We start from the raw sequence: 71,669 nt of genomic DNA, 5'->3' as shown, positions 1-71,669 counted from the left end.
GGTCATTGCGAGCTTGTGGCGGCACGTGGATGCGCGTGGATGATCTTTTGGACTTGAAATTTTCAGGTTTTGTAGATCGAAGGCCGATGGATCTAGTGGTGTCATCAGTTTTGTAAAAGTTTTGTCAGATTTGTGCAGATTTGAATGAGAAATTCGCGGGTCGTTGGGAATTTGTGGCCGCGCGTTATGGCTCCACCGTGGACGTCTTTTTTTTTAGTCATGTTGTTCAAAGTCCTTGGAAGATTTCTGTGGGTTGATTTTTGTGACATCTTGTCAGAAGTTTTAGAAATCCAGCAGGCATTGTTGGACTTGTTGCCATCTTAGTCTTTCCATGGTTCTGACATAGTTTGACATCTCAGCTTTCAAGGTCGGTAGCACAGACAGTTTGAATAATGAATAATGCTAGAGATACAAATAATTTTACAAACTGTTAATGTGATGAGTAATTGTTGGTAAATGACAAAGTGATATTAATGGTAGGCCTAGATACAAACCAACAAGAGGTTGACCACATAAACATTTTGTAAAAAATGTTGTAAAATAATTTGTGGCGGTTGCATTACTCTTGAACAATATGCGGTCTAGAACTTCATTCCAGGTCTAGTGCAATAGTTTCTTGACATGTTACTCTTTGCAGACCTATAAGAATTTTCTGAGGTTTAGCGCAAAATTCTTTTCTGACAACATGATTCATTTATGGATACTTAGTGCAGTGTTTTTTTGACTTTGAGTGCATTTGAGTTGCAAAGTCTGACTTCAAACAATATCTGTTTGGTGGCAGCATTTAATGGCTTGCTGACTTTCTTCATTTTTCTTGTCTATTATCTTAGAAGTTTTCTATATAAAGGCATGCTATTGCCTTCATCACTGAGGCACATGCTCAACCTTTAGCTTTCTTCTCTTGCTTTCAAATTTTTTTTTATTTATTTATGTGCTATGAGATCTTTTTCCCTGACAAATTTTTTTTGTTGCTTGTTTTTGTTTTGCAGCATAGTTTCCTTGATCTTTGGGTTTTGACATCAAACTTTACGTTAACGTTCTCATAGAAGTGTTTGCCTTCATTTGGTGGCTTTGTATTTCATTGATAGCATAGTTCTTGCACTGACGTATGCTTTCATGTTGCTACATTCTCTTCTTACATCAACAATCTTTTAGTGATATTCGTCTTTGCAATGACGTTTCCATAAGGATATTCAGCTGGGCAATAATGCTATCGCCAGTACTCATCTTTGAAGTTGTACTAGCTCTGGTGTTGGCAATTGAGCCGCACCAACACTTGTCTTTGCAGCGCAGCCATATCAAGAATCTTTGCAAAGTAGTCACATCAAGAGTCTTTGCCATTGAAGCCGCACCAGCATTTGTCCTTATATTGAAGCTACACTAGCACTCTTCTTTTGCCATAATGCTGCCTCGACACTTTATTTGCATTGAAGCCATGGCGATATTTATCATTGCCATGAAGCCACGTCAATACTTCATTCGCATCGAAGCCATGCCAACATCCATTTTTGCCATGAAGCTATGTCAACACTTCATTCGTATTGAAGCCGTGCCAACATTTATCTTTACCATGAAGCCACGTCAATACTTCATTTGCACCAAAGCCATGCCGACATCCATCTTTGCCATGAAGCTATGTCAACACTTCATTTGCTCTGAAGCCGTGCCGATATTCATTTTTGCCATGAAGCCACGTCAACATTTCATTTGCTCTGAAGTCGTGCCGACATTCATCTTTGCCATGAAGCCACGTTAACATTTCATTTGCTTTAAAGTCGTGCCCATACTCATCTTTGCCATGAAGCCACGTCAACATTCCACATTGGCACTTGCATTTGCATTGAAGTTGCACTAATATTAGTTTTTATAATAAAGCTACATTAGCATGAATTTTCAAAGGCAACATAGTTTAGACATCGAGGGTATATAGTACTGTCACCAGACATCAAGATTTTAGAGATGCCAACAAGACGTTGAAGATGCAAGGAGAATGCCAACAAAACCTTGAAGTTTCAAGAAGCTCCCATCAAGACTTTGAGGATGCAAAGAGATGCCAACAAAACCTTGAAGATGTGAGAAGAATGCCGCCATGTTTTTGACATTGCACGAACATGCCCTTAGAGGAGAGATGATGCAACATCAACTTCAGATGTTGGAGGAAGGTGACGTTATCTAGATTTTAGAGACATGATGTGAAACAACACCACTCAGAAGGGAGATGATGTGGTTCAAATTTCAGAACTATGAAGTGGCACAATCTAGAAGAGAGATGATGTAGTTTAGACTTGCAAGGTACAAGAAGATGCCCCCAGGAGATAAGTGATGCAAAGCATACTTCATAAACGTTGGAGAATGTCCATAGAAGATGGGGAATGCCATGCAGACTTCATTTCTTGCAAAAGAAGTTGAAGATTTTATTTTACTCCACAACTAAGAAATAACTTATATTTATCATCATTTCAAGGAAAGCTAAGCAACGTCAGTTCCTTACAGTCTTCATTTTCTACTACAACGATCTTTGAAAAACTCCTCAAGCTAGACTGACAATCTTTCTTCTTTTCATGTGACTGAACTTAGTGAAGAGTACTAAGCTGTCTACGTACCCCAGAGAGGAATCAAGTCATTATGTAGTTCAAGTTTTTTTTTTTTTGATGATTTTTTTTTTTTATGGTTTTGATGATTTTTTGTTTTTATGGTTTTGATGATTTTTTTTTTGTTTCGTTTTTTTTTTCTTTGTTTTTGTTTTGTTTTTTTTTTGTTTTTGTAAAAAGGAGGGCTCACATGTGTAATCCTTGCCCCACGCCCCACACCCCATGACATTTCATGGGTACCATTTGCGCAATAGTGGGTATCACCACTAATCGAACCCGAGACCTTGGCCTCAAGGGCGACATGGGCATCCAGCCACTATGCCAAACTCGCAAATGGTGGCATAGAGTGGGATTAATTTCTCTTTAATTGTACGCTTTTAAAGGTAATGGGAAGACATCATGTACCCTTGTAGCGCTACAGTGGGCAATTTAAACTCTTACCAAGGAGCAGTTCTTGATTTTCAAGCATAGAAGTGTTTGAGGAACTTCCCATTGATAGGGCTGATCCTTACGCCATCATTGTCAATCAATTTGTAAGCCTTATTGGTGTTTGCCCCCTGCCTGAGAGTTGGAAGTACATGACAAGCAACGGTCACATGGTTCGACTTGACAACTTCATCAAAGTCTAGATCAGTCTTGTTTTATTTGGCAAGCTTCATGATTTGTTCTTTGAAGACGAAGCATTTTTGAATTGGGTGGCCAATGATGCGATGATATTTGCAGTAGTTAGGGTCATCAACTTTCCTTATGTCTTCTGGTCACTTGCATTCTAGCAATTCAATCAGCTTTAATTGCAATAGTTGTTCTAAGATGTTTGGCACATCTTCATCGGGGAACGGATATGCTTTTTGCTCATGTTCCTTAAAGGTCAGACGACGCACTTCGTTCTTTTGCCATCCTTCAAGCTGTTTTTCATTTGCCTTTGCTTCTCTCCTTAGAACCTTAACTATGGTAGTGTTAACAGTTATTGGGTCTTTGAGATTGCTTTTTGTATTCCTGTCATTCCTCCTTACTTTCTTTATGCTTTCCTCAGGTATGGGAGGTTTTGTATTTCCGTGGCTAGAGATACTCAATTCCATGTCGTGCGCACGAGTTGCCAATTCTTCGAATGTTCGGGGCTTTATCCCTTGCAGGATGTACAGAAGTCCCCAGTGCATGCCTTAGATGCACATTTCTACAGCAGATATTTCGAAAAGTCTATCCTTACAGTCTAGACTCAAAGAACGCCACCAATTGATATAGTCAACAACGGGCTCGTCTTTCCACTGCTTAGTATTGGTAAGCTCCATCATGCTTACCTTGCGGCGTGTGCTGTAGAATCTGTTGAGGAACTCCCTCTCAAGTTGTTCCCAACTATCGATTGACTCAAGTTCTAAGTCTGTATACCAATCAAAGGCATTCCCTTTTAGTGAACGAACTGCTTTACAAAGAGGCCTTTTTGAGTCCCTGCGTTCTCGCACGTTTCTACAAAGTGAGCAACGTGTTGCTTAGGATTTCCCTTGCCATCAAATCACAAGAACTTGGGGGGTTGATACCCATTTGGCATTCTCATATTGTCAATGCGCTTTGTATAGGGTTTTGAATATATGAGAGAATTTGTAGAAGAACCTCCATATTGTGCTCGTATGGTATTCGTTATCATGTCCTACAGTTGTTAGACAGTTATCGAGGCCATTGAGGTGGAATGTTCTTGTTGGGGAGTGTTTTCAATTTCTCTCCCTTCGTCATCCTTTGCAGATGTGATTTTATGACCATGGCTTGATTCACCAAGATCTTGTACCTCGAGTTTGTTCATTAAAGTTGCAATTTGGAGGTCCTTATCTTCAAGTGCTTTTGTGAGAAGGACGACCATTTGTTCCATTTCAGCCATCTTTTCTTCCATGGTAGAGGTGTTAGTCATCATGACTGACACAACTTCCACAGATGATGGAGAAGGAAGTGAATTGAAGTGAGCACGTGAAATCTCATCTTTTGGGTTCCCTTAGATGGGAGAGAAATCATGCGACCAACTTCTTGTGAAGGAAGAAGGGGATTTGCCCCCATACATGAGGTGTTCCAAGGTGGAGATGTCCTTGTTGATGACCCTGTTTCTTGTAAGAGGGTCTAAGGAGATGATTGTCTAAACCTTAGCTTCCTTGGTTGATTGAGCTCGAAGTTGATTGTGAGCTTTAGGCTGGCTACGATTCATTGCACCAAAGCAATTGTTGGTGGTAGCCATACCAAGTTTAATTGAAGTAGCTATTATTGAAGCTTGAATGTTCTTGCTAGAGGCCATTGAAGTTGGTAGCAAGATGATGAAAATTTCTTCCTTTGAAGGAGAATGAGATGAGAGGCAGAGAAGTCCCATTGGCCGTGCCAGAATTTGTGGACGACTAAATTTCTTAGTTCGAAATAAATCAAACAAGTAAAATAGTTTCACAAATGCGAATTTGTATTGTTGAATGTGTGGTACAATTCTCTGTGGTTACAAAAGAGTAATCCTCTGATTCGATCTCCTTGCAAGATTTGTTGATTGGAATTGTGGTAATGTGATTTTGATTCGAATACAAAATATTCTTGAATTTAGCTGAGGAATGGATCAAGGATCTTTGAAATGGAATTACAATAAATCTCTCACTATGAGCTTGTTAGAAATTATTTGTTCTTTACGTTCTTCTTGTGTTCTTCGTCTTTGAAAGTTTGTGGTGGAAGTTCTTCTGGGCTTTAGAGGCTTGAATCCGTAGAGCTTCGCTAATTTGTGGATTGTTAAGGTTTCTGGAGGCTTTCGAGTTTGATTCCAATGACCATTGAGATCTAGGTAAGTAGTTTGAATGATTTTGCTTCGAATGTTGTTTGTATCTGAGGTTGAAGTTCTTGAAATTCCTGGAGGCTTCAAGACTTGATTCTAGTAGAGCTTTTGTACTTCTGAATCTTCTTTGATGTTGCTTGTGCTCTAGATGGCTTGGTCTCTGAGTTTCTGGAGGCTTTTGAACTTGATTCTAGTGACCTTGGAGATCTAGGAAGATGATTTAGATGATTTCTCTTCGAATGTTCTTTGTATTCGAAGTTAAAGTTCTTGAAGTTCTTGGAGGCTTCAGGGCTTGATTCCAGCAGAGCTTCTAGATTTCTGAACTCAAGATCTCTTACCGGTTCTTCCCCAGATGTCTTGGTGTCTCCTGGTGGAGTTTCTGGAGGCTTTTGAGCTTGATTCCAATGACCTTTGAGATCTAGATAAGTAGTTTGGATGATTTTGCTTCGAATGTTGTTTGTATTCGAGGTTGAAGTTCTTGAAGTTCCTTGAGGCTTTAGGGCTTGATTTCGGCAGAGCTTCTGTATTCCAGTGACCTTTGAGATCAAGATGTCTTGGTCTTTTTGATGCTGCTTGTGCTCTAGATGGCTTGGTCCCTCCTTAAATGTTTTAGGATGGCTTCTATTTATAGGAGTTTAGGGATGGGTGAGCGACACGTGGCGGAATCTGATTGGTGACACATGTCACAACCTGATTAATCCGCTTATGTCATCGCTTACACGTGCTGGATTGCTTGTGTCATCGCTTACACGTGTAGGGCTGCTTATGTTATCGCTTACACATGCTGATGCGTTTTATGCCCCTATTTGAATAACACTTGGCAAATTTCTGTTGGTTTTTGAATTGTGATAGCAAAACCTAGCAGCAGTACGTGGCGCTTTGTAATTGGTTGTATTTTGTGGACTTGGTAGTATGATGTGTCAGCTTGTGATAGGTCAGGAATTTTCCCTCTCTACAATAGTATATGATATGATGTATTTCAATTACAAAAGATTTCATATGAGAATACTAATGGTAGTGTTAGTTGTACCTTTTTTTTTTATAAAGGAAAGCATAAGTACCAATAATAACATGCCACCTTAGCTTTTACCAAAAAAAACATGAAAAATAACTTATTGAAAAAGAATCGTTACTCTTGTGCAAGTTGAACCATTATGGCATTATGACAATCTATCGTGCATGCAAACCATTAGCAGTATTATATACACAACATTTAAGTAGTCAGGTTTTAATTGATATTTTGGTGTTTTCAACAAAGATGTTTAGGTTCAAATTTTCCATTCTTTAACTATAGAATTATAAAATAAAAAATTGTTAAGAGTCTTATTTGAGCCCATCACATTACTAGCACTAATTTATTGCCTATCATTTACAATTAACTATCTTTGTAAAAAATGAGGATTCCAATCTATATATATAATAATAGGTGAAGTTGAGAGAAACTCAAATTAGAATTTCAAATTAGAGTTCTAATTTTACGCCATGTGTGCTAAATTATTTATTCTTAAAGAGTTTTATTTCTTAATTTTAAAATAAAATGTGGGACCACATTATAAATATTCATCCAAGTGAGTTATTAAGTACAAAAACCAAAGTATCTAGAATAAATGAATCATAAAAAAAAAGTGCTTCACAATAATTAAAAAAAAGGACAATTTACATTTTATACCTAATAATACCCTTACAAAATTTTTTAAAGAGTTAACAAAATTTAAAAATGACTATCAATAATATTTAAATTATATATATAAGAATTATATTATGTATTTTATTGTATGTCTTTAAGGGAATGTTTGGTAGGCTGTAATAGGCATTGTAATGTAATAGTTATTTCTATGGTTTAACTATTTAATAGTTTGGTTACGTTTTTATTATAGGGAATAACCATTCCTTATGAATAACTATTTTTTAAAATGAGGAATAACTATTCATCTCTAGAAGGGATGTAATAGCTATTCCTTAGTAAGTGTATTAATTTCTATAATTAATATATTTCTAAATAAACAAACTTTCCATATATATATAACAATTATTAAAATAAAAAAAATAATTAATCTCTCTTTCAAATTAAAAAAATATTATTTTTTAAGAAATATAATTATATAAGTAAGATATTTCCTAAAATATATCTTAAGTTTGATTTAAAATGCTTTCATTCCATTGTCTTTAGGGTTATATTGTTGTGTTGTCACCAAACAAATAAATAGTAATAAACATTACATTACAATATTTTGTATTCCTTGTAATATCTATATCTATTCTTATGTAATTACCGTTACAGTCTACCAAACGTGCCCTAAGTGTATCCATGCATATGCATGGGGTTACAAGCTAGTTAGCTTAAATGGTAAAATCTCTAATGATAGAATAATAGATATAGATATATATATATATATATATATATATATATATATATATATATATATAAAACAGAAACCTCTGAAATTCTCACAATTTTCCACGTCAGCATAATATTTAAATAAAATTATCATTTTATTTAAATAAAATTATTTTTATTTAGTCCAAATTTAACAAAAGTGAAATTCTATATCTCTAGCAAGTCTAACTTAAATTCAAATTTATCATTATCATTCTGAAACTCTCACAATTTTCCACGTCAGCATAATATTTAAATAAAATTATTTTTGTTTAGTTCAAATTTAACAAAAGTGAAACTCTATCTCTTTAGAAAGTCCAACTTAAACTCAAATTCATCATTATCATTTTTTTAAAACAAAATTATTTTTGTTTAATCCAAATTTAATAAGGAGTGAAATTCTATCTTTCTAATAAGTTCAACTTAAACTCAAATTCAAACGTTGATAATATATATAAAACCGAAGCAAAAGACAGAGACTAACTTAAAAAAAAAAATGCAAGCAATCTAATTCAACTTTCTTCTTTGATTAATAAATTTTATGTAGAATTTTTTTATATTGTTATTATTATTAAAATTTCAATTCAAAATATGTGGATATTTGTTCATATCTAAGATTTTTTTTTTCTATTTTATTATTTTGTTATGTTTAGAATTGATTTTCTTTTGATTATTTTGATTAATCTCCATATTTATATTGACATTGTTTTCGTGAGTTTGGTTTTTGAGTTAAAATTTCTACTAATTTTTTTTTTTATTGTACATGGCAGATAAATCATCTCTAGTTTTTGGAGAAAAATCAAAGCTGCAACCTATGTTTTTCAGCCTAGGGAATGATAACTTTTTATTTGGTATGTTATATGTAAATTTGTTGAATTTAGTTTGGTTTTAAATACTTTTTATTTAGGTTCATATGACTTTTTGTTTTCCTATTAAAAGCTATGATTTTTGGTTGATTAATTATTTGTTTGAATTCAACATAAAAGATAATAGAATTAGGTATTATAATTTTAACATTGTTCCATGTTTTGAATTGACTATATTGTTATTATTATAAGAAAGTCATATTGCTACTCAAATTTGAAATTTGGTGTGTCTTTCTCATATCATGGTCTTTGTTTATATATTTGCAGTTTATATTAGTTTTGAGTGTATGTGTGTGTATATAACTATTGAGAGTTTTTGCTTTATTAATTTAAGAATTGTAAATTACTATGTAGGTTTCGGTAACTATGCACTTGCAACTCAATATTGTTCAATGTTAGATAACACTTTTAAATTATGAAAAAGTATAGAAGTTAAATACTTCTTCATTTAACAAAAAATACTATCTAGCAAAACGTCTATTTACTCATTGTTGGAATTTTTTTTTTCAAAATCAATAATTTTTCCGTGCATCTCACGGGTTAGCGACTAATTATTAGTATTATGCAAACTTTATTTATCATTTCCTTGAGTTCATAAAAAAATAAAATAAAATAAAAGTCTGCTTAATTGTGTTGTTTAAACAACAACTTTCGTTGTTTAAACAAAATATTTTTTCACTAAACTGTTGTTTAAACAAAATATTTTTTCACTCAGAACGTATTTCACAGCACTTAAACACCGTTCATTGAACAACGTCGCCGACGGTCCTAAAATTGTATCATTCCTCTGATCCATTACTATTACAGGATAGGACCAATAATGCAGTGTAAAAACATCAAAAGTCAAGTATATATAAAAGAGAAAAAAATGAAAAAAACCAAACTACTACTACTACTAGTAATACATAAAGAACAAGATAAGAAAGCAGGGATCAACGGCCTGAACAAACTTGGTCCTCGTATGGCTTACTGCGCGCCAACTCAGTCTCTCTTCAACCTCAAGCTCCCACACTCACACCGATCAAAGCCATCACAGGCTCTAATTTCTTACACTAATCTAAGAACACTTACACACCCATCTTCTTCAACAAATATCACTCGTTTCAAGGCCAGTTTTTCCATATTTCCAAAACTTCCTGTGCTCTCTGGTCGTAGACGCAAATTCAATGTGAGAACCCAAAATCCAATAACCCCATTTACTATCTTTTGCTTCTATGTTTTCTTGGGTGATAGTTTCTGTGTTTTTGTGTGTAGGTTGGAGTTCAGAAAGAGTATGCTTCTGGGGAAGAGAACGAGTCGCTTGTACCTGACGCAACGTCTGAGGAGAATTTTTCTTGGTACTCTGTGATATTGCCGTGAGTTTCAAACACTTCTTCTTCACTTCTATATTGCTTTTTGTGTTTTTTGCTAAAGGGTATTCCTTTTTTTTTTAATTTAAATTTGGTGGGTATTGAAAATGTAAATTATTGGTTTAAATCTTGCATTGCATGTGATAGGGGTAGCATTTGTTTGTCATACTGTGTAGTGCAAGCTGGTTTTCAGGATGTAATTATGTGAACTTTGGACTATGCCTTGATCAAAATAGATAGCATTTTTTGGAAGTGCTTTCTCTCATTTTTGCTAGGGAAGCAAGCTGACTAGTTCTAAAATGCTAGCTAATTATGCAAAATTCATGATGATGAGATTTTTCTCTTTGTTGTTCCGAAATTGAAGGGAGTAGGATAAAATTGAGGAGAAATTATTGCTAAATTTTTTGTGTTTCTCTAAATAGAATAACAAATTGTTGCCTCAAACTTAACTTTATTCATGCAATTTTAGGTTTCTGTTCCCAGCCTTGGGAGGCTTGTTATTCGGGTTTGACATTGGTGCCACTTCTAGTGCTACCCTTTCATTGCAGGTGCAACTTTTTTTTGTTGACTTAATTCTTATTGATTTGGTTTTGTTGTTTTGACTTTTGATAATGACCGATTCATTATGGCATCATGAACTTCCGTATAGGCTTATAGTAAGTAATACATTTACTTTTATTATGTTGATGATTTCACAGTCACCTGAGCTTAGTGGAACAACTTGGTTCAACCTTTCAGCCATTCAGCTTGGACTTGTGGTATGGTTTGAGCGTTATTGTTACAATACTTCTACCATTGTTCTGGAAACTTGCAGTCCTATTTCTGCCAACAATCTTATGTAATGTACCACTCCATTCTTTTTATATTGACTTGAATACAGGTTAGTGGTTCCCTTTATGGAGCTCTTCTTGGTTCCATTCTCGTCTACCCAATTACAGATTTCCTTGGTATCTCCTTTACTTATTTACTTTATCCTAAGGTTTGGAGCTTCTTTATGAATCTTTCTTATCCAATACTTTGGACTTGCTCACAAAGGGAGGCGGCGAGAACTAATCATAGCAGCCATGCTATATGTGCTTGGTGGACTGACCACTGCAAATGCTCCAGGCCTCGGAGTCCTTTTAGTTGGACGGCTGCTCTATGGCCTGGGTATTGGTTTGGTGGGCTTCTTTGAAATTTCCCTTCTGCTTTATGTACATTAGTTGATATAATATCATATAATTACTCATATGCTAGCCATCTCACAAGTGAATGGGTTTGATAGGCCATGCATGGAGCTCCTCTTTACATTGCAGAAACTTGCCCATCTCAGATTCGTGGAACTCTAGTATCTTTAAAGGAGCTCTTCATAGTTCTGGGGATTCTGGTATTGTATATTCGTTTATGATTCTCTATGTTCATTTCATTCCCTTTCCTTTCTGAAATGAGATGAGCCAGAAAATGAACTTCTCTGCAGTTGGGTTATTTTGTTGGAAGCTTTCAAATTGATGTAGTTGGAGGGTGGCGTTATATGTTTGGAGTCAGTGCACCAGTAGCTTTACTTATGGGACTAGGCATGTGGAGTCTTCCACCATCTCCACGCTGGTTACTTCTTAGGGCCGTACAAGGTAAAGGGTCTTTACAAGACTACAAAGAGAAAGCCGTTCTTGCGCTGAGCAGATTAAGAGGCCGGCATCCTAGTGATAAATTGTCTGAGAGGCAAATAGAAGACACTATTGTCTCTTTGAAAACTGCCTACGCAGATCAGGAATCAGGGGGGAGTATTTTGGAGGTATTTCAAGGCCCAAGTTTGAAAGCATTCATAATAGGTGGAGGTTTGGTCCTTTTCCAACAGGTATTATTTCTCCCTCTGTGCTGTATTTGCTATTAAAAATTAATTCTTATACTTTTTTTTTATGATAAAAAACATATAATGGAGAATGTGGAGTTATTCTTGTTTGTAAGGCAATTTACCACTTGACTGTTACAGATAACTGGGCAACCAAGTGTTCTGTATTATGCTGGTCCAATCCTTCAGGTATTTGATGATTAAGGCCAATTAATTTCTTTTGTGAAATGCTATTCATTAAAGTCAGTTTCTGTAACCATTTGATATTCCTTACAATTCTGATATTCAAGACTGCTGGATTCTCTGCGGCCTCTGATGCTACCCGAGTTTCAGTTGTAATTGGTGTGTTCAAGGTATGTTTGATAATCTTCTTATGAAATCTTTGAATTTAGGACGAAGCTTCTCCCTTCCTTTTGCTCCACTTTGTAAATCTAATAATGAATAATTTCTGATTGTTCCTCCTTCAGTTACTGATGACATGGATAGCTATCTTAAAAGTAGATGATCTTGGGAGAAGACCCCTGCTAATTGGAGGTGTCAGCGGAATTGTAAACATCATATGACTATCCATCTAGTTCATATTATTCATCTGTAATGTTCATTAATAAAAAAATATGCTGGGAGATTAACTATGCTTTTCTCTGAGTTTCTACAGGCTATTTCTTTAATTCTCCTTTCTGCTTATTACAAATTTCTGGGAGGGTTCCCTCTTGTTGCTGTTGCTGCCCTACTTCTGTATGTTGGTTGCTACCAGGTAATGCTTTGGTCTTTTGGAGATTTGGAATTTTCTACACAATTTCTTTCAATTATAAATATGAGGAACACTAAGAAAAAGAAAAATAAAATGAAGGAGAAAGAATTTAAATCTAAATGACATGTTTTCTTCTTACAAGATCAAAGTGAATGCTAATTCATTAACAGATTTCTGCTCTTTGAATGGTCTTTCAGATATCATTTGGGCCAATCAGCTGGCTTATGGTGTCAGAGATATTCCCACTTCGCACAAGAGGGAGAGGGATTAGTCTTGCAGTTCTTACTAACTTTGGTTCTAATGCTATTGTAACCTTTGCATTCTCACCATTGAAGGTACTGATATGACATTTATCAATCCAATACTTTGGAAGCTGGTTTTCTTATTGCTCACCATTTTCATCTTCCTGTGATTGATTATGGGGCAATCTGCTTATATTGCAGGAATGGCTAGGAGCGGAAAACCTTTTCCTTCTTTTTGGGGCTATTGCTTTGTTGTCACTATTGTTTGTCATACTTGTTGTCCCAGAAACAAAAGGTTTGAGCTTGGAAGAGATTGAATCCAAAGTTTTGAAGTGAAACCTCGTACCTGATCGAATAACTAGCTGAGCTTCAAATACACCAAGAATTTTGGTTATTCTGTGAAATTGTACCTAGCATGGCTTGGAAGGTCATATGTTTGAACTAAATTGAGTAATCTGTCTTACCATTACATAACAACAACCTTCATTATTGTACATTAATGCAGCTAAAGATATTGTGACTATAAGTAAAGACTAAGGGCTTTTCAGCTAAAACACTAATTAGCTGGTCTTATAGGGGTCCTCAATCAGAAGAAGTGTAAAACAAAGTGCATATTACTAACCAATATGTGGTTCCAGACCACCTTGCACAGATTAATTGGGCTTTTTGTACCGCTTACTGATGGCATTGAATCATTGACGTTTCCATTTATTTATTATACTCCCTGCAATCTGAAACTGGACTAGAATCTTGGTGGGAGCAAATGAGAGCTTAAATTGTGATACCCCTGAATATATGAATTGAATGGGCAGATTGGATAAGTGTGTTCTGTGAGCATGTGCTGAGTCTCACGTCGGTGTTTACTAGGTCAAATTGGATAATATAAGTGATCAGGCGGCACTCCTATTGTAGTTAACTAAAAATATCAGATACTCACTTGAATAGTCAAATATATGTTGCCCAATGCATATGCTGAAGATAGCAAAAACTGACAATGATGGCTTACGTGATCTGCTCCAATCCTGTGGTCAATGCTATCTGCTTTGGGAGATGAATTATCCAGACTTTGTTGTGCCGTCTGTGGACCATTCACTTCATCAAACCATTTTAAATGATTAAATTTACCTCAACCTTTCATTTAAAATTTAACTTTACCTTCCATTTTCTAAAAGCTAAATTTTTTAGAAAATAAGTAATTTAACACTTAACACCATATCAATTTTAAACGATTAAATTTACCATTAACTTCTATTTTCCAATAACTTAAATTTGTTGGAGAATCAATAATTTAACGCTTACACCATATCAATCATGTAAAGTTCTAGTGATGACTGATGATCATGTGAAGACTAAAGATTCAACAGGTAAATTGATGAGAAAGTTTAGATAGTGTTTTTTTGTATTAATTGTTCAGTCACCTCACACTTATCATTCTTCTCTGAACTGACTTCAATTATTTTTGATAAATGACTTCTTCTATTATTTTAAAAATACAGTATTTTAAGTGAAAGAGAAAATCTCAAACCCAATCCTCAACAGTCACTATAGTATTATCTCCAAAAAAAAAAAAAAAACAGTCACTATAGTAGTTTGAGAAATTGGAATATCCTGCTTTGTCCCCAAGCAACCATCTGTTGCCTTACAGGGCGCCACGTGTCCCTCAGCCAATCTCCAATTTGTGGCCGTTAAGAATTCATTATCTAAAACTAAAATACAGCTTGTCCAATATCTTTTAAACACGCAAAAGCACTTCAAATTCAATCACCAACTACCTAATACTGTGCTCCAAGGCAGTTTAACTTCCTTCATCACAACCACCACCAATCCATGGCTGCCACGGTTTCAACAGTTCCAACTGTTAACAGAACTCCGGTACTATGTTTTCCCGCCATTCTTACACTTCGTTTTCTTTTTGGATATTACTATGAGCTTTTGCTTTCTTTGCCTTTATCAAACCAAGTTTATTGTAGGAGGTTCCAAATGGGTCCTCGGGTTTATTGGCTTAGATTTGTGAAAAGAAATTGGTCTCATATTTATTGTGGATGGGTTTTTCAATTATATTGGGTCATATGCACCTTTTTGTTACTTGATATCTCACACCTTGGTCTGTTTGAGTGTGAATTAGAATAAAAAGCATGAAACCAAATTATTATACAAGTCCTTATATTATTTGTGATCCGTTATCTCATTTGTGATACTGAAGCCTTATTATTCTACTATACTTCATAGAAATTAACAAAGAAAGGACAAAAGAAAAACTGGTGGACTATATGAAAATTTGATTCCTTGTGGATGAATTTGAATCCCTGACTATGTTGAAAATCAAGTGTTTTTGGGGGTCCTAAAAGAGATTATATTTGATGCAGTTGAGCTTGAAAAGCTCTAGTTCTGGAGGTTTGTTACCAAGCTCAGCCTTCCTAGGCAGCAGTTTGAAGAAGGTGAGCTCAAGATGCACCTGCCCGAAGTTTGTATCTGGAAACTTTAAGGTTGTTGCTGAAACCAGTGAAGAGAAGCAGACCGACAAGGACAAGTGGAAAGGCCTTGCCTTCGACACTTCTGATGACCAGCAAGACATCACCAGAGGAAAAGGAATGGTTGATACCCTTTTCCAAGCTCCCACGGGGAGTGGAACTCACCATGCTATTATGACCTCATACGATTACATTAGTACTGGACTTAGGCAGTAAGCAATAAATATAAAGACTCTCTTATTCTTTATGGGTGGCATCATGCTTTATTATTTTGATATACGTGACTTTCATTCATCATAGAGTTGTGAATTGTCTTTCAGATACAACTTGGATAACAGTATGGATGGTTTCTACATAGCTCCAGCTTTCATGGACAAACTTGTGGTTCATATCACCAAAAACTTCATGTCCCTGCCTAACATCAAGGTTGGTGACTCAATTCTCTTAAAAAATATAAAGTTTGTTTGTATTGGTTCTGAAACTGATAGCTTGGACGATCATCTTGAATTTTAATCAGGTTCCTCTCATTCTGGGTGTTTGGGGAGGCAAAGGTCAAGGTAAATCTTTCCAGTGTGAGCTTGTCTTTGCCAAGATGGGAATTAGGTGAGTTTTTACAACTCGGATTGTTTTTTAAATCCATTGTTCTTCCTATACTTTCAATAAGGATAAGTTTTCTTCCTTGCATTCTGATTGCTTGGTGATGAAATTTCAGCCCCATCATGATGAGTGCTGGGGAACTGGAAAGTGGGAATGCAGGAGAGCCGGCAAAATTAATCAGGCAAAGGTATCGTGAGGCAGCAGACATCATTAGGAAAGGAAAAATGTGCTGCCTCTTTATCAATGATCTTGATGCGGGTGCAGGTAGAATGGGTGGAACTACCCAATACACTGTGAACAATCAGATGGTGAATGCTACCCTTATGAACATTGCCGATAACCCAACAAATGTCCAGCTTCCGGGCATGTACAACAAGGAGGACAATCCCCGTGTCCCCATCATAGTCACTGGCAATGACTTCTCCACATTGTATGCTCCTCTCATTCGTGATGGTCGTATGGAGAAATTCTACTGGGCTCCCACCCGGGATGACCGGATTGGTGTTTGCCTTGGTATCTTCAGGACTGACAATATTGCCGAGGAGGATGTCGTCAAGATTGTTGATACATTCCCTGGCCAATCTATTGGTAAGTAGAGTAAGATGAAGTTAGTAATTTAAAATTTCTCAACAGTGGTAATTGATAAGAGTTTTCAATAATTAATTAGTACATGTCATAATGTGTCAACAAGATAGACTAATGAAGAAGTTGTTTATAATCTGGTCATTCATGAAGAACTCAAGAAGGAATGCATGTTGGAGAAAATGAAACCACTCCATAATGAAAAATTTGTCATTATTTGGGGCTTGACCTTTCATGTTTTTGCAACCAATTTACAACTTACTAGTGACTATAAAGTTTAGCTTTAAGAAATAGAGATCATTATATATGGTGCTGCCATCCTGCAGACTTCTTTGGTGCCCTAAGAGCTCGAGTTTACGACGATGAAGTAAGGAAGTGGATATCGGGGATTGGAGTACAGGGCATTGGAAAGAATCTTGTGAACTCAAAGGATGGTCCCCCAACCTTTGAGCAGCCAAAAATGACTATTGAAAAGCTCCTAGAGTATGGTAACATGCTTGTCCAGGAACAGGAGAATGTGAAGAGAGTTCAATTGGCTGACCAGTACTTGAGTGAAGCAGCTCTTGGAGATGCAAACAAAGATTCCATCAATAGAGGAACTTTCTATGGTTAGCACCCCTGATCCTGGAGGCTCTTATGGGTGGTTGGATATGTTTTGAGTTATAATCTATATTCAAATAAGATGAGTCTGTTTAAGCCTTCATTAATTATTAAAATGCAGGCCAGGCAGCCCAACAAGTTCATGTGCCTGTCCCTGAAGGTTGCACTGATCCGTCTGCATCAAACTTTGACCCAACTGCTAGGAGCGATAATGGTAGCTGCCAGTATTGAGTTTAAGCCATTTACAGCCTTCTAGATACGAGGCTATTTAAATTCTGTTTGAGAGTGCGTGGACTTACTGATATCTAGGATTGCTGACTTTTCTCAATACTGAGAGGCATTCCTGGTTTCTTTGTAATGTATACTTTTACCATATTTAGTGCTTTTTTTACACGCATCTTTGATTTCTTGCAGTAAGGTAGAAATTTTGAAATATGGTAGCCCTGATCTGCAAAATTCCTCTTTCTAATAGGTTTTTCAGTTTTGTGTTATCAACTAAATACATGCATTTGCAGGCAGTGTGCTTGCAGGTGCGTGCGCACACACAGAGGTCATACCTGTTTGACAAGGATATGTCTTTAAAGAAAGTCTCATAGATGCTTGAAAATGTAAGAGAAATGATCCTCAAGGTGTGCCATAGTAATCTATAAGTTCACGTTGGTTCTTATTAAGTAGTTTTTTTTTTTTTTTCAGAGAAAAAATGATAATATTTTTTCAGTACAATTCCTTTCTAAGCCCTTACGCAACTGCAATTTATCATAAACCATACAAGCTGCTACATTGTGACAGCAAACCAATACTCTTTTATACATACTGATTACTGGCAGTGGGTTTTCAGTATTCTAAAATTCGAAAAGCCACCTGATCTGTTTTCTGCAATACACTACATAAATTGATCTGTAAAGCTTGTAACATCTGAGTTAATCTTGTTGTACTACTTAGAGCTTAAGTAGACTACTACCTAATAACAGTTTCTATAGGGATGACCAAGGAATTGAAATTTAACCAGATGCTTCAGTATTTGTAGATGTACCAAAACAAGCACTGTCATTTATAGGAAAGATAAAAACATGTATAAGTATAAACCCTAAGCAAACATTTAGCCTAAAAGCTTGTATAAACCCTAGCTAAGTCATAAGAGAGAATGCAGTGAGATGAGTTCTTCACAATTACCTTGCCCCTCTTGGATTTTCTTTCTGAACAAGCAAAATAACCTTTTGGAGGGAGAGGGATCCGAATATGTATATATATAAGGAAGCTTTTTTTTCCTTCTTATGTTGGTTTGCGACTTTGCATGCTAGTAGTAGTAATAGTGCTAATTATAGTTGCACGCAATGAGTTATACATTGTTGTACACACTTTGGCTAAAATCATGATTTGGTTGTGTTTTCAAAACACGATGTCAATTATAATTGTGAAATTGTGTTTTGAAAATATGATTTCACAAATTATAAAACACGATTTCAACTGTGTAAATATCATCACTCTAGTGTCTAGTAATAATATTGTTTTATGACCTTTTATAAAATAAAAAAAAGTAATAGTATAATGGACACTTTTTGGCACAATAATTATGGCAATGTAGTGACATAATGTGTTTCTTTATTTTTTAATTTAAATTTTTAAGGATAAAAGTTTAGAGAACGGGATATTATTATTTGGCTTAACAAAATAAAAAAAAAACAAGTAGGATATTACAAAATTTAGAAACATCACATGTTTTTAACTTCTGCTTTAATATACCATATTAGTCTATTAGATAGTCTTTTTTTGGGGGGAAAACTATTAGATATTCTTAATGCTAAAGAATGGCATCAATTATTTATTATTATATTATTTCATAGATACGATAAAATTTCAATTTATGATTACTTTATATTATTAGTTTAAAACACTAATCAGTTTTTGATGTAAGCATGATTCAAACCCCAAGAATGGCATCAACTTAACTTGTGGGCAAATCTCAATCTTTGCCAATAAGTTGAAACTTGGAATAATGTTCAATAATAAAATTGAAAACAATAAAGACTTCAAAAAAAAAACGCACGCACACAATTTACGTTTATAGGATATGCATAATGGCCAAGTGTGGAGAGACTATATAACTGCCTAAAACATTGATGCCAGGCAGCAATAGAATGCCGTCAATTAATACCATCAATGTAATTTAAAAGAACCAATTAAGTGGTTAATAGCCTTGTAACTTAACTAGTTGACATATCTAGTGCTTTAAGAATCATTTTCATCTTTGACCACAATGACATCCACAAAGCAAGTTCATGTTTCTACAAAATCGTATCATTTATATGCAACATTCATCTTCACTTTGAAGAAACAACCGATTGCGTTTACTTTGGACCATCCACAGATCACTCCCTATCTTCTCTCCTCTGTCAATCTGCAAACCTATCATTAGCTTGATTTCTTTTTTATTATTTTTACAGCGATGTTGACCAAAGCTTTGAGGCTATATTATCAGTTTTCAGGCACTGAGAGTTTACTAGATCAGTAATGCTTTCCCAAATGTCTACATGCCAGCTTCTGACAACAGCCTTAAAAAAGGACCTAAGAAGAAAATGTAAGCACCAGACTTTGATCAATTACATGTAAGTACACAAAAATAAAAATTAAACAAACTTTCTGAAATACTAAAAGTAAAGAATTTTACCATTTAACTATTGCATCTAAACTATCTACTCCAAGATCCAGTTTGAGAAAAGCCAAGATATCCACTACAGACTGAAGCTGACTCCTGATTTTTATACATAGTCATCATCACTTTCCTCATCATAATTAGAAGCTGACTCATCGCCCCTTGGTTCCATTAGTGCATTCATGTCAAATGATGGCTCAATTTCCATCTCCTCCATGTCATTAGTATCATAGCTCAACCGCTCCTCAAACTTGTTATCAGAGCAATTAAGAAGCCATGCAAGAGAACATTTTAAGCCCTTCTTTGCAACCATCCTATGTCTCGGTTTAATGGTAGGCTCCAGACCATAAGTAAAGAATGCAGGAAAAATAACCAAGTCATCCAAAGGCCCTTTCATCTCCATTTGGAAGTAGTCAAAGTTAAGTTTCATAATGTTGAGATTCAAAGCAAGCAATTGGGGACACCCCACAACCATCTTCCTCACTTGTTGCAAGGAGAATCCACAGTTCTTTAGAAAATCCACATGCTTTATCACAGGTGTTTTACTGAGGCTAATAACCTGTGGCATCTTCTCAACAACTTTGCTGAAATCCTCGGGACCAATATCAATAATTGAATTAAGCAAACTCTGTTGACTGAGAAGCTTTGGCTTCAAGTCAAGTCCTATAATCTCAGGATACTGTGCTACTACAGAAGGAAGCAATGTTTTTCTAACACTAAACTCCAAAAGAAATTCAACATTAGGTTTTACTCTCTCCTCCAAGCCAAAGCCCAGGATGTGAGGCCGCTTCTCCATCAGTCTAGCCACAGCCAATTTTGGAATGCCCAAACTCTCCAGGTACTCCACAAAAGGTTTGATCACCCTACCTACTCGCATACCTAAAATCTCAGGGTATCTAGTTAAAACCCCTCCAATTTCTCTTCTTGCCACCCCAATTCCAACCAAATATGCCACCGATGTGCTCATGGTCCCCTCAAGCTTGAATCCCAGCACTTCTGCATATCTCTCAAGAACCTGAGAAATATTGTTGGGCTTGATATCCATCCCTTGAAGATACTTGACCACTGGAGCAAGGTCAACAACAACACTAGAATGGAGAACTTGAGGATATCTTCTCAAGAACTCAGTGAAAGTGGATTTCCTAACTCCCAATTTTCCTAGATAATCGAGAACAGGAATCATATTTTTCTTTACACTACAGCCAAGAACAAGTGGATAATTGTTAATGTCTTCAATTGCAAGCCCTAATGTGTGAAGAAAATCCACACGCTCCCTCATAACCTCAGCTGTCACAGGGATCTCCAAACCATCAAGCTCAGCAGGAATGATTCCAATTCCCCGCAAGAACTCATAAACCATGGCACGATTTGTTGCTTTCTCATTCTTCATTTCCAATAAACTAGGACGACTATATAGGGATGAGGAACCTCCTTGTTTCCAACCCAAACAAGCAGCATTTGGCTTGGACATTGATGAACCCACAGAACCTGATGCAAATGTTTTATCAGAAACAGAGTTTGACATTTTGTAATCAACCCTATTCTTCTCTCATGGTCACCCTGTACCTTAAGAATTGATAAGGAAGTCAACTTCGGTTTAAGGATAGTAAGAACGGGTAACTCCCAATGTACAAGCAAAAAACCAGGTTTTGTAATGCCAGCATAGCTTCTGATTGTCATATTTCAAAAGTATGTAGTTATCTGAAAAGAGACAATACATAAATCAAAGATTAAAGCTTATGCTCTTCAAACACTAGATAAGTTATATTAACAAACAAAGTTGCTATGATCAGTCAAACCACCAAAAAAGAAATAGCAAGGAAATAAAATCTTGCAGTATGAAGGTACAAATAGTATTAGGTAGTTGTGTAAAATGCCCAGTCTGCTAATTTCCTAAACAATGAACTCCTCTAAATAAACAATAAAGCTCAAAACCACTTTCTATTACAAGGTCCATTCTCTGAATCATTAGACCAAAAAATCTATCTGGCTTAGCTCCTCACCCAGTTGAACTTCCAGAAGACAAAACCTAATCACGTGTGACTAAGGCTTCATGCTTCCTTTTTTCAATGGTGTGTGAGTCTTATATCAACAACCTCACCCTCCACTGCTCTAACAAGGGGAGGAGGTGCTACTTGACTTGAAGCTCGATGGCACTCTTCCTTAATTGTTGATTTCTAAAATGTAATTGAAGCCAAGCACACAATAACCAAAAGGTCTAAACCAAAATCAATTTGGTTAGCGATCCATAGATTTTTTTATCTGATGCACTGAAATGAAGAACCCCACCTGCCCCCCCTCCTCTTCTTCTTCTTTTCCAGGCAAAAGTAATATGACAGTAAAAAGACAAGAAATGGAAAACCCAATCAACAAAGACAAATATTTGCACTGTGCTCAATTCAGTGGAGCCTTTTCTCTAAGCTCCTCAACACATACATTTCCTCAGCAACCAAACAAAAGCACTGCTTCTCAATTGTAACCCCATTTTCTTTCTTTTTTAAGCTAAGATATTAAAATTACAAGTAGTTATATAAATCAAAACTTTCATTTCATAACATGAATTTGATATATACCAGGTACACAATCAACCTAAAATAGTTCACAGACCTTTACAAAAAATAGAAAAATTAAACCTCTAAAGTGACAATGTATGAAAAAACATTGATGAGAAAACTTTCAACAGCAGCTAAGGTTACATTTTTTGAAAATTCACTGCCTGTTCACAATCACATGATTTAATTAAGGGCTTTTATGCATTCTAAATTCACCTATATTATGTTAAACAGAATAACAATTAACAACCCATATATTTGAAAAGGCACCAATAAGGTTTGCACTCATAAATGGATGCAACAAGCTTTAAATAGTTTGAAATATTGTTTCCAAAGTTAATAATTAGGGAGGGCTAATGGCATGTATTGAATGCATATTTTACATGTCATGTACATGTCTGCTTTAAAACAAATATCACTATCTTAGGATATTTAGTGCTTACAAGTTGGTCTTTCATAAAGCACCTTCTATGAAAGAGTCAGCATCTAATTAAAGAAACAAAACATGCAAAAATTCCCTCCACTTTGAAACGGCAAGATACAAATTCCTTCCAAGCTTGTATTTCAAATTTAAATTCTATACACTTATCAAAAAAAAAAAAAAAAAAATCTATATAATTATTATACCAATTTACTGAATCCAGTTAATTACCACTTAGAAGTTAGTCATAGTCCTTCAAAACAGAATTAGCTGCAGCAGCATGATATGGAAGTAGAAACATAATCATTCTAGCCATCTTATCATTCCACTCTCTGGTTAATGTAGCATCCTTTGAAACATGCAAATCTGGACATTAAATATTTCAAATTAAATTATGAGTAAAAGAGAAAATTTTTTGTATACCAATCGACAAGAACCTATTCAAGACCCAAGAAAGCATTTCAACGAACAGAATGTAGGCAACAACAAGAATCCACAATAACATACAGCTGGGATTATACATAGCTCAAAAGCAAAAGCAACACTCAATAACCAGGCAAACTACGAATACCCATTTGAGAAAAGTTGGTAAAAATGCAAGTAATGTTCAAAATTTTACAAAGCAAAAGCGATGAGTGAGAGATAGTGAAAAAAGTTAAGCAAAGAAAAAGACTGACCTGTGAGTGCTTGGAACAGAGAGAGAGAGGGGGCCAAGAAAGGTGAAGATGACGCAGAGGAAGCTACAATCTCAAGCTCTGATTAACATGTTACACTTACACATAGTAAAGAACTAAGAAGGCACTGTGAGTAGAGGAAATGACAAGTGAGATTTGGGGGGGGGGGGGGGGGGGAGCCGTAAGTTAGGCATTGTTTGAAACTTTAAAATAACAACTCGAGTTTTTGAAACTCGAGATTCACATAATAAATCGAGTCTCAAAAACTCGCTTTATACTCGCTTTGGGCTTGCTGAGGTGGGCAAAATGCCACCTGGATCTCGAGTTTCTAAAACTCGTTTTACTTCCGATAAAACTCGAGTTTTACTATATCTTATTTTAAATTATGTTTTTATACGCATGGAACTCGAGTCTTAGAGACTCGAGTTTTATGATAGTAACTCGAGTCTTATAGACTCGATTTCCTCTGAGTATGTTTATTTAAAACTCAGCCCGTGGCATTAACTCTCACAGAAACTCACACCCTCAGTAACACACAGAGAAAACCTAAAACAGAGCTCTCAGCCTCACTAACTCTCACTCACTCACCCTCACTAACTCTCACTCACCCATAACTCTCTCACACCATAACTCTCTCACACCACTCACTCTCACAAAACCACATTGTCCACTTTCACTGCTCTTCCCTCTCAGCAAATTCATATCTAAGGTAAGGGTTTGCATAATTTGGTTGTCATTGTAATTGGGTATGTTGTCTATGGGTGTGGGTTAAAGAGTTTTACCATTTATTTTGTAGATAGTTAACATAACTTAGTTAATTTATCAATATTGTGAATTATAGAACTTTGTTTTGTTAATGTTAATTTTTTGAGTTTTTATTTGTATAGTTTTTGTTATCAAAATTTTATTCATCATTTCTAGGTTTTTATTTTTATCATGATCTTACAAATTTCTTTGACTTTATTTATCATTGGTTATGAAATGGGTAGTGAATGAATGTAATGAATGGGAATGGGTATGTAATTATCAAAATTTTATTCATCATTTCTAGGCTTTTATTTTTATCATGATCTTTCAAGTTTTTTTGACTTTATTTATCATTGGTTTGGGTATGAAATGGGTAGTGAATGAATGTAGTGAATGGGTATGTAATCATGCTCCTCTACCCACCTAGTTCTTTCAGAACCCTTTTAGGCATTATAGGTCACCACACAATGGAGTAATAGATAATTCTGTCTCTCCATCCACTAGGATTAGAAGGTTTACGTCTTGGCCTTTAGATATTAATGGGCACTCTATAACCTAGCTTGAATATGTTCATTGGTAAGATTGCATTACTTTTTTCCCTCACTTTACGACTATGTGATTTAACTAATATAGGACTTGACTTGAACAGGTTCACAATGCCTGATATTGTTATAATCATATACCATGGTGGTCCGCTTAAGAATCCCAATGCGAACAAGGGATTGCCATTTGAGGGGCCGGGTATGAAAACCTATTATGCCGAAGTTGATCGTAGGTTGAAAACCCTTGATAAATTGAAGATATTTGTCATGGAAGAGTTGTGTAAGAATCCTGATGCGTACAACATGCAAATTACTTATCGTATGCCAAATGAAATCATGAAGCACCGGATTAATTACAAGTATATGCTGATAGAAAAAGACAAACATGTGAAGATCATGTTTGACAAGATGGAGAGTATAGCTGAAGTAAGTAACATTGAGTTGTACATACAGTTGGAGCCGCGTGCAGTATGGCAAGAGGATATCCAACAAACAACCATAAGCTTACAAGTTGCAATTCCGGATGCTCAATATGAGTATTCTACACATGTAGAGGATGATGATGTTCATGCCGATGGAGATGATGATGATGATGATGACGACGACTATGTTGATGAGACTACTGCCGTTAACAATGATGATGACGACGACGACGACTATGTTGATGAGACTACTGTCGTTAACAATGATGATGACGATGATGATGACGATGATGATGAGGACTATGTTGATGAGAATCTTGCCATTAACGGTGAAGATTTTGCCGATAAAGATGACTATGAAGACATGATTGAGAGAGGGGACTTTCGGGACTTTGGGGACTTTGAGAGAGACATTGATGACGATGAGACATTGGACGGTGGTGAACCTGATGCAGACAATGTTATTAGTGTCCAAAACATTACAAACACAATCCCTGCCTACGCACCTCCTGCGTTGTCATTCTCTGCAAATACTTGGGAAAATATGGTTGATCCTTCGCATATTGAGATGCCATTTGTGTCTACTTGGAGAGAGGGGATGAATTTGTGCAAAGGGTTGACTTTTGCCAGTAAAGTGGAGGTGAAGTGCGTATTAACAATTTGTGCCCTCAAGGAAAACAAAAACTTTAAGATCACTAGGTCGACGAGGAAAAATTTTTGTGCGAAATGCGTGCATGAGTCATGCAAGTGGTATGTCTACGCAGTTATGAAGCCTGAGCTCCAAAATCTATGGATGGTCACCGTGTATGTGGGTCCTCACACGTGTATATCGACTGGGGTGCGAAATGATGGTAGAATGATGAGTTGTAATTTTATTGCAGCAGAAATCCATAACAAGTTACGTGAGGATCACACCACTCAAATTAAGCATCTCAGATCTCTGATAGAGGCGAAATATAATGGCCATAAGCCTTCTTACTACAAGGTATGGGATGCGAAACAAAAGGCGATTGCGCTTATGTTTGGAGATTGGGAAGAATCTTACCAAAGGCTGCAAAAGTTGCTAATGGCGTATATTGATCGAGGACCCGACTACCCGGTTTGCTATCGTGTCACACCCACCGAAGAAGATCACACCGTATTGTTGCATTATGTGTTTTGGTCTTTCGGTCCATGCATATCGGGATTCAAATACCGCAAGCCGGTTATCGGTATTGATGGGACCCATCTGTATGGTAAATATCGGGGAAAGTTGTTGGTCGCAATGGCAACCGATGCTAACAACAAGGTATTCCCTCTCGCCTTTCTGTTGTGGATTGTGAGTCGGGGTCCGGTTGGAGGTGGTTTTTACGATGCCTCGGAGAAACGATTGGCCACCCGATACCCGACGACGGCATTTGCATAATTTCTGACCGACATCTCGGTATCAAAAACGCCATTGCAAACTGGCCTAGAAGGGATGATGGAAAAGCAGGGGTATTTCATAGATATTGTCTTCGACATGTTGCTAGCAACTTCAATACCCATTTTCAGAACTCGACTCTAAAGTCAGCGGCGTTGAAAGCGGGATATGCTAGTCAGGTAGTTAAATTTGCTACCATAATGGACTCCATTAAGAAGGTGGAAATTGAGGCCATTAGGAAGAAGAAGAAGGTGACAGGGAGGGATGGTAAGGAAAAGAATCAAGATTATCTTCCATACACATACCTAATGAGCGAGGATGTGGACATGTGGACCCAGTCATACGATGGTGGGAGACATTTTGGAGCAATGACAACCAATATATCAGAGTGTTTCAATGGTGTGCTGAAAGGTGCACGGGGCCTTCCTATTGCCACGTTGGTTGAGTTCACTTGGAGCAAACTTGTTCAATATTTCCACGACCGGCACAAAGAATACCATTATGAGTTGTCAGAGGGTAAGAAATGGAGTGAATATGCCTTATCCACGTGGGATGGAAATAAGCGTAAATCTGAGAAACACTATCTCAAGCCATTTAGCAATGAAGAGCTGATATTTCAAGTAGTTACCCAACTCAACATGTGTAGCGCAGGAGGGGGAAACCACAGTTACGAATCTCGGTTACGGGAAAAAACATGCAGTTGTGGGAAATGGCAAAATATAGGGATCCCGTGTTCACATGCAATTAGAGTATGTGACTATTTACATATTGATTCGACCACGTATATTCACCCATGTTATGGTTTGAACCATGCCCTTAACACTTATGAGCATGCATTTGTGGTTCCTAAGTCACAGTCATTATGGAGGGATCCTATGTGGCCAAAGTGGTTGCCTAATCCGGCATTGTTGCGGGTCAAAGGTCGACCAGTGAAGTCACGAATAAGGAATGAGATGGATGGAGTGAGGAATAAGGATCAAGAACCGGGATGGCGGAGGGAGGACGCAGATTTGATAGAGAGTCAACCCAAGCAGACATGTGGACTGTGTCATGCTTCCGGGCATAACCGCAGAAAATGTCCGCAGTCCCGTGGTGCTTCCACAAGTGGCCATGTTCCACACTAGGTAGGTTGGCAAAAAGTTATGCATCGGTTAAATAATTGTTGTTCATTCGATGTTTACCTAATGTTTACCCAATGTACCTCTATGAAGATTGTGATTTGAGTAGTATGGTTAGAATTGCAAATTAAGCGTGGTTGGACATGTTTAGAATGGTGATACATTGAGAATGACTTTTGTTGTGATTTGAGTGCATTTACATTGTAAAACAATGCTTGAAACAGAGCATTTTCTGCTGGGAAAAAAAAATTTGCCCAGTGAAAATCGAGTTTTAGAGACTCGAGTTCCACTGGGCAAATTTTTTTGAAACAGGGCATGCCTCTCTGCCTCTCTGCCTGAAACAGAGCAGGTGGGGGAAAAAAATTTGCCCAGTGAAAGTCGAGTTTTAGAGTCTCGAGTTCCACTGGGCAAATTTTTTTGAAACAGGGCATGCCTCTCTGCCTGAAACAGAGCAGGTGGGGAAAAAAAATTTGCCCAGTGAAAGTCGAGTTTTAGAGTCTCGAGTTCCACTGGGCAAATTTTTTTGAAACAGGGCATGCCTCTTTGCCTCTCTGCCTGAAACAGAGCAGGTGGGGAAAAAAAATTTGCCCAGTAAAAATCGAGTTTTAGAGACTCGAGTTCCTTTGGTATCTCGATTCTTTAATACTCGAGTTATAGTGGAAAATAAAATCGGTCTAATTTGGTCTGATTTGGTCTATTTTGGTCTGATTTGGTCTGATTTGGTCTGATTTGGTTTGATTTGGTCTGATTTGGTCTGATTTGGTCTAATTTGGTCTCATTCGGTCTCATTTGGTCTAATTTGGTCTAATTTGGTCTCATTCGGTCTGATTTGGTCTTATTTGGTCTCATTCGGTCTGATTTGGTCTAATTTGGTCCATTCAGTCCACTTTGTTCCATTTTGGTCAGGAAGATCCATCTTTGTGTACTTACATATATAATTGGAGACAACAAGTTTAGGTTGAGAGCCCTTATTCAAAATCTAAATTTATTAAAACAAATTCTCGACACTCACGTCAATACACAGATCTGCATCATTTTGCAATGCACTGTTTTCAAGGATGCAGAAGACCCCTGAAAAGTTTATGATGCATTTAACACAACTCGGTATTGTCTTGTCAAGTTCATGTCAGATGAAACACAAGCATGCTAAATACTCTTCACATGAATACTGTTCAGCTGAATAGTCATAGCGACACTGCAACTACTGCCCAGAATAAGAGAATCTCACTATGACATTGGGAACATTTGAACAAAATATTCGTATCATGGTTTTCCAGCCTGTATTGACATGACAAGCCTGAATATGTTAAATTTTATTATTGAATACACAGTGGAATGAGGTTATAAATGTACCACAATTCTTTTCTTATTCCTACACCACTAACTTTGTAGGTTGAGTAAGCTATGAGTCGCAACGCCTCAACATCATCTCGTACACGTAGAAACAAGTTTCAATCTACTTCAACAAATGAATTATCACAAGTTCCAGCAGATCAACAACTACAAACATACACAGACCACTATGGAGGGAAATGGGTTGGAAAGAAGAGAGATTTCGTTAATATGCCAATATACACGTACGAGAGTCTTGGAAGCGTTGGCCACATCATGGTCGGCAAACCTACAAAACTAAGTACAGATACCACCGTAATTGAGTTCACCGTAGCAGAACCACCATGGTCAACCCTATACGAGAAGAGGTGTGAGTTGGAGGTGTATTGTCGATGGCACGGGTTACGAGTTCCTAAGGCACGCTCAGCCGAGTTACCTAGAGATGAGACTGCCAACATACTTGCTCGCCTTGAACAAGAGAACAATCAAATGCAAAGGCGGTTAGACCGTTTTCATGCAGTCCAAAAAGCTAGGAAGCATTTAAAGGGGAAGGCGCAAGAGCGAGCCATGAATTCTATTAATGAAATTACTGCGTTAGATGATGAAAGTGACATTTCAGACTTCTCAGATTCAAGCAATGATGACTTCCAAAAATTTCTACCTACGAACATTCAACGTTGTTGTTGATGTCTACACGTTTTGTGCAAACTGATCTGTTGTTGATCGTGAGGGCAAATGATCCTATTGTTCGTTGTTGTTATGTTATGAAAAGATGTACTTGTATTAGTGTTTGCAAGAATTATAAGTGCTTGGTGAAAATTATGGTCTAAACTCAATATTCCGTGAGTAAAACTCGCTTTTCTAAAGTAATACTGAATGTCATTATTTAAATTCTTTGACAAATTCTTTGAAATCAATTCGTCCATCTCCATTGTCATCAAAGACTCTGATCATCCTTTGGCATTCCACTTCCAAAGGTTCCATGAGCCCCATTGAACAGATCTAACATTTGAAACAACTAAACCACCGAGCTTTTTTTCTCAAATCAAATAATTTCCTACACGTCACGCCTTAACTCTCTGCTTTTGTTTCTTTTTTTTCTTTTTCTTTTTCTTGTAAATTTTAAATAAGATACAAATTTTAACCTTAGCATATCAATAAACTTCCCTATTTGAGAACAATTGATTTGAAATGACTGGTGGCAATATTTATCCCATATTTTAAATTCATGGTTGAAATCTTTTTAGATCCTTTATTTGAAAATCCACCGAAATTATTGATTAATTATCAATTTATCTCAATTTTGTCTTCCGCAAGATTGTGATTATTAACCACAAATTGGCAATGCACCAAATGATAAAGTAGAAAAAACATCTCCAAAAGAAAAACCATTGCAGGCCAGTTAAGGCAATTTATACTATATAAGGAGTTTACAAATTATAAAAGTAAAAAATAAAATCTTTGTAACTAGTCTCTATAACCCAAACACCCCGCAGATAACTCATTGATGTCATCATGGAAATTTAAAGCATAAAGCATGACATGTATTATGTAAGTAATGCAAAGGAGAAAAATTAATCAAATTGAATGTTTGAATATGATATTAAGAGAGAGAGAGAGACAGAGAGAGGCAACCCGCCAAAGCTAAAGCCATATTTAGCCATCAAGGCTTTGTTGACAAGTATTATTCCGACAGATGTGACTACATTAAACATCCATGAGGCCAAATCAAGAGCACCTTTCCTATCAAACAGCTTTGCTGAAATTATTTTTTTCTCCATCTTGGAATTTGTCACCTCTATTTTCACTGCTCAGCCTTCATGAAACCAACTATTACACTGGAATGTCAAAAGGCACTACCTTTATCTGCATGATGAAACAAGTCATCCAACAAAGTCAGAATCAATGAAACCAAATGACTCTCTTTGTAGGTAACAAACATAATTGATATCAAAATATACACATCAACAAATTCTTTCACTACAAACTCTAACTTATCTTTTCTTAAACTACATGCACTGACACACACACACACAAACAAAAAACCTTGGAAGCTTTCAAAAACTACTGTCAAAAGTGAGATTATCAACCAAGAGCTTTGTGGCTCAATGAATATGCTCGGTCTCTTTTACGAGGAGAACCTAGATTTGAATCCCCCTTTCCCTCACTTGTTTTAAGCAAACTAAAAAAAAAGTGAGATCAGCAATTGAACAAAATTTCAAACCACAAACCATATAAAATCTAGAAGGGCAAGCACCTGCTTCTCCCTTCTTGTTGAAGTTATGTGATGAGAGGAAACACTAGTTGGAAAATTATTTTGTGATGTCAAGTATTCTAAAATCGACTCGGGACACTTTTTGAGACATTAGCTCTTTCACATGCAACATAACATGCTATAAACTCAAACATATGGCCTATGTCTTTCTTAGAAGGCCATTCTTCGACCAATCCACCGACATCTTCACTATCCGACCTCTCTGTCCGGGAAATGTCCCTATTAAGCATACAAATAAGAGAGTTCACCGTATCTTGGACCAATATATTTTGACATCCATTGTGGGAGCGAGGAGGAACAATATGATTCGACTCGACAAGGCTTATGAGGATGAGAAAGCGGATACCTTGTAGCTTCATGGCCACAAGTCATTTTCTAATCAACACCACGTTGCAACACCGCAAACATGAGCAAGGTATTCAACTATCAGACGCAGAAGATCCAAAGCTGATACTGAATTTGAAGCTAATGCAGGTCAACAGTTGATTGTTACCATCCTCCAGTGTCATCTTGAGAGTGTAAGAGCCCTGTGAATACCATAAACCATCAGCTGGTTGATGCAAAACACTAGAGTAAAAAAAATAAAAAAAAATGATAGATTAAATTGTTATATTGGACTGACAATGAAAGAAGGAATGGAAATTACTGATTTGCAAGTTTGGCTTCTCTTAGCCATGCATATGAATCCACATGAAAGAGGATACTTATATCATTACATCCATATAGAAATATGTAAATGACCAATATTTATTTCCCCTTTCCTTGACTGCAGCTGTAAGAACTTTTTCCCCAATAACCCCAGCAATGTCTCCAGCATTTCCCGTCCATGACCTTGCAGGTACTTCAGGAGTTGCTACCATGAAGAAGCCATAAACAATGGTGGAAACTCGTTCCCAACATGCAAACATAATGTTTGGGTAATTGTGTGACACAACTCTAAGTGCCTGTGACCAATAATATACGATGAATGTCAAGTTCCAAAACAAGTTATTACCAACAAAAGCAAAAATTTAAGTAACATCTTTAAGATCTTTGACCATCCTTCTTCTAAATTCTAGCATAATTTGCACAACTAATTAAAACATTGAGCAATCACTAGCCACTGTCTTGACAAAAGCTGGAAGTAAAACTCATTTTATCTGAGGACACAGGTATGAGCACAAATCTAAGTGTTGAGTTCATATAATAGGATGTTACTGTTGTAAGCAGCCTACTTAAGCATGGGTTTCAAATAGTCTCATAAAGATTTTTTATAATAATATTTGTGCCTCTTAGGCCAATGAGCAATAGCACAACTGATACTTCCTCCTCCCATAATAATTGGAAGGAGGGTGAGTCGTGGGTTCAAGACGCAATGGGTGTGTGTAACTTACCAATAAAAAAAGAAAAAAGCTTTATGATTTTCTCTCATTTAATAACCGTGTAAGACAAAACCTTAGCTTTAATGAGCAGACTGAATTAACCATATGCATCCCAGATAACATTTTTCAACTTGGCAATGACAATTACCACATACCCCCTAGTCACCCAACTTCAGAAAAGACAAGGAGAAAATGGCAAGAACAGAGGATGACCAGACAAGAACTATTAACCCCAGTATTAATAATGCGAAATCAATCAACACAAATTATAAAAAAGATACTAGCTTCCTTATGAAATTACCTGGAGAGCCTCAAAGCATATATTTGGGCTGGTTAGTTGTTCTGAGTATAGAAATATTGCAAAAAGAACACGTGACTTCTTTTCAGCCTCAAGGAAACCTGGAAAGGCATCAAAAGAATTTCCCAGGTAACCAAAAAAGAAAATACCAATGGAATTTCCAACCTTAATAATAAGTTGATTATGCATATAAACATCCAGCCTAGAGACAAAGGCAGTTGCAATGAAAGAGATACTCTAAGCTTGACACATACACTAAATTTTTTAGTCAGACACCATAAATACATTCATAAGGGTAGCAGTATAGCAGTTAATAAATGAGAGAGATACTCTATGCTTGTTTCGGGTTTTGTTTACAAAGCTCCCAATCATGATTCTCAATGTGTGTTCTGAACTCTAAAGTAGTGTTGGTAAAAGTACATTTAAGCACAATGTGCGAAGTGCTAAGGCTCTAATGCTTTTCGCCTCTAAAGTGAGGTACATTCAAAGAAGCGCGCATTATTACAAAGAAAAGTTTTTTTTTTTTTGATAAGTAAAACCAGTATGAGAAAAGTATTTCTTATATATAATAAACTAAGGACATAAGAGTAAATTTAGACAAACCTCATTTTCTATCTTCCCATTTTTCTTCTCAACTACAAATGAGTTTTCTATCCTTCCACTTTTCCACCCCCAACCAAACACAAATGAGGGAAACTAAAATCTCTTCTATCCTCCCATTTTTCCACCCCCAACCAAATGGACCCTAAGAGTTAGTAGACGCGGGTGAGGCCAAGGAACCCTAGGTGAGATGCTTAGGAAGACCTAGGTGTGATTGCCTAGTGTTTTATTTATGTTATTTTCTATTTATCCCCTGTTTCAGCCCCAAACAGCCGTCAGCATTCATTCTCTTCTAACCTAAACTCTTAAACATCACTCCTTATTCAAGAATTCATCAAGAAACCTAGTATAGTGCTGAACTTTCTGAATGGTCCTGCATCATGTTGGTTTTCAAAAAAATTTAATTTACCTACACATACACAAAATGGAGAAAAAGGGGGGGGGGGGGGGATTTAACCTGTAGATATCTCTTCTAAAAGCATTTCTCTGACTTGTAAGGAAGGTGAAGTCGACAGCGCCGTAGTCAAGCAACTAACAGCAGCAGCCTGTTAAAGGAGGTAGAAATATGACGAGAGGTCAGTAAAACAGGGAAGTGAGAGTTACAAATATTTCAAAATAACACATGAGGAAACTAACCAGAAAGCCAGTCTGATCACTTTTGAATGAAAACCCTTCATTGATCCTAGTCTGAAGAGATGTAACAACGGTTGGCAACAACTCTCCAGGCATTCTTGAATATCTGAAGAATTATCATTAATACAAACAACAATAATGTAAGTAGGCACATTTTCTCACAACAATGAAAACATTCAAAGTATGCTCATTCACCATTCGAAAAAGACCCATGACATCATATGTTTAGTTCATTATTAGGCTCATTTATCTAAAATTAATCAACTAGATCTAGGTAGAAAATCCTAATCCTTTGCTAAAAAAAAAGCCACATTATTAATGGTTCAGAGTCTTCAGATTCACTACCAACTGCCATAGATCAGAAGTTTTGCAGGTTAATATCCATTTAACCATCATATCAGAAAGCAAGCTTTATTATATCATAACATCATATATTCTATCATCGTATAAGATAGTTAAATACCATAGGTGTGTATACAGACATATGGATAATTTAAGGCCAGAGTAGATGAATTTGACTTATAGACATAAACCCATGATCAACGAGGTTATCCCAGGCTGACAAGAAGGTGACAATTTGAACCATGTATGGCATGTTTTGGAACTGAATTTTGATTGGTACAAGTGACATATGTTTATCGCGTATGAGTTTTTTGCAAATTAGTCTAGCACAATAGGGACAACATGAAAAGCAGTAACAAATAGTACAGCATTATGAGATCAGTAAGAAGAAGATTCATACGGTGTGGATGATACTAAAAGCATGAGAATCTTGAATAAGGACGCCAGCAATCTACTTTGAGTTTCACGCTGGATTAAGTACAAAATCCCTACACAAAATGGATTTGTAAAAAATGTAAAATGAAAGCATGTAAACAGTATATAAATTACCTCATGCATTGAAAAAAAGTACCAAAATGAAGGCACAATTTGCACCAGCCTAAATGAGGAGTGCAACAATGTATTTAAATACCTGCATGTAGTTGCATTAGTATTTGTCCAAGGGAACTTGAAAGTGCCATAAAAGATCCATATTTGGAAGATTCTTTGTATTCTGCTACCTGCAGAAAAATGGTGGAAGGCCCATCCAACATGACTGCCAGAGCTGAGGCAGAAGCAATCCGAGCCTAAGAAGTACAGAACAGCTCAATGTGTTAGTCCGGAAAGCCAATAAGGAAAATCATAATATGATAGATAAAAGATGTATGAAAACTGCAACAAACAAGAAAGAGGAAATATATGCATAATATCTCACAGATTACAAATAAACTTATTTAATAATGGAAGCTCAGATTTTAATAAATATCCAAAAAACATAAGTGATTACATATAAACAAAAGAACCAATACCTTTAAATAAGGATCATATAGCAAACATGTCATTAAAGTTGCTTCAAACTTCCTGTAAATAAACAAGTCACAATGAAATGGAAGGTTAACAAATTTCAGGATGGGACAATCGAAATAATTTAACAAGAAAGGCACAAAGAACAATGAAAGTTTCACCTAAGTTGCAGTACATCACTGGTCGGCAAAAGCAGAGTCCATTGGGTTGTAAATGATTTGGAATCAGCTTGACAGAGATCCTTCCCGCCAATAGTAAAAGTTGTCATTGTCAATAGTAGCCAAAATGGATTTCACCAGAGGTAGTGATAAAGAATCTACAGAGAGGGCTAAGATAACATGCACAGCATAACTCTCTTTTGTGATAGGTAGTAATTAACTAAAAGTACCAAAGGCAACAAATACACACATGGGACATCTCAAAATCAAGCATCATATACAAATAAACAGAAAAGTGCTAAACTGATAAAGAGAACTGACACATGTTGTTTACAATCAGGGGTCTTAGGAAGGTTGACCTGAATAGGTCCTCATTTTAGGCATTATCTCAAAAAGACTATATTTATAGCAAAATCCAGCATCTGAGAAAGTAACCCACACATGCCACCCCAAGTACAATGATCACAAGTTCATATTAACATGTGCGATCCCAAGTACAATCCCTTGCTCCCTCCAATCAGCTAGCTTAGAAGTCAAACTGGGTTCATCAATATTTATAAGTCGAACTTTACCTTCGCGTGCCATATTTCTGGTATGTGCGCACAAAGACTAGAGTAAAAATCACGTGTGATGAAAAAATCAAATCACCACAACCATACACTATCCCCCGAGGAACTGCATTTTCAATAAACAAAATGAGCACAAATACGTACTATTTCCTAGCATTAAGGCAAAGTACTTCAGTAGTACAAGAGTCACTCACAATTAATCAATAGGACTTCAAGTGCACTATCAGGACGAGGCAGTGTGGCAAGTTTTGAACCCTTCATAACGTAGCAAGAGGTTATTTACTACTAGCAGGGGAAAAATTAAAAATGACTGCACAATTTCCAAAATGAGCCCTTCAATTCAGAGCAACTTATGGTACAAAAAGAGTCTACCTCACGACAATGATAGTTTGGACCAGGAAGTTGGGTAGAACAGAATGTGAAGATCCGTAGAATTTGAGAAGCCTGTGCAGCAAATAAATACACAAACCAACCATCAGAAGACATTCAAGCATCACTTTCATAAATTATAACTTCTCAAGAGGATTAATAAACCCAAGAATTGACTAATCCATCACCATCCCACCCCTGCTACCACCACAAGTAAAAAATGCACACAAAAAAAAAAAAAAAATAATAAATTAAGCCTGAGATCATCAAAGCAGGAGTTTGCCTTTAGTTAGCAATCTTTGCTCATTATAACAAATTGGTTCAATACAGTCACTTCACAATTTATATAACGTATCATTTGGCTAACCAAGCATGGATTTAGCATTACTCAAATGCAAAAATGCATCATGATATCAATTAATGTTGCTGAAAGTACAAATATCAACTGATAAGAAAAAAGGCTAAAAAAATGGTCCGCTTCTAAAATTGATAAACAATATTCATTATTTTTTATGAGTAATGAACATTAATCATCAAATTGATAAAAAAAAAATAGCAATTATGTAATGGTGTACCCCACATAAATACCTACCAGAAACTCTCTTGCCAAACAACCCACATTACTGACCGCTAGGAGGTCATCCATAAAAATTCAAACTATCAAAGGATTAGCCTACGTGGAAATTACAAGTCTCTAGTATATATTGAAATGTTTTCTCCTTAATAATTTGGATAATGCAAATTTTGAAAATCAATTACCACCTTACTTCTATTTCTTTAGTGAATAAGGTGAAATCCATACATAGGAGAACCAACTTTCTACACCTAACATTAAAGATAGAGCTGGTAAACCAAAAAATAAAAGAACATCTAGCAAGCATAGGAGATTACACAAGCATAAGAACTGAGCTATAATTCTGGTTCAAGTGCTTATATAGAATGATGCATAGGATTGACTCACTATTTTTTTTTTCAATAATAAAAAAGGCAAACTCAAGAGCCAATGAAATGTTGATAATTTTTTCAATAATTTTTTTTCCTTCTAAAAACAAGTTTATTTACAAATGTAAAATTTAATTAGTAATGTTCCAAATTGTCATGCAACTATGAATAACAATATTATCTTATCAATGATTCTACATTACCATCAAGATATAGACAACACAAAAGAATACTTAATATAACTGCCACTTACAACTAAAAATGCTAGAACCCTGCACCAAACTAAAACTGTATAGATCCTTTTGCCCTTCAAAATAAACGGATGGAAAGTCCACTGCAAAAGAACATTCACATTATTAGGATTTTTTTTTTTTTTGGAAAACACAGTAAAAGTGATTCTGTACAATTGAAACTGAAAGGGAAATAAACCTTAGTGAAAGAAGATATGGCATACTTAAGAAATGGGTAGCAACAATAGGACATTATTTAACAATCACCAAAGTTATAAGCAGCCCAGACAGTGAATTAATTAGACAAAAATCCAGGCAAATTTAAAGCATTTAACAACTATATAATGAGAACCACTAGAAATGACAAATTACATGCATGACTAAAACAATATTATCTGAATCATAACATGAGGTGCTTCTTATCCTAGCTTTCAGAATCGACTCAAAAAGAATAATATAACAGAAGAGCCTCCTTTATATAATCAAATAATGTCCAAAAGTATTTTATATAAACAATTCAAAGGAATTTTTTACAAAACCTTTTGAGAAAGAACTACGCTTCTTAAGAATAACATAGCATGCACATCAACTATAAGAATGTGATGAAGGGTGAGGTCATAGGTTCAAATAACTTATTAGGTGCATGTATAATTTACAAATAAATAGTGCACATTCCTAATAAACCGATTTGCCTAACTTTATAGAACAAAGAAGGCAACAGGAAAATCAATAGTCTCGTGGAGGCAATGAGAAAGGCATATTGCAGGAGGTACGTGAGTTGCTTATCAAAAAATAGTAAGCACTGAATTTAAATGTACAAAATTTAGCATGTTGTCTTCCATTAATCCTAATTCTAGATGCAACAAAGAAAGAACATAATTCAATGGAAACAATGTCAACACTCTAGAATACAGCACTTCAAACAGGAAAAGAATGGTTACAGATGCAGCCATACAAAGATATATAACCAAGATAGCAAAGACAACAGCAAAGCCTTACCAAGAAGAAAGATATAAAAATGAGGGTGAATAAAGTCTCACTGATATAAGCTTTGTCTTTCCCAAGTTCCTATTTTCACATAAAGATTAAATATAAGAAAAGAATTCTACAATAAGAAGTACATTACACAAACCGGGAGAAAAAAGAGAACAAATTGATACAGACCGGAAGAAGAAGAAACCCAATATCCTGAAGTAATGGCCCTGGCCGATGTAGATAATGAACTCCTCGAGCAGCCAGACCATGTATGTACTGTAGAAAGAAGTATACGTCACTTGTTAGGCATATATAAAAGAACAAAACAGCATAACAATTCAAACAAGAAGAACCACACAAAAACAAAGCTTTGAGGAAGGGTGGAGAAATCAAGGACTTGGGTTTTCTCGTACATACATTCAACTTAGTTGCTATAAAGAAGTTTATTAAAAAAAAAATAGTTGCTATAAAGAGTACCATATTCAAACACACTAACAAATAACCAATGCCAAACTAATTAAGCGTACCCAAATGAAGAAAAAAATTTAAATTAATTAAGACACCAAGGCCATTTACCAGATAGGAACTTTACCTTGCACTAAAAAGAGCATAGATCATCTTTAATAATTATTTATAAAAAAAAAAAAAGTACCATAACCTTTTACCGGTTCTTTCACTTCCTTTATTGTCTTTAAATACATGGGGAATATAAATTTTTCTCCTCTGCTGAAAAGACATAAATCACAAATGCAACTAATCTATTGAAAGTGAAACCCTACACTGGCTTCTTCTTTTTTTCTTTTTTTTGGGTTTTTTTTTTTTTGGGGGGGGGGGGGGGGCGCCACCCCATTCTTATAGGAAGAGGAAATGCCATTTAAGCTCAAGCTTATTGGATCTAAAGTGGCAAATTCATCTTCAATAAAATCCTTACTTTATGGATGCCAGAGTGTTACCTAATAGTATTATTCATAACCTACCTCTCTCTCTCTCTCTCTCCAGGGCCAATCAATGCACCATTTAATGAGCCACTAGTCTGCAATAGATAGCATCCACAAAATTAGAAGTTTACAAAATTCACCTCACTTTTAACATTGTCTTGCCTCAAATGGCCAAACAAAGATACAAATAAAAATATGAAGCATCATACTTCTAGTAAAAATTGTAAACTTAAAGCTGTAAAAATATGAAGCATCAAACACACACACACAACAAATAAGAGCCCCAACAGGAAAAAAGATCACATTAGACATTACCTCTGTAACAAACCTCTTTTTCAAGGTTCACCAATTTTGCATTTTTTAACTTTCGTGTAATGTTTGGGCGAGGGAGGAGGCTGCGGGGCATCATCCTTAGGCTCATCATCGTGCTGCAAAGACATTAGATGCATACAGTCAATATTTGGTGTAATGATAAGATAAAATGAACTGCAAAATAGGCCTATACATCGTAATTAATGGTATCGTACCATAGAGCTGCCTTTGTGTCCTATTTTGTGTCCACCTGTCCCACAAGTGGGAGCTCTTCTAGCACGTTGCGGTCGACCTCGTGGGGGTGAGGGCTGATAAAGGGGATGCTCGTCCGGTACATCAGTATCTGGCTGAAGAGTGTCAATCCCAACTGCAGGTCCTAGAGGGTCAGATGAGGATGAGGTAGGTGGGTAATGATGCTCTGTGTACAGGCTAGGAGTGGGGATCATTGTCATGGGTTCAGTACGGGGTGGGTCTATGGGCAAAGTGGGTGCACTAGAGCTGGTGGATGGGTTTAAGGGTGTCTCGAGGTGCATAGGAGGGGTCAACTGAGAATGAATACCGAGATTGAAACTGGGCTGTGAAGGTGGGGTGGGAGAAGGGACCTCGGGCTAAGGAGATGCATTTATCATGGGTGGAGGGACCTCAGGCTGGAGAGATGCGTGCGGGATGGGTGCAGGTATCTCAGGACTACTTACAACCCGAGCGGTTATTGCACACCGACCACGGCCCCTAGCTGCACTTGTCCTTCGGCTTGCTGTAGCAGGCCGACCATGGCCCCTAGTTGCGCTTGTGCTTGGGCTTGCTGTAGCAGGCCCACCACGGCCCCTAGCTGCAGTAGCACGGGTCGGTGTACGTACAGGTGCTGCGCTTGTGCTTGGGATTGCAATATCTGCTGATTCAGTCTCATGCCCATTGTTTGCCTCTCCATTTGGTGCAGGACCACCACCAAGCCCAGCCAGATCATTTAGGATGCATCGGACATGGTTGTGGGCTCGGCTGCCTACAGGAAGCATCTCCAATAGCGCTAAATGGCTTTCAATCTGAAACCGAGAAAGAACCAGTACAATTAGATTTGAGACATTTACGTATCAATTGTAGAATGGATAATATAGTATAGTACTTATTAATCTACCCAAATACTCAACTAAGATATATCTAATTAGAACACATTACCGCTATATCTAATTTTGCGCTGTTGCGGTCGACATACTTTCGAGTGACTGGACTGTACCAGCGGTAATAGTCATGATCGCGAGGCATCTCACCAGTCTGAGGAGGTGCATGGCAAAGTCGTTGTTGTCTCGCATCCCATGTAAGGATATACGGTCCATGCTCCTCCCTCCAATTCTTCTCCACCTTCCCACGCAAGTCTATTCTATGCAGTCTTTCATCGTACACAACATGGTCGGGCCGCTCTTGCGCCAACCCAAACTGACGAAGGACACGATCTGGGTGGTGTATCTCTACTATGCAAAAACACACAAGTGGCACCTTTGCCGTCCACGTATCCCTCCCTGCAACGCAAAAGTCAGGAAGGTGGCCGAAGTCTGCCTCGTATGGCTGCCACACAATCTACAATAGAAACAAAAAATAATTATCATAACATCAAGTTTATTAAAACAAAAATTAACATAACCAAACAGAATTTTTGTTTGCCATACTTGGTCCGACTGAATTCTAACTAATTGCTCGCGATAGTGGATCAAGGCCATGCCGGATGGCCTACTCTTCGAGCTTGGCACCCGCACCCACCTACAGTTAGAAGCGAATAACATAAGATAAGATAATACCCATGTTATAGTTACTAAGAAGAGTACATTGCACACACAATATTAGAAAAATACTTACTTAAATGCAAGTGGAGCATATGGCCATGGGCCATAATCACATCCAGGTGGGGGCTCTATCCTCGGGTACAAGAATGGCAACCTTGCCTATGCCCAATACTGGACCAATGTGCACGCCCCACCAATCTGCGATGCCCCTTTCTCGCTTGCCCGACACAACTCTCTGTACAACCAGGCCAAGCAACCACTACCCCAACTATACTGTGGCGGATCACGAAGGTCACGCAGGAACGCCAAGAACATCAAATGCACCCTATCTCCCGACTTGTCCATGAAAAGCTTATCCCCTAGCAGCGCTAAAATATAGCACTGAGCATACTGGTGTATCTGCATCTCCGTTGCGTCATGAGGCAGTGGCACTACAATGGCGTGAACAAGGCGGCTGATGAGAATTCTTTGCCCCACTAAAGTTTTGTTGTCATTCGCCAGAGTAAAACCAAGCAACTCCATGCACACATCTCGCCAATCCCCATCCACCACAGCAGTCGGCCCAACCAAGACCTCACCGTCTATAGGAAGTCCGAAAATGACCTCCACATCTTGTAGGGTGATTGACATCTCACCATGTGGAAGATGGAACGTATGCGTCTCTGGCCGCCATCGCTCAACTAGGGCCGAAATTAGGCAATGATCTATCTCTCTGGAAGGGGCTCTAAACAATCCTTCTAGCCTTAGCAACTTGATAATGTCAATCACTCGATTATCTCCCATCTGAATGCTTGCCATCTCCTTAGTGCGACCACGGCACGTAAGTGGGCTCGGGTCTTGCAAAATCCATAAAAATTATAGCGGTTGTTACAACTACAAATTGTGTTTTGAAAGAACTTGCTAACTAAAAGTCAAAGACAACGTAAACATTAAAGCGATTGTTAGAACTAGATATTTCACCTCGCCATTCCAAATGTCCTCTGATCGATGATATCGTTGTCGCGTCAACAATGACTCGTCAAGTGGACCAGGGTGCAAGGTCTGTGGCTCGTCATCAATCCGAGGCTCCATACTGCAAACATTCAGATACTCAACTGTGAGATCATTAATAGTGTGGGGGTAAAGGAATGTTATTCTACATGCAAGGAAATGTGACTAAACATGAGATAGATCCCCATTCAAAATAAGACTATATATTGCAACATCTCAAAATGGAATACAGAAAAAACTAGTTGGGACAAAGGGAGGAATGATTTAAATGGGAATGCTAAAACAAGAGCCCCAATTTTTTTTAAAAAAATTCGTAATTATAACCCAAGAAAAAAAATAAAAGCACAAATGATTAATTAGCATAACCTTCTAAATTTGCATAACCTGTTGCAGCCGAGGCAAAGAAAGAGGAAAAGGTGGAAGAGAAAGAGGAATCAGATGATGTAAGCATTCTACAACAAAATTTAATAACCTTGATTAATTAGCATAACCTTCTAAATTTACTTGTTGGATTTGGTTTCTTCTTCCCTTCCAACCAAATAAATATTCCGAACCTCTCAATTCATATAATTATTTTGCAAGTATTTTCTTTTAGGGACTAGGGATTACATATATTCCAATTATGATATTTATTTTTGTGTTTAGCATTTTTTGTTTAAGTGTATCCTTACATATACATGATATCAATTTTAGGAGTCATGTGTAGTTGTGGTGCCACATTTAGGTAATAACATTAGAGAACATGCTAAATTCAAATTCAAGGGCTAAAATTGGTCAAATCAGAACATCAAAATAATATGGTTGAAATTAGATTTGACTTGTTTTTCTGCCTGACATTTTTCCATGACTACTACTATGGATTATTAAAACACTCCCCGCTTACTTCTTCTTAAGGACTTTTGTGACTGAATGTTATCTTTTTTCTTGGTAGATTCGAGGCTTAGCATGGCCCGCAGTTCTTTTTGGGTTGGTTGCTCAAAGTGCAAGGTGCAAATATTATATTTTTCTCCCATGCATCATGTACTTATACGTTGGCAGTGTATTAGTGTGATTGTTTCGTAATAATTTCTGACTTATTTTTGTACATACTTGTCAGCTTGTAAGCACTGCCATATTAATCTTGTTAAATATGAAATAGCTATGTGGTGCTGCATGTTTTTTTACACAGTTCTCCTGACAAGATCTCATCTATGTTTATATGTTGTTGAGGCTACTTAATTAAATACTCCTTTCCATTAAGTTGTCATTGAATAATTTGAACAACCAAGTGAGTGATCATGATTTGCAGGATTATGAAGATAGGGAAATAAGGGAGAGATATTGGAAAATAGTATGAAGAGTTGATATCTTCTCTCTAACTGTAAAATTAGTTGCTAAATTATAAATAAATAAAAAAACTGTAAAATTAGTTGTTAGCATCTTATTCTCACAACAACTAAGAAGCTCCTGTGGTCAAAAGAATTAACAACAGTAATAAGAAGAAACATAGAAAGCCTAAAGGAAGAAATTGCTCCTCTCAAATCCCCCCTTCCCCCCAAGTTGGTGCCAAGATATACCCCACATTTAATAGATCATGTAATAAATTGGCACTAAATAATTTCATCAGATAACTAAATTTGTGCTACTAATGTCTTAAGCCTGTGGTACTTATGTCTTAAGTTGACTAATTCTTGTGTCTATGCAGATGCACAAGGTGTTGATTCTGTTCTTTCTTTCATTAGCTGTGACGCCCTGCACTCATAGCCTTGAGGGGACATTGCTGGTATGTTTGACAACTTAAATTCAGACATTTACTTGAAATTTTTACCTTTTGATTTTTTTTTTTACTTGCATGTCTGATGCTGTGGTTGGACCAAAAACTAGCAAAACTTTAACATTAGCAACCCCCACAGAAAAAAAAAGAAAAGAAGAAACACAACTCCATGAACTTATGCTGCTTAATTCGAAACTTGCTTTGCCTGCTAATGCATTATAGCCAAAATGGAATTCCACCCTAGTGGTGGTGTGAGGCCACAGGTTTTATCCTAAAATGCCAAATGTTTTGACTCAAAATACTCCGGTGGAGCACTCAGTTGTATAAGATAATGTATATAAGATAATGTATATAGCATCAAACCAAATTCGTCTAACTTAAATTTTACACTAACAAGAAAAACTAAAGCACTAACAACAGACATTATCAAACACAAACACTTGGCAAAACCCAGATGGAATAATTATTTAAAAAGCTCAAAAACATACCTGCAAACTTCCGTTGGTAGGGACAAAAGGGATTTTGAAGGATCGCCTGAAGCCGGTTGGGAGGAAAGAGGAGACCGTTTGAGGGTGAGGGTGATTTCCGTTGAACGCCGAGAGGTTGAGGGTGACTGGTTTGGGTGTTTCAGTGAGAGTGTTTGAATTTTGAGTGAGAGTGTTTCAGAGAGAGCGTTTGAGAGATTGAGAGAGTGTGAGTGTTTGAGTGAGGTTGAGAGAGTGTGAGTGTTTGAGTGAGGTTGAGAGAGTGTGATTGTTTCAGCGAGGGGTCTGTATATGGGCGTGTAGATTTCGAGTCTTATAAACTCGATTTCTACGTGGCCACACGTGGAAAATTTGTCCACGTAATGGGTTGCCGAACACTGCAAATCGAGTTTTAAAAGCTCGACTTTTTTTGGATCTCGAGTTTTATAAACTCGAGATGCTAGTTTCCTACTTTCTTTCGCATAGTAACAACTAACAAAAATGTTAGATATTGAATGGTAAATGGCAACAAAGCCCGATTTGGAGGTGGGGCTAGAGGGAGAGAGAGAGAGAGAGAGGCTGTCTTTGTTTTCGCGCGAAGGTAAAATCTTTATCCATTTCTTTGGAAACGAATGAAATGACATGGATTTTGGCCGTCAACAAATTATAAAAAATTTCTTAAATATTAATGACTTTTTATTTTATTTTATAACTAAATAGTTATAAGGGAGAAAAATAATTTGAACTCTCAATGGCATGAACATATTAGAAGATATGAACATATTAGAAGATATGGATTGCAATGGGGTAGATTATTAGTACTCATCTTCATCTCATTTCTTATTTAAGGCAGAAGTGAGACATGTTAAGTTTAAGCTGAGTTTGAAATATTTTATTAATTCTAACGAGAGTGATAAAATAAAGATGAAAGATAGAGAAAAATGACCCTAAGAAAGAAAAAGAGACAAGTATTTTGGAATAGAATAAGTAAAAAAGAAAAAGGAAATTATAGCTAGGATATATAATTATATATACTAATACAAACAAGATTATATATATGGCTAGGGGCATTGCCAGGTGAACAAAACCTATCCAACCTTGTCACATTTTCAAGTTGTAAACATCAGCATAAGACAAGGTGGATTAAGCAAGGTAGGTTGTTTTGGGCTTTTTGCCATCTCAAATTCTAAAGGAGCTTAATTTGTTTTTGGAATTCTTTATTTTTATTTTTATACAAGATAGAATTTCTACTCTAGTCTAATCTAAGTGTATATATGTGTGGAGGTGAACCTCCCTTCTGAAAACTTGAACTCCGGACCTTATCCCCCATATCCCACAAGCATTTATATCGGTGGAGTAAACACCGTACTAAGGGTGCACGGTGGTTTTGCAAGTTATTTTTTAAAAGGGTAAAACTAAGAATGTGCATCAAAACAACCAATCTAGCAAAACCGACCTAACCCAACATGTAACATAAAAATTATTTCTTATAAATATTTTATAAATAAATAATTTATTTATAAAATAAATAAACTACTGTCAAATGGACATTAATGGTAAATGTAATGAATAAGAGAGAGAGAAAAAAGATGCTTATTGTATCAATTAAATAAGTTGAGATGCAAAGCAATAAATATTTGAAATAAACATAAGATGTCATGAACAATAGAATTTTAATTAATTATTAATTTATTAATAATATATATATTTTTTTTATAAAAGTTTTAGGAATGAACAATAGTGTGTTTTAAAGGTGTACGCTATTTCATGAGTCACTCTCAATTTTTTTTTTGGCTCTTGTAGTAGTATCTCAATGGCCTGACTTGAATACTTAAAAAATTTTTATTACTCCCTTCGGTCGCTCTTCTCTCACTCAACACACAAACTCACGCTCTCCGTCTCTCTCGTCCCTCCGCCCCTCCCCGCCACGGCGCCGCCGTCTCTCTCACTCTCCGTCACCACTGGTTTCGAATCTCTCCTCTCTCTCTCTCTCTCTCTCTCTGTGCCTTGCCCATTTCAAATATCTATTTTCTCTCTTCAATCAGTCTCTCTATTTCTCTAATCTTTACTCTCTCTCTTTCTCTCTCCCTCTGCTCCTTTAGGGTCTGTACACACCTTAATCCCCAAACCTAGGGGAAGAACTCTGAATTTTTTGTGGAGAGAGATATGCTTCGATTCTTGAATATGCTTTTAATTTTTTTATTGGAACTATTAGTCTTTAGTATAAAAAACAAACGCAGGCAATTGTGGAAGCATTTTTCCAATCACAAAATTGCATCTTCAAATTTTTTTTTTGAAGTATTAGTCCTGTTTTGCTTCATGGGTATGCATTAATTCCTATTTTGATGCAGTGAGTGAGTTGCATTTTGTTCACTTTGCATTTGCAATCAGAATATGTTGTTTGTGTGATTCTATGCTATTATGCTCCATGTGTACTTGTTGATTTTTCGAATAGAATTTATTGCTTGTATAGATTATATTGGTATGTTACACACTAGGAAGCACGGACACTTCATTTATGGTGCTGTACTCGTGTCTTACTGGCCATTTTATGTTATAATTTTTAAAAATTTCTCATGTCACCGTGTCTTACCCGTACCCGTTTCCGTTGATGGTATTTAACTATGAGAGAGCTAGGGTGCTGAAAAAGTATTTAAGTCATTTCTGCCAAGTGGATGGTAGTTTATTATTCTAAACAGCTGACATATGTGGAGTTAATATTTAATTATTTTATTTATTTATTCATCTTATGTTTACATCTCTTTGTATGCAGAATCACTCTTTGCAAGATAGTTGCGATTTTTCTTGTGAGAAAGTGACAGCAAGATGGAGGACTGGGGTAATTCTTTCTTCTCTGAATTCTAATTATTTCTGCCAATAATTTGGTGTGCTATTGTAAATCCTAGCTCTTGGGAGATTTTCAAAATCTTGAATTTGCAATGCTATGCTTCTATTCACTAGGATTGTGATATATTAGTGGTTCTATTTTACTATTGATCTTAGATTCTTTTGGTTACTTTACTTGATGAAATTATATTATTATCATTTGTTGATCAATAGGTTAGTCAATTTCTTGGGTGCACTTCCCTTAGTATAGTTATATGCTCTGTTTGTTTCGACGGAAAACATTATGTGAAGATAGTTTTTTGTGTTTTCCATTCTTTGGTAGCATAAAAAAAATGAGTCAAAGGAAAATTATCATTGGTCAATATAAAAAGTATAGCAGCTATAGCTTATTTTTAGAGATTGTTTTCCACTAAATTTTTTTGGAAAATAACTCTATCTCACAACAAACTAAATAAGAGAAGTTAGGAGATTTTTTTTTTCCAACTCTTTTAAGATTGCTACTAAACATAGGAAAATGAGATAGTTTTATGAAAAATACTTTTTGGAAAATGATTCATTTTTTTAGAAAAAAATTATGATCGAAACAAACAGAGTGATAATTTGCTTGATTCTATGGGAAGTAGCTAGCAACCGAGGATTAAGAAAAGAAGTATAATTATGGTGGTCAATGTTCTCCTAGTGGGTCTCTTAATTCAGTCAGCTAAATATATACTTCCAATTTTGTTTGTACAATTCCAAAGTTGTATAATTATATACATACAAAAAGTATAGAGTAGTATAGATACAGTTGCTTTTATTAATTTATTGTTTATTTTTGTGGTGCTTGTTTTCTATTCCTTATTTTCCTTCTATTTTTATATTGAGCAAGAAAAGGAAAGATGCTTGATTGTTAAACAAGTAAGGCAAGATTTGTACTTTGATAATTATTTGTTAATTTGAACTATTGCCTGTATAAATATGTGTTTTTCTTTTTTAATTTTATATAAGTAATGATATATTATTGAGACAGGATTACTTCATGAGTACATATTAGAGACACAAAGTAGCATTAGAATTACAGAGTAAAAATTATGCACAGAAGTATAGCAACTCTACAAAGTCTGCAATGGGTTGCTATTGGCGAAACCTAACCCACAAGACCAACTGACCAACGATCTGATGATTGATGATTTTAATTGGGTCATTGAAATTCCTGCATCTTAAAAGTGGTGATTTCGTTCCCTCCACAATGTCATCATCAAACATTATGGAGCTAGATTATAAATATCCAATGAACGTTTACCAAACCAATTCCTCTGACCAAACAATAGATCAATTACTTTCTTTGGTAACCTCCATTGAATCCCAAAACTCTACATATCAACTGCAACATTGCAATGAATCAATAAATGGTCTCCACTCCTCGTTGCATTGATGCATACAGCACCCCCAAGTAAGGTAAATCCTTTTTAGATGAGATTATCACAGGTAAGATTAAGAATCTTCCCTCAAGTTGCTGTCCATGCAAAGAAAGTAATTCTTTTTTTAGCCTTTACACACCTACTACTCTTCCAAGAGATTTAGACTTTACTGGTACCTCATATGGTAGTGTAATATGAATGATCATCAAATTGGCGATTCCTGTTCAATCTACACCCCATTTTATCACAACCTTCTCTACTAGAGATACTTGAATAAGGAAATTTGGAATTTTTTATATTTAGCTGAAGAGAGAAAAATTTAGTGTTCCCCATGAACTCAGAAATTGTTTTGGGAAACCACAAAAATAATCTTAAGTTACATACATCTAGTAATACTTCCAAACTTGAAAAAGAGGGACCACTTAGCAGCCATAGTCCGCTACGAAAGTCTAGTGAATGAGACTTCCCAATTCATAGTGCTGTCATTCTTTTGCATATAGTCTGCTACAAAGCTTCTTTATCTCAGGCCCAATCATTAAAATCTCTATGAATTTGAACATTCCAGCTGTGTGTATCCCCATCTATCTGACTAACCAAAACTGAATACATTGCTGCACTAAGAAGCACGGACACAACACGGGACACAAGACATGAGTAAATCTTAAAAATTTAGGACACGAAACGGTGACATGGTAATCAAATAATTAGTAAACACATGTATTTAGGTATATTTTATATATTTTGAAGCATACTTTAGGTTTTAAAAATAACAGTTTCCATCAAAATTATTAAAGGAGGGATTTAAAGAATTTGCATGCATTAACTGCAGCAATAGTCAGTGTTGTTTCTAGTTTTTCCTTTATTAGTGAGGGCATAATATTAGTGAAGTTTGTTTCTAATTTTTTTTCTTTTATAATTTCTTGAGGTTTATTTTATGTATTTATTTTTTTATGTTAGAATCTGCTATATAAATTTACAAAGGTGTATACTACTTTTTTTTTTTTTTTTTCAGAGCATGAGCAAATTCCACCAATCCCTACGAAGGAGCAGTCTAAAATAAATTGGGATGATGAAGATGTGGACGATGATGATGTGAAGGAATCATGGGAGGATGAAGATGAACCTACAACGGTATGATTGATGATTTAACTATGATTTCTTAGTATTTTATTTTTTACCACACTTGTTGATTGGAAAAGAGGGCCAAGTATTAATTGATTGATTCATTAGTTAAATATTGAGGTGTTGTTGCATTTGTATTATTTTTCTGAATTGAACAATTTACCGAACCACCAAGAACATTATTTATATTTAGATCCTGTTTTTTTTTTTTTTTTTTTTCCTTTCTATTCTGGACTCTTGATTTGTGCCACTCTAGTACACTTCCAGTGTACTTGGTTTTTTCTAATAAAATTTCTTACGTTACTTATCAATTTTTTTTTTACCTTTCTATTTGATCAGCTCAACTGAAATAAATACAGAATTTCCTGAAAATTGTTTTGCTATTTTTGAGTTTGGTTTTTGGAGGGAGCACATGCCTCATATTCGGGTTGCCCATATCTGTGTTGTCTTCTGACAGCACCGGTGGTTTGGGGCAAACCATTAAGTCCAAGTAACATGGAACTTAGCAAAAAGATGTCATTGTTTTCTTTCAGTGGTCCATTATGGTGATTGCATAAATATTCCCCTGCACATGTTGTTAATTGTTCATTTTGTATTAAAAGTTGTTTTAGTTCGGAAATTTTCCAAAAGATTATTTATTTCACTGTCAACTTTTTGGATGCATGTGTTTTACTGGAACATGGATTAGAGTTTGCTATTATGCAGTTGTGGTCTTAACTCTTAAGTTATATGGACTGACATGCCAGTACCTCATGTTTATGGTGGTTACTTTGTTTATGTTAATGCAAAATCTTTTGTGTCTATATGTGATTACCAGGCACCGGAAACTAAATCTCCAGTTGAAAGGGCTCCAAAGAAACCCACAGTGGAAGCTGCTGAAAAGAAAGGAAAAGCTGTTGAAGTAGTTAAAGAAGAGCCACAAGATCCTGTAGCTGAGAAACTGCGCCAACAAAGGTAAAAATTCAAATATTTATTACTGCTAACAATGGATTTATTTTCTTCTTTTGGGTAGTAAATCAATTGTAGGCATGTCTATTTCTTATCTGGTGATTGGTAAATGATTTCTAGATAACCCTTAAAATTATGGTGCAGCAATAAATATTACTTTTTACACTATCTGTCTTGAGCAGCATGATGTGTTAAAGTTGCATTTCTTTTTTGCATCTAATGCCAGACTCAGATTGTTGATAACTGGTGATGCAAGTTGGTTTCTCTCATTACACTGTGTCCTGCAAGTGTAATAAAATTGATAATATCCAGAAAACAAGCAACTGAAACTGCATCAATTGAGGTTTTGTTAAGTTTGAAGCTAAGTTTGCAACTGAAACTGACCGTTTTTTGAGCTTTATTTTAAGTGTATCTAGGTAACTTTTTAGAGGGGCTTTTAGCGTGCCAGATTTGCTGTCTCATATCTGGGCTTTGTTTTTGGTCCCTTTTGCTTTTTTTATTTTTTACTTAAAAAACCTCTAAGCAAAATGAGACCACTAAACTGGACAAAGAACAAAGTTGATATCCAGATCCTAAGCTCTTTTGTCAGTGTTTGGCATCCAGAAGCGTCCCCCAACAACCTTGCTTGTCATTCTGATCATAGTGCGCAGTTGATGGTTGATGTTGCCATAGTTTTGAACAGTGTGCTTGATAAGTTTTTGCGTCATGCTATAGGATGCATGTTGTTCTGTTTTAAATTATGGGCTTGCCTGCATTTGTTTTTCTACTTAAGTTTGTTTGGGATCGAAATCATTGCAAAACAAATGCAAATCATGATTTATTAGAACGGTTTGATCCCTGCTAATTTGGAACTTGTGTATTGATCTTAATGGACAATTAGTGTGGAGGCTTGTAAAAACTTAATAATAGGCATGTTTTATTTGTTTCTGGTATACTGAGAGGATGTTTACTGCAACTATATTGTCCATGACAGGCTGGTGGAAGAAGCAGATTATAAATCTACCAAAGAACTATTTGGTGAGAGAGGAGATGAGAAGACTCTTGATAATTTTATTCCCAAATCAGATACTGATTTCTTGGAATATGCAGAGCTCGTATCACAAAAGCTGCGTCCATTTGAGGTGTGTTAAATTGTCTTTCTCTGTTTTGACCAAAGGTGAAGTGAATATCTAACTTTGTTAATAAATGTACCTGTGCTTCTGTGATACAGAAAAGTTTCCATTATATTGCTTTACTCAAGGATGTAATGAGACTGTCAATGACTACTTTGAAAGCAGCAGATGCAAAAGATGTTGCATCTTCTGTCACGGCAATTGCAAATGAGAACCTAAAAGCAGAGAAGGAAGCAAATGCTGGTAAAAAGAAAGGTATCTTTTTGTGTACTTTGACTTCCTGGATACTTCAAGAGGATCACACACGGGATTATAAATCCGTTGTGATGGACAGACATTGACTTATATGTATTTAATGGATTTATCTCTCCATTTTTTCAGTTGGTGCTCTCAGTTGTTCTGTAATGAGGAATTTATCAATAACTTATCATTTGGTGTTTCTCAAATGTTTTTCCTTGCCTGCAGCCCCTAGGAAAAAGCCGTTCCTTGTTGACAAGCCAAACGATGAAATGGTTGTTACTTCCTATGATGCTCTTGATGACTATGATTTCATGTGAGTGTTTTGTTCCAGTCAGAAATTGGATTCTGCATTTAAGTCATTGAAGTAGGGATAAGATCCTCCGGCGTCCCCCTCCCCAGATAATCATGAGTGTTATTGCTGTATTTGTTCTATAAGAAACTGTCAGTCTGTCACACTGCCTTCTATATTTTATGGTCAATTTTGTTAGTTTGGAATACTAGATCTACATTTGTTTGCATATACTATATGTTGTGCTTTGCCCAAGTCATTGAATAACTTGTTACTGTCAAAAGTATAATTACTATTTATTGAGATTTTTTTATTCAAGTCCTTCAATAATATTGCATTATCAAATATTTTAGGTTGGATAAATGTGATGCGTGTTGAATGGATGCAAAAAATAATGAATGGAAAAATTAGAAAAATAAATATGCCAACAGGATCTTTATTGACATGCCTGGTAAATTGCAACTGGTTATACTTTATGCAGACTATGATAAAGTTGCTTTATAGTCAAGGATAGATGGTTAAGAAAAATGGATAAAAGTGGTCATTTTATATTTGCATTATCGTATTCCTTTGTTCTCTTCCTTCCAAACCCACTTCTTGTGATGTGCCTTGGCACCCTATCAAGTTCAACAACTGAGAAATTAGCTATTGACCGGGAAAAAAAGAAAAAAGAAAAAAACCTGAGAAATTAGCCAATGTAGTCATTTTTATGAAATACTAGTTTTGAATCTTTTGATGAACGTGTAAGGCATGTAAAAATCACTATCATCAAATATTAGTAATAAACAACTTTGTGATTCTATCATAGCTTTCTTTAATCAAAAGCTAATAGAAGATTACGAAGTTCTTTGAGGACAGGAAAATGACTCTCAGTTAGAACTCAGTAGTGGTGTCCTCTCAGAATTGAATAATAAGGCTTGAACATAATATAGATACGATCCAAGATCGGATGACATTTTATACATTTCAAGTGAATAGATTACAAATTCTCTCTTTTATGTTGAATTTTCATATTAATCTTCTGGCTCTCAATCCTTGGAACAGAGTAGAAAAACATGTAAGGATACTAATACTACAAAATATTGACCAGTACTTGTAACTAAATATCACCCACCAAAAACTACACAAAATGAAATTCAAAATCATAGATCAGAAAGATAAAGGTTTAAATATATGTTGTTAAATTGTTGTCCATATCATTACTTTTACAAGATTGATATAAAAATAGGAAAAAAGTAAAATAGAAAGTAGCAGTGATGACATAAAAGTAATTAAAATAGTGAAAGGCAAGAGCCCACCAAGTCACTTTTTCTTTTTTTTTGTTGAGAGAGACCAAGTCACTTAGAGCACTAGCATTTTTTTTAGGCAATTTTAGAGCACTAGCATAGGTTGTGCTAAAAAAAGTTACTCTGACATATCAAAAAGTTACTTCATTTATTTTAACATGTCACTTAATAATTCATTCTACATCTCATCTGCCATACTATTAACATTGTATGTATAAAAAAAAAAATTCTTTATTATTTGTTTCCAACGGTTATATTTTTAAATAATTGTGTTCTAGTGACAGTCATATTTTTTAAAACCCGACTTTTCCTAACAATGATTAAAAATAAATAAATTATTCTAACGGTCATATATCTAGAAATCCTTTTTTTTTTTGTGACAATCATATTTTTGGAATTTTTTTTCCTTAATGATCGTTAAGGTTCTTTGAAGAGTATGATAGATGCAATGGAAACTACCAATGTAGTCCATAGAAGTCTTTTAAGTTGAACTAAATTACTAAACTACCAATGTAGTCCATAGAAAACTCACATGCACAACTCATATCAAATTACAATAAGAACTCACATCCATAATTCACACACTCAAAGTTCCTAACAACTCGCCTTGTAATTGCCATCAATGTTCAACGAGGTCCAATGGGTGTTGAGAATGAACTTCTTGATCTCTATCACGTTTATAAAATTGAGCAAATTTCAAAAATTCATTTGTTTGCTCGTGTGACACTTGTGTGTTAAAAATCAAGCACTACCTCTCTCTCATTCTTTAGAAAATTCTCTTGCATTCCGGATTTTTCTATGAGATGTCTCTCTTTAATTCTCTAGAGACTTCTATGTAGAAGTAAAACTCAGCCATAATTTTTTTTGTCATAGTCTAGAAGGGGCTAGAAAAAAAAACTAAGACCTAGAACTACTAGGGGCATGTTTGGTACATGTGTTTAAACACATGTTTTCAGTTTTTAAACAACATTACATGTATTTCCATACACTTTTTTACCCACATGTATTTCCAAAAAAAATTAAAAACTATTGTTTAAACACACGTACCAAACGAGCTCTAGAACTCTGGTGGCAGAAATCAGATGAAGCTAGAAGCTTCAATGTCGGTTACTTAACCGGCCTCATGCTTATATAAATAGGAACCTATGGTTCCCACTTGTGATATGAGGTGTGTGAGACGTGTGAAGTGAGGTGAAGTACGGGTAAGCACCCAGACTAGTGTGAAGTGAAGAAAAGAAAGTCAAGAATAGTTGTCATAGTGTTAGTAGCTAGGTGTCCAAGTGTAAGGTGTCAAGTGTGTGCAATTGTATTTGGAGAGTAAGTGCTCTGTGTGCACCAGTGTTAGTGAGTCAAAGCATGTGATTGTAAAAAGTGTTGTAATTTAAAGAGTCCAGTTTTTAATAAAAGCTCTTTACTCAGTGTTTTGTTCAACATTATGTATGAGGATTTTGTCAATTTGTTCATAATCGAAATTTATAGCTTTATTTTTATTTTGCTCATCTTTAATAATCATGTTATGGAGAATTTTGGATGCTTTCATGATGTTTTGGAGCATTTCAGGATAGAAACATTGTGTAGGTCCACGTACAAATGCAAATTGTGCTTGAAGCATTCCAATTACATGTTTTACATTCTTCCTATATGCCTCTTGAGATTTTGCAAATAATTTTCTTTTTTGTCCTAGTGGAGGCAGGATTGTTTTCATAAATGTTGGACCACTTTGAATATATGCCATTAGCAAGTTAATATTCCATTGTGTAATTATTATCATTGATTAAGTAATTAACTAAAGGAGTATGTACTTATGCGAGCTTGGAAAATATATAAAATCGCTCTAATACGTTAATGTCATTATTTGACCTAGATAATCCAAAAAAATGCATGTTATATCCAAAGATTATATGATGCCACAACTTCCAAAATAATAGTTGGCTCATGTCTTTCCATGCAGCTGGGCAATTTTTCATCTGATGCATCCAATCAATGTTCTTAAACATTCCCAGAAATCCATGGCTTTGGACATGGGCTAACAATCTAACTTCTTCATTGTTTGGCGACCTTAAGTATTTCTTTGAGAAAATATCAATCATCACTATAATAATGCTAGTGCCATCACTCTTACTAGTTGATTTGAATACAAAAATTCTTTTTTTTTTTATTTAATTTAATTTTTTTATTTAATTTTGAAAAAGGAATACAATAGTGACAACTATTTATTAGAATTTAATTAGAATACAATAGTGACAATAGTTGAGAACCATGATTTGAAGTGGATTCCCCCTCAAAAAAAAAAAAAGAAAGATTTGAAGTGGATTAGAATTTAATTAGGGATGAAACCTCATCCTTGTAACAATTGTGAATCTCAAGGGATTCAACTATTGATTATTATTTACCTAAGTTGAGGGATTTACAATTACAATGGAGTCGTTACTTATTTTAATTTATAAACAAAAAAATTAAGAAAATCAGATTAAAAAATATTTTTATTGATAAGTAATAAAATACATAATTTTGGTCCTCGTTATAATCTAAAAAAAAATGAAGATTACAATAATTAAATTGCTAGTTACAATCTAAAAGAAGGTAAAAATATACTCACTAAATTACAAATTGCATCATCCAATTTTACCCAAAATTAAATTCAGTCTTGTAACTTTTAGCTTACTCAACTTTAATTCGTGTTCAATGTAGTCCTTCTGTCCACTCCATTAGGTAGGTTGCCTTTAAGTTCCCCACAATGACTACGTTTTGTTATTTTGAAATTCTGAAATTAAAAAAATAAAAATAAAAATCTAGAAACTTTAAAGAAAAAATAGATTTTTTTTTCTTTTCCAATTAAAAGGATATGTCTTGCAAGTCTCTTGGATGATGATCTCAAGGTGTGCCATGGTAATCAATAAGTTCACAGGGTTGAAATATGCTGGTATACAGATTTGACTCTTATTAAGTAAAATTCATTTTTCCAGAAAAAAAAAAAAACATTTTCAGTACTACTCACTCAACTCCTTACACCACTGCAATTCATAATAAACCATTCAAACAACTATATTGCGAAAGCAAACTTTATTTGAGTAGTTTATTGATTTCAAAAGTGGGTAGAGCTCGGGTTAGAATTTGCTCAAAGACAATTAAAATTTCGATATGCTCAAGATAAGGTGTTTATGATCTTTTACCTATCTCTTTTGCACCAAATTGAATTTTTGAGTGAAACTAGTTTCATTGGAAAGTAGACATCCGGAGTTTCAAAATAGACACATTTGAAATTTGATCTAATTTGGATTTGAATCAAGTGAGATATTGAGATTTAAAGTTGACACATGAATGTTAAATTCAAGAAGTACTAGAGTGAAAAATTGCACGATTTTGAGTCCAAAATTTGATAGGAGAAGATTTCCTACTAGGTTTTAACTCTACTTTATGCATTTATATAAATCACTTATTGCACAACTTGTAAAGACAAGGAGGATATACTAGAGCAAAGTAGTGCTATTCAAAGAGAAAAAATATGACCTCATGGATTGACAAACACAGTTCGTGGAAAGTATTCATAATAGAAGAGTTTAAGCGATTTGGAGTTGATTGTGGGGTCACAAGAGTAAGTTTCCTATTGGGTGTAGAATCTTGAGTCATGGCTCATGGGTATATCTCAAATTGTAAAGCTTACTTCTTGGGGTTGGGGTTAAGCCCATATTGGTATCTTGAATGCCTTCATAAGTTTTCCACTTCGTCAACAATGGACTGTGTTAGAACACCTTGATTATAATTGTTGACTTGTTTACTGTGGTAATTAATAATTAACTGGAAATCAATCTGCATTTGTACTGTTAATTTTCAAAGTTGATTAGTTCCCCATAAAATCGACCAAGGGGTCTAAATTACATCTTTCACTAACAATCATTTTCACACATAATGATTACTAGCTGTGGGATTTCACTTTTTAGTAATCTAAAACTTGATCAACCACACGATCTGGTTTTTTTCTGCAATACACTACATAAATATTGATCTATAAAGCTTGCAATAGCTGAGTTAATCTTGTTGAGTTGTAGTACTACATAGAGCTTAAGTAGACTACTACCTAATATCAGTTTATTTAGTAAGTGAAAGAAATTGCATACCTCCCATCTCTAGCTTTGTGTGCCACTGAATGTTTTGGTACTAAGCAAAGATGCGTGATCTATTTTGCCCATAGCATGTTGTACAGCTAATTCAACGACCACTTCTGAGGATTGAATTAGTGCTAAACATGGAAGGAGCAGAACCCTTGCTAGATGAAGGAAATAGCGATAAACCATATGCTTCACTACTTGTAGATGTACCAAAACAAGCATCGTCATCTGGCAACTTCGGTAGATCAACATCACCATCTAAAAACTGCATCACTTGCCTCGTGCTAGGCCTAGCTGCTGGCACTGACTGTGAGCAAAACAGGCCTAGTTTCAAAACCAATTCCATTTCCTCTTTTACATAACTACCTTCCAATCTAGGATCACTAGCATTTAGGATGGCTCCTTTTCTCCAACATTGAAAGACATAATCAACCAGAATCATCTCTGCAGGTAGACCTCGTATCTCTATTGGCCTTCTTCCACAAGCCACTTCAAGCATGAAAGCCCCAAAAGCAAACACATCAGTGAAAGTGGTTGCCCTTCCTGTTCTAGTAAGCTCAGGAGCCAAATAACCCACAGTTCCAGCCACATTGGTGGTTTGGGGATTGGCACCATGGTCGCATAATCTGGCAAGGCCAAAATCTCCTAGCCTTCCATTTAATTCGGCATCTAATAGAACATTGCTTGCTTTTATATCTCTATGTAGAACAACTTGTTCCCACTCTTCATGGAGGTAGAGAAGGCCAGATGCTACTCCTTTGAGGATTTGAAATCGTTGAAGCCAGTTAAGTTTTGGTTTTTCATTGCCTTATAAGAACTTGTCAAGGCTTCCATTGGGCATATAATCATAGACCAAGAGGAGTTCACCCTTTCGCCGGCAATATCCTAGGAGCTGCACCAAGTTCCTGTGCCTCAGCCTACCCATGCTAATGATCTCAGCCACAAATTCCTTCATCCCTTGTTTGGAATTGCGGGAGATCTTCTTGACTGCAATCTGTATATTGGAAGAACGAAGTGTTCCTTTATAAACCTTTCCAAATCCCCCTTCTCCAAGAAGCTCTTTGTTTGAGAAACCTTTGGTTGCTTTGTAGAGATTCTTGTAACTGAACCTGTGAGGACCATACTCGTTTTCCCAATCTTCAAGTATTTCTGCATATTTCTTCCTCCTCAAAATGAAAATAGCTCCAGTAACCAATATCAGTACAACCACTACTGCTATGATCAAAATCATGATAATTTGTCCCCGTTTATCTTTACTTTTCCTCTGTCGGGGAGGTTGAGGAAGCTTCGAAACATCGAGGCTTTGTGCTTGTCCACTTTTATTAAAGCTCCATCCAAGAATGTAGTGGTCACTTGTAACTGTACCAGTGGCTGCAGAGAAACCAACATACATAGATTTCAAAAGATATTGGGACAGATCTATGCGTGTTGACAAGAGAGGCCGGTTTGGTTTTGTGATGCCGGCTGGGGCTAGTGTTACATTCAGTAACTTTTCTGTTTCATTGTAGTCTATCCAAAGATGCATTGGGTTGCCACTTACTAGCTCCAATCTTATATTCTTTCTTTCTTGATCAGAAAAGTAGGCTGCAGTAGCTGATTCAATTGATGTCAGGTTGTTCACATCGATTCCCACATGGTTGTTGTCTATATCTTGAAATTCTTGACCCTCTATAGTATCAAGCTCAATGGCTAATAAGTGGTTTGTTGAAAGGCCATTATTTGAGGCATTCAAGAGTCCTAGATAATTGCTGGCTATAACATTGGTGAATTTCCACGAGGGACTGATGGTGAAGGCAATTCCATTGCCACCTTTCGATGGTGTGCCAGGAACTATTGCAAATACAAAGTTTGTGGAAAATGAAAGAGACTGAGTTAAACCCGAAGAAGCGTTGAATTTTTGAGGAAGTTGGTAGAAAGCATAACCAAGTTGTTTTTCTGAATTATTGGTGAGTTGCAATAGACCATTGGGGTAGATTTGAGCGGCTCCATTTAAGAGCAGATTTGCTTGATGGAAGCCATTGTAGATGAACTGGTCATTTTGAGCAAGCATCAATGGAATCTTATGGATGAAGTAGAGAGTAACCAGAAAAGGAAGTGATGTAAGCCCAGTCGCCATTGAAAAAACTATTCCTATGAACACAGGCTCTGTATGAAATGTCAAAGTGAAACTCCTAGAAAATGGTGGTTTTCCTTCTCTGTCCCCAGATATTTCATGTCAAAATTATTGTATTGTGAAAACAAGGTCCAAGTCCAACATTTTAGCCGAAAAAAAAATAAAGAAGAAAAGGTCCAAAACCAACTTGACGTGAGAGGGATGGACTCCAACAGGTCATAATAATCTTTCTCTAATTACAAACTAAAACCAGAAAGATGATTTTTGATGATATGTCATTCTCACCATTTGAAACATGATAGAGAATTTTTTGTTTTGTTTTGAATAAGATTCTTACTCAAAACATTACAGGCGGCTAATACTAAGAAGCGTCCAAATCCATAACTCATAAATAAAGTAGATTTTCTATTGCTAATTAAATAAACACACACACACAATGCTCTCTCTTGTGTATGTGTTTATTTCTCAAAAAAAAAAAAAAAAATTGGTAATTGTCCCACATTACTTAAAAGAGTGTTGTGTGTAGTATAACTTGCCTCACACTCTCTTATAAGTTATTATGGCTTTTGAGTAGAGTTGTAGTGTGCTTTTATGTTAGAATTCATTTCCCTCTCCCTTGCATGTGTGTTTATTTCTCAAAAAAAAAAAAGAATGGGTAATTGTCCCACATTGCTTAAGAGAGTGTGTTGTGTGTAGTATAACTTGCCCCACTCTCCCTAAAAAGTTACTATGGCTTTTGAGTGGAGTTATGATGTGCCTTTATGTTAGAATCTCTTTCTCTCTCCCTTCTATGTGTGTGTGTTTATTTCTCAAAAAATAAATCACTTAGAAATTATAGATAAATTAATAATAAAAGAATTAGATGAAGAATTTGGATTGTAATTAAATTAAAATTTTTATTAACTTAGAAATTATAGGAGAAGAAGATAAGAACAATATATATATATAAATCTAAAAAAAAATCTGCAATTTGCTCTTGAATCCAAGATCCCTGCACCGGCTCTTCCTCTTTGATAGCTTCTGATTTGCAAGTTGAGATGATATCAATCGCAAATCCAATCTCTTGGATACTTCAAAGCCACTAGAAGGTTTGTGATAACTTCTATAATTTTCAGCACCAATCCAAGACACACAAGGGAATCAAGAGTGTTTGGCTTGAGTCTCCTCTCAATGGGTATGAAAATTTGGAGAAGCTGAAGGCATGAAGGCTACAAGGGATTCAATCTAATGGAAACTAGCTGATGTGCCGGCATGATGTGACACTATGATGCCCTAAGTAAAATATGTTGTTAGTAGGATTAGAATTCTAATACTAACTCATTAAATGAGACAGATTCATTAAATTAAATGTGTATTTTCTTTAATTTTTGAAAACTAAAAGCTAAAAATAATTTTTTGCATGTTTTCAGTTTCTTTTACAAATTGAGTTTTGAGAACAGTTTTTGTTTTCTTATTATTTGGAGTTGCCAAAACAAATTTTTTAGTTTCAAAAATAGAAAATTATTTTTTAAAACAAAAATAAGGGAAAAAAAACAGTTACCATAGAGACTTTTAATCTTTTTGCAATCTTCCTTTATTTTTTATAGGAATCTTCAAAGTGTTAATGCTTGTGGTGGCTAAAACTTTTTAAAACTAATGAAAATCAAGCAAATAACAAGAACATTTAATTTTTACATGTTACCCATGTGAAAGTTTCCCTCTTGGATGTATCAAATCAATCAAGAAAAATAATATATAAGAATCAAGATGTATATAACAATACTGAAACATCAACTTAACAACTATACAAATTTAAAAAACATAGGAAAACAATAATTTCGTTGATATCATTTTTTGAGTTAAAAGATAGAAATTATGTTGATATCATTGGAGTGGCAATGATGTTTCTTTCTTTACAGATTGTGAAAGACATCGAGGAATTCAGAAAATAAATTATTTGTCAAAAATGCTTTTTGGAAGATGTGTCACCATAATGTTAGACACAAATAATTAGTAAAAGCCATAATTTAATATTATGCTTACAATTATTTTTTAGAAACCCAAAAGGCAATAAGAATCATAATTAGCAAGTAAAAAGTATATGTAATAAAGGAACATCTTGGTAAACAAAAAGAGAGAGAGAAGAAAATTACCATTGAGGACCATGGGTAGGTATGTGCAAGATGGGGATTTGCTTTTGGAAAGAGAAAATGGTTAGGGGGGTGACTAGTGTAGCTTTACTACTTAGGTGTAAACATAGTAGCACCCTAATTGCTCTCGGGTAGGACCCCATACTCCCAATCAGTTAAGTTAAGTCAACCATTTGGGATGAAGTTGAGATATAAGGAGCATCTACACATAGCTAATTGTTGAGGCTTGAGCCCAACTCCTGAGACTTGTTGACCCAGTTTCTTACCAACTAGGCCACCGAATGTTGGTAAGATGGGGATTATTGTTGATGACCAACCCAAGTGGATGACTATGTGTTTCCTTGGAAGATTCTTTTATCCTTGGATCTAGCACATATTTCATGAAATGAAGATAACATTTCCTAGAAACACAATAAGACATGTTATTTCAGTTTGAGCAAACAATACAGCTAATAATTATAATCTTCACAACATAAGCATAGCAAAAGCAAAGTGCACGTAGTAATACTGGAAGAGAAGTAGGTGTGGTATGTTCTTTTAAAAAAACCAAATGGTGTGGTATGTTTTGGGAATTGGAGAAGTGGCAAGGGCTAAACATATGAAAATTTAAAACAAAGTAGCTAAAGAAATGATGGTCAATTTAAATCCTTTGGAGAGTGTGTGTAATTTGGAAAACGAAAATTCATTAATAATTAACATCCTTCTATCCTATCTATTACTTGAAGTTTAGTAAATTACTGATGCAACGTCTAAGAAAAGTGGTAAATTAATGATGATATATTTACCCAAAAAAATAAAAAGTAATTGATGACGATTTGGAATATTGTGGTGTGAGTTCAATTCTTCTTTTAAGAAGTATGTCACTTGGCAAAACCTTAGACTCTCACATGATGAGATTTCTGCTTTTATGAGTCTGTTTGGATAGAACTTATTATTGAAAACTGAAAACTGAAAACACTGTAGCAAAATAATTTTTAAATGTGTAAAAAGTACTGTTCATGCCAAAAATTACTGTTCATTGGCCTAAAATCACTGTTCATGGCCAATGAACAGTGACAGAAGCGCTGAAAAAAAAAAAAAAAAAGGAAGCCCAGACGTGGACGCTGGACGTGAAAGCTAAATCCAAACACATTCTATATATACTAGTCATAGACCCATGCAAATAATTATTTTGTAATTGTAATATAATATATAATTTGTTCTCTAAAATTTGATGAACATAGTTTGTTCTCCCTAAAAATCAAAAAATTGCTATTCTGTTCAAATGGGTCTACTTCAATCTACTTCAGTCCCATTTAGTCCAATTTGGTCCACTCAGTCAATTTCGGTCCTCTTCGGTCCATTTTGGACTAATTGGGCCTTAAATTGATTCTTTTTGTAGTTTGCCTTTTCAAGTTTAGCTCAAAAATACTTTTTTTTCCCCTTAATTTTTAGATTGAAAAGTATAAAATTTTATTATATTTGGGCTAAAATCTTTAATTTTGAGTTAAAAAAAAAAAAAACAAAATAGACATGATAAATTAGAAATATGAGCCTTACAAATGCAATAAAAATGATAAGTATTTAGAAGTCTTATTCAGTTCACTTCGGTTCTAATTAGTCCATTTTGTCCTCTTCGGTCCACTTTGGTTTTTTTTTTTTTTTTTTTGTCTATGGTTATTCTATTGAGTCCACATTGGTCCTATTCTATACTTCAGTCCTATTCAGTCCACATTGGTCATTTTCAGTCCATTTAGTCCACTTCCGTCCATTCTGTTCACTTTGGTCTTATCGGTGCATTCTGTGCACTTTGGTCCCATAAAGTTTACATTGGTCCTATTCAGTCCATTATGGTCTTGTTAGGTTCACTTTGTCCTATTTGGTTCTATATGTTCCTATTCGGTCCAAATGTCCACTTTCGTCCTAATCTGTCCATTTGTCAGTCCAAATGTCCACTTTGGTCCTAGTTCGTCCACCTTGTTCTTATTCAGTCCTATTGAGTCTATTTGGTCTACTTCATTCCATTTAGTCCATTTGTGTCCGCTTCAGTCTATTTTGGTCCACTTTGGTTCATTTTTATGCACTTACATATAAGGAAAAGATATGTTTGGATTGAAAGTACCTATTCTAAATACAAATTTATTAAAAATAATATAAATCTCAAACTTGCAATATCTAAAATCTTAAGCATAATATTTATTGTTGCTACACTTTTGTTGAGCCACACTAATGTAGCATTTCAATCCACTTCTATCCAGCTAATTTAAGAGAAATTCTTTCTAAACCCTAAAACTATGAATATACAAATCTAAGTGAAAGTCAATACTTTTAAATGAATTGCATGATATTGATAATACCTTCAAACAATATATGTATGTATGTATAATTTTTATTTAAATAAATTATTCAAATTCTTCATTATCTTAAAAAAGATTATTATGATAATAAAAAAAATCATAATAAACTTATACTAAATATGTATAATATATTCTCTAAATTTTATTGCAGTTTATTTGTTCTCCCTAAAAATTAAATAATTTTAAAAAGTAATTTCCATCACTCTATTTTTTTTTTACAAATATATAATTTTATCATTTTTTTAATGTTTTTGATTGATATTATTCTTTTTATGAAATGGTCATATTTTTCTAACTATTTTTATTATGCATTATATTTTCCTAATTTCTTTTGTTACAATTAAAATTTTTTAGTTTTGAAGTTATTGTTCAAATTCTCATTCTCTTAGAAAAATTATTATGATAACCAAAACTTATCATATGACTACAATTGATATTATTCAAATAATTAATAGTACTCTCAACCCAAACTTGTATTCTGTCATTTTTATATAGGTACACCGTATTGGACTGAAGTGATATGAAGTGGACCATATAGATTGAAGTGGACCGGAATGACTAAATTTGACCGAATAGACCTAAGTGAGCCGTATGGACCCAATTGGACCGAATAGATCAAAGTGGACTGAATTGACCAAATGGGCCAAATTGGACTAACATAGACTGAATTGGATCAAATAGAACTAAATTGACCAAAGTAGACTGAATGGACCTAATTGAACTAAAGTGGACTGAAGTAGATTAAATTGAACCAAAATTGACCAAAGTGAGCAAAAGTAGATCGAACTAGACCGAATTGATGATGTGGAGTGAGTTAGACTGAATGCTAATATGCTATTAGAATAGCCAAGATTTTGTTTTGAAATAAACTCAAATTCTTGCTTCTAAAATAATCAAGTATTAACTCAAGCAAAATCAAACCAAGAAAAACTAAGAGAGAGAGAGAGAGAGAGAGAGAGAGAGAGAGAGAGAGAGAGAGAGAGACTACTTGTAATGGGGAACTAAAAAATACAACACCAAAATATATGAACCCAAAATAGAGTTTTAAAAATCATAATGATTCATCAATATAAAGTAGAGTTGCAAGAAATAATAAAATAAAATGAAGAGAGAGAGAGAGAGAGAGAGAGATAAAAAAAGAATTAAAGAAAAAACCTAAATACAATTTTTTCTATCTAAATATTAAAAAAAAGAACAAATTGACATGGAAATCAAAAAATGGGGAAAAAAAATAAGAAGAGGAATTTTTTTTTGATGGATGGGAAGAAGTTAAGTTGATATATATATTGTTTTTTTGAAAACAAAACCTTTATTCATTCATTCATTCATTAATAGCATCTTGATACAAAGCTTCCATAGCTAATGGAGGTAACTCCTCTATCCAATACATATCATATGGTATATTTCTAGCGTGCGGTGCAAGAACATGTGCGACCTTGTTTCCTCCCCTCCTTGTGTTGCAAATGTCCACCCAATGCAAAGTAGAGAGCAACTGTTGGATATCATCCACAACATTCCCAAGCAATGACTAGTTCACCTCAAGAGATGAGATAGCGTGTATGACATTAGCATTGTCTCCTTCAATTACAAGTTTTGAAAATCCAGCATCCATCACGAATTCAATTGATTTTCTACAAGCTAACTTCTCGGCCTCTTCGCTGCTGATTATTGCAGTAACTTTGGCAGACATGGCAGCCATTACTTCCCCTCTATCATTCCAGATAATTGCACCAAAACCAGTCCTATTCAAATCCATGAAAAGAGCAGCGTCAAAATTCAGCTTACACATCAACTGTAGAGGAGGCTTCCAAGCTTCACTTCTAGTCTACAAGACCGGGTCTGTTGTCAAATTCCTTTGTGCATTTCGAAACTCCTCTAGGTAGTCTGTTGCTCTCCTATTCCGCTGGTTCCATATCAGCCAAGCTTGAACCAATACCAATTCCAAGTCCTCCAATGCTAGCCGATCCATTAAATACTCCATTAACTTAAGTATATCAGTCTGACCGTGAGCGCTTTTCTGCATAATCTTTATACTTGTAGCCCAAACATGCTGGGCAACAACATAGTCCCACAATGCATGGAAGGCCGATTCTTGGCACCTAGTACAGATTGGGCAAGCATCTTCAGTAATAATCCTTCGCTTTTTGAGGTTCATCCGTGTTGGCAAAATATCATGACATGCTCTCCATTCGAACGCCTTGATCTTGTTTAGGATACGAAGCTTCCATAAGGCAGCCCATACCTCTTCTCCTGCACAACCACTTGAGCATTCAGCCCAATTTGGTCCCCTTAAAATTTCCTTGGCAACCTTGTATGCTGATTTGACTATGAATCTGCCATTTTTGTTGTGAATCGAAACAATGGAGTTAGCCACATACCTCTTGCTTAATGGAATTTTACAAATCGCTTCGGCATCCTCCCTTTGAAACAAAGTCATAATATAATCACTCCTCCACCAATGCAAATCTTGATCTATAAGATCCGAGACCAATAGATCTTTCATACCATTGTTGGTCGCATGGATGATGGAGTTTGTCAGATGATTATGAATCCATCTATCCCTCAAAACTTTAATTGAAAATCCATTCCCTACTCTCCAACAATAGCCCGATTTCAAGACAAGTAGTGCAGCCATTATGCTCCTCCAAATAAAGGAGCTGAAGAGGATTAAAAGATGTAGGTGACGGATCCATTTAAGTAAATGTGACGGTAATTGGCTGGAAGGTTTATAGTCGACGGATCCAAGGTGCATGGACACACAGTGGACGGATGCAAGCGACACGTGGCAATCATCTGATTTGGTTTAACTCTAGGGATTCCTAAATGGAATTAACTTGCGTCTCACGATTAACTGTAAAGAATCTCAACGAGAGAAGAATTCTAACTAGCAAAGGATTCCGTAATATACGCTCGTTAAAGAGGATCTTCCCTAGAAGGAAAGTCTTGATGGGCAAGAAACGAAGGCTGATTCTACTATAAAAACCCATGAACCCTCAGAATGCAAGGTACGCATAATTCACCCTAGCTCTGACATTCTAGAGTTGTGAAAAGTTCTCACTTGACATTCGGAGGGTTTTTAGCCGGTACCACATTGGTGCTCTCTGTTAGGTTTGCTCTTTTTGTTATGCAGGTATTGCTTTAAGCTTGTGAGGACCTTGTGACTAATTGGTGATTTTTCGGCATCATCAGAAGCAATTTTTCAACAGCATCAAGAAGCAAGAAACGGAGGCTGATTCTACTATAAAAACCCATGAACCCTCAGAATGCAAGGTACGCATAATTCACTCCAGCTTTGGCATTCTAGGGTTGTGAAAAGTTCTCACTTGACCTTCGGAGGGTTTTTAGCTGGTACCACACTGGTGCTCTCTGTTAGGTCTGCTCTTTTTGTTATGCAGGTATTGCTTCAAGCTTGTGAGGACCGTGTGACTAATTGGTGATTTTTCTGCATCATTAGGAGCAATTTTTCAACAGCATCAAGAAAGGAAGATCTTAGGAAATATCTTGCTTTAAAGCACATATACACCAAAGAGTCAGTTTCTTGTATCATTTTCCATCCCTGACTCCCTATTTAGCTAACATAGTTAGATTAAATGCTCTTAGATCACAAAAACCCATTCCACCCTCTTTCTTTGAGCTTGATAGCTTATCCCAACTTTTCCAATGTATTTTTCTTTCATTCTCTACTTGTCCCCACCAAAATTTGGGACACAAAGCATTCAATTCATCACATAACTTCAAAGGGAGTTGAAACACACTCATTGTGTAGGTGGGGATAGATTGAGCCATCGCTTTGATGAGAACTTCTTTACCAGCCTTAGATAGTAACATGCCCATCCAACCTTGTAATTTTTTCCATACCCTATCCTTCAGATTAGAGAAAGTATGGTATTTAGCCCTCCCAATTAATGTTGGCAGCCTTAAATAGGTTTCAAAATGAAATACCTCTTTAACTCCCAGTATCCTCATCATCTCCATTTTTTGCCTACCTTAGGTATTGCAACTAAAGTACACCGAAGACTTCTCCAAGTTTATGCTCTGACCTGATGCATTTGCATAAGTTTGAAGGAATTCAACAGTGGTCACCACTTCATTCTGAGTTGCTCGGCAGAATAGCAAAGAATCATTTGCAAATAGGAGATTAGAAATCTTAGGTACTCTTCTACAAATGGAAGCTCCATTGATTTTGCCTTCTAGTTTTGCCTTTTCCAATAGGGAAGTGAAGCCTTCTACACACAACTGAAACAAATATGGTGAAAGGGGATCTCCTTGATGGAGCCCTATAGAGGGAAGAATATTACCATAGGGTCTGCCATTGACTAGAACTGAAAAGGATGGTAGGTAACACAACTCATCACTCTTTCTATCCACCTGTCTGAAAAACCCATTTTTTGCATAATTCCTTGTAGGAAGAGCCATTCAACCCGGTTATAGGCCTTGTTGATATCTAGATTTAGAGCTAGAGCTCCTTTTTTACCCCTCTTTTTGGAATGCATAGTGTACAAAGTCTCATATGCCACCAGTATATTATCTGTAATGAGACTACTCGGTACAAATGCACTCTGAGTGGGTGAGATGATATTAGGAAGTACCTATTTCAGTCTGTTTGCCAAGACCTTTGAAATAATTTTATAGATAGCATTACATAAACTAGTTAGTTTAAAATCAGCCATTTTCTCCAAATTCTTCACTAATCGGTTTAGTATGATTTATATCAGGCAACATGTTACTAGCATTCAAGAATTCTAACACAGCAGAAACTACAGTGTCACCCACAATATGCCAGAATCTTTGGTAAAAGAGAGCATTTATACTATCAGGTCTAGGAGCCTTTGTTGGTCCCATTTGGAAAAACGCCACCTTGATCTCTTCAACACTAAAATCATTAGACAACATCTCCTGCATATTAGGTGTCACCTTGCTAGGGACTGCATTTAGGCACTCCTCCATTTAGTCACATGAACCTACACAAAACAGATTATCAAAGTAGTCTGTAGCTACCATAGCAACATCCTCCACTTCTTCCACCCATTTCCCTTGTGCATTTTTAATACTCTTTATGTGATTTCTTTGTCTTCATTGAGTTGCTTTAGAATGGAAAAATTTGTGTTCTTATCCCCATGTTTTAGCCAAGGAATTCTAGACCGTTGTGCCCAATAAATTTCCTACTTCAATAAGAGATCATCCAATCTTTCGCTGACCTCCAGGTACTTGGTCTTGTTGTCCTCAGTAGTTTCAGCTCTGTTCAAACTATCAAGTCAGTTTTGAAGTTGCTTAATGGACACAGCATCTGGTTCAGTCCTAGCTATACTCCATACCTTTAGCTCCGCCCCATATACCCCCATTTTCTCTTTGATTGAAGCTAACCTCGTTACATTATCACCTGCTTATTCCATGCATCCTGCACTACTGTCTCACAGTCATCCCAAAGAAGCCATGACTCCTTAAATTTGAACCAGCTATCTCTTTTCCTTCGCTTTTGGTGAAAGCTTTGAATCTGAATAATAATAGGTAAATGGTCCAAAGCATAAGGAGAAAGGTGTGTGACTGTGCTCATCTGAAACTTCTCTATCCACTCCTTGGTTGCTACAGCTCGGTCAAGCTGCACCTTCGTGTGTGCATCACCAGGTCTCTTATTGCTCCAAGTAAAAGGATAACCCCTATATCCTAGGTCCTCAAGTTGGCATAACTCCAAGGCATCCCTAAACGCATTAATTTGGGTTGTCTGTTGTGGCCTTTTACTTTGCTTCTTTGAGCCATTAAGGATAGCGTTGAAGTCCCCAACACATAGCCAGGGTCTGTCCACAAAATTTCTCAAGTGAGCTAATAACTTCCAAGATTTTTCCTTTTGTTGTGCATTTGGCTAGCCATAAAAACATGTTAAATACCACATAAAGCCGTCCTCCTCTGTTACCTTTGCCAAGATATGATTTGTAGTGAAGTTGATGATCTCCATTGTTAAATCACTCTTCCACAATAATGCTAGCCCACCCTCTATGTCTGGATGTTTGACAATAATCTTATTCTGAAATGACAAATGATTATACAGCTTCAAATCCGTCTTTATCCAATCGTGTTTCCATCAGGAAACATATTGTGGGAGCTTGTTCTCTCACTAATTTGCGAAGGTTATAACCTGTCCAAGGGCTCCTAGACTCTTGGCAATTCTAGCTTAGAAGCCTCATTGCTCCCAGCAAGGGTGGTTCTCCACCCCCGCTGATACACCATTGTTGTTTGCTCCCTCATTGTCCACCTTCCCATGTTTAGTAATTACTCTGCTATGATCATCATCCTGCTTAGCCTTAACAGACTTATGCATGAAGTTCCTTTTGTCAAGAGCTGGTATCATTAAGGCCTTAGAGAACCCATTAAGCCCAAAATCCAATCGGATAATTGTAGTCCAAGTGGATTTGGGCTTTAATGGGACTGGGAGTGGCCCAATTTTATCCAACCTCTGATATTCACTTGCTGTCTCATATTCAGATGTGTTGCCCTTAGTGCTACTTAACTTTGAATCCACTACCACACCATCAGTTCTATAAGAATCCAGCTTTCATGATAGCATTATCTCCATTCAAATCATTATTCTCCTGAGAATCCGGACCCTTTTCCAATGAACTAGCATTCATTTCCTTCACATTTGTGGTACAATAATTCTCTGCATTATCAACTTGCTGAACATTCGACATCATCCCTAAACTCACGGGATTTCCTTCCACAAACATAGCATCCACTTCCTTTATGTTCGCGGTACCATTAATCCCTGCATTATCAACTTGTTGAGAATTCGGCCTCATCCCTGAACTCATGGGATTGCCTTCCACAAACATACTAGGATCACCTGGAACAT

General features: G+C 35.9%; 5 protein-coding genes, 1 long non-coding RNA gene and 2 pseudogenes across 6 annotated transcripts; 3 read left to right on the top strand and 5 right to left on the bottom strand.

Moving 5' to 3' along the window:
* The first annotated feature begins 9,507 nt into the window (after positions 1-9,507).
* On the top strand, positions 9,508-13,445 carry LOC142608266 (D-xylose-proton symporter-like 3, chloroplastic). Its single transcript, XM_075780011.1, has 14 exons — positions 9,508-9,790; positions 9,877-9,977; positions 10,441-10,519; positions 10,670-10,729; positions 10,852-10,918; positions 11,007-11,131; positions 11,236-11,337; positions 11,428-11,805; positions 11,941-11,988; positions 12,090-12,152; positions 12,267-12,347; positions 12,455-12,553; positions 12,748-12,885; positions 12,994-13,445. Exons 1-14 carry the CDS (start codon positions 9,584-9,586, stop codon positions 13,126-13,128), a joined length of 1,683 nt encoding a protein of 560 aa, XP_075636126.1. The 5' UTR covers positions 9,508-9,583; the 3' UTR covers positions 13,129-13,445.
* A 1,060-nt stretch (positions 13,446-14,505) lies between these two features.
* On the top strand, positions 14,506-17,439 carry LOC142607379 (ribulose bisphosphate carboxylase/oxygenase activase, chloroplastic-like). Its single transcript, XM_075778837.1, has 7 exons — positions 14,506-14,664; positions 15,159-15,475; positions 15,584-15,689; positions 15,781-15,866; positions 15,976-16,448; positions 16,769-17,050; positions 17,164-17,439. Exons 1-7 carry the CDS (start codon positions 14,620-14,622, stop codon positions 17,271-17,273), a joined length of 1,419 nt encoding a protein of 472 aa, XP_075634952.1. The 5' UTR covers positions 14,506-14,619; the 3' UTR covers positions 17,274-17,439.
* A 2,024-nt stretch (positions 17,440-19,463) lies between these two features.
* Positions 19,464-23,495, bottom strand: LOC142607378 (transcription termination factor MTERF4, chloroplastic-like; annotated as a pseudogene).
* A 6,810-nt stretch (positions 23,496-30,305) lies between these two features.
* LOC142608111 (uncharacterized) lies at positions 30,306-34,864 on the bottom strand. Its single transcript, XM_075779822.1, has 7 exons — positions 34,815-34,864; positions 34,076-34,178; positions 33,897-33,984; positions 32,843-32,940; positions 31,827-32,124; positions 31,527-31,707; positions 30,306-30,771 (listed from the first exon to the last, which is right to left on the bottom strand). Exons 1-5 carry the CDS (start codon positions 34,835-34,837, stop codon positions 31,885-31,887), a joined length of 552 nt encoding a protein of 183 aa, XP_075635937.1. The 5' UTR covers positions 34,838-34,864; the 3' UTR covers positions 30,306-30,771; positions 31,527-31,707; positions 31,827-31,884.
* Positions 34,865-35,068: 204 nt separating this feature from the next.
* Positions 35,069-36,068, bottom strand: LOC142608112 (uncharacterized). The gene is made up of 3 exons (XR_012839428.1): positions 35,578-36,068; positions 35,422-35,473; positions 35,069-35,199 (listed from the first exon to the last, which is right to left on the bottom strand). It is a non-coding gene; the product is annotated as an uncharacterized LOC142608112 (long non-coding RNA).
* Positions 36,069-36,142: 74 nt separating this feature from the next.
* On the bottom strand, positions 36,143-39,155 carry LOC142608216 (phosphatidylinositol:ceramide inositolphosphotransferase 1-like). The gene is made up of 7 exons (XM_075779945.1): positions 39,137-39,155; positions 38,849-38,935; positions 38,684-38,752; positions 37,708-37,788; positions 36,516-36,587; positions 36,338-36,398; positions 36,143-36,249 (listed from the first exon to the last, which is right to left on the bottom strand). The coding sequence occupies exons 1-7, from the start codon at positions 39,137-39,139 to the stop codon at positions 36,143-36,145; spliced, it is 480 nt and encodes a 159-aa protein (XP_075636060.1). The 5' UTR covers positions 39,140-39,155.
* Positions 39,156-46,676: 7,521 nt separating this feature from the next.
* Positions 46,677-53,176, top strand: LOC142608215 (uncharacterized). Its single transcript, XM_075779944.1, has 7 exons — positions 46,677-46,855; positions 47,665-47,730; positions 50,151-50,269; positions 51,078-51,214; positions 52,182-52,329; positions 52,419-52,575; positions 52,786-53,176. The coding sequence occupies exons 2-7, from the start codon at positions 47,718-47,720 to the stop codon at positions 52,875-52,877; spliced, it is 666 nt and encodes a 221-aa protein (XP_075636059.1). The 5' UTR covers positions 46,677-46,855; positions 47,665-47,717; the 3' UTR covers positions 52,878-53,176.
* A 4,835-nt stretch (positions 53,177-58,011) lies between these two features.
* On the bottom strand, positions 58,012-60,372 carry LOC142607426 (L-type lectin-domain containing receptor kinase SIT2-like; annotated as a pseudogene).
* Positions 60,373-71,669: the final 11,297 nt, after the last annotated feature.

This window comes from Castanea sativa, chromosome 8, assembly GCF_040712315.1.
Source record: "Castanea sativa cultivar Marrone di Chiusa Pesio chromosome 8, ASM4071231v1".
Taxonomy (NCBI): Eukaryota; Viridiplantae; Streptophyta; class Magnoliopsida; order Fagales; family Fagaceae; genus Castanea; species Castanea sativa.
This window is presented reverse-complemented; position numbering and strand designations above follow the sequence as displayed.

Coding starts and splice junctions, on each gene's coding strand:
- LOC142608266 (XM_075780011.1), top strand. CDS start 9,584: ATGGCTTACTGCGCGCCAACTCAGTCTCTCTTCAACCTCAAGCTCCCA. Junction 10,520..10,669: donor GTGCTACCCTTTCATTGCAG/GTGCAACTTTTT, acceptor ATGATTTCACAG/TCACCTGAGCTTAGTGGAAC. Junction 12,153..12,266: donor TTGTAATTGGTGTGTTCAAG/GTATGTTTGATA, acceptor TTCCTCCTTCAG/TTACTGATGACATGGATAGC.
- LOC142607379 (XM_075778837.1), top strand. CDS start 14,620: ATGGCTGCCACGGTTTCAACAGTTCCAACTGTTAACAGAACTCCG. Junction 14,665..15,158: donor CAACTGTTAACAGAACTCCG/GTACTATGTTTT, acceptor TATTTGATGCAG/TTGAGCTTGAAAAGCTCTAG. Junction 15,690..15,780: donor TGTCCCTGCCTAACATCAAG/GTTGGTGACTCA, acceptor AATTTTAATCAG/GTTCCTCTCATTCTGGGTGT.
- LOC142608111 (XM_075779822.1), bottom strand. CDS start 34,837: ATGCTTTTAGTATCATCCACACC. Junction 33,985..34,075: donor GTGATCAGACTGGCTTTCTG/GTTAGTTTCCTC, acceptor CTCCTTTAACAG/GCTGCTGCTGTTAGTTGCTT. Junction 32,941..33,896: donor TTTAGAAGAGATATCTACAG/GTTAAATCCCCC, acceptor ATGCCTTTCCAG/GTTTCCTTGAGGCTGAAAAG.
- LOC142608216 (XM_075779945.1), bottom strand. Junction 38,753..38,848: donor TTGGGTTTCTTCTTCTTCCG/GTCTGTATCAAT, acceptor ATGTGAAAATAG/GAACTTGGGAAAGACAAAGC. Junction 37,789..38,683: donor TTTTTATATCTTTCTTCTTG/GTAAGGCTTTGC, acceptor GTTCTTTTGCAG/TGGACTTTCCATCCGTTTAT.
- LOC142608215 (XM_075779944.1), top strand. Junction 50,270..51,077: donor ATGAAGATGAACCTACAACG/GTATGATTGATG, acceptor TGTGATTACCAG/GCACCGGAAACTAAATCTCC. Junction 52,576..52,785: donor AAATGCTGGTAAAAAGAAAG/GTATCTTTTTGT, acceptor CCTTGCCTGCAG/CCCCTAGGAAAAAGCCGTTC.